This window comes from Vombatus ursinus, unplaced genomic scaffold (assembly GCF_900497805.2).
Source record: "Vombatus ursinus unplaced genomic scaffold, bare-nosed wombat genome assembly UNPS02014801.1, whole genome shotgun sequence".
NCBI classification, from domain to species: Eukaryota; Metazoa; Chordata; class Mammalia; order Diprotodontia; family Vombatidae; genus Vombatus; species Vombatus ursinus.
This window is the reverse complement of record NW_020954579.1, coordinates 5,710,588-5,782,676: the sequence shown is the minus strand read 5'-3', so window position 1 is coordinate 5,782,676 and position 72,089 is coordinate 5,710,588. Positions and strand designations below refer to the sequence as shown.

The following is a 72,089-nucleotide window of genomic DNA, read 5'->3' as shown; positions in this document are numbered from 1 at the left end:
CATTTCCCAGTCATATAAGGGACTGATTCAAATTCACAAGATTAAAAGTTATTACCCAATAGATAAATGGTTAAAGGATATTAAAAGGTAGTTTTCAAAAGAAGAAATCTGAGATATCAAAAATTATATGAAAAATGCTCTAAATTACTAGTAATCAAGAAATGCAAATTTATGCAACTTTCCATGTCACACCCATCATAATTTCCAAGATGTCAAAAGCTGAAGGGCTGTGGAAAATAGACATAGTAATGAATGCGTTGTTGATGAAGCTTTGAATTGGCCCACCTATTCTGGAAAGCAAATTGGAACTATGACCAAAAAGTTACCAACCTATACATATCCTTTGACCTAGTTATACCATTACCAAGCCTATATTCCAAAAAAATCAAAGAAAGATGAAAAAGATCTACATGTACAAAAATATTTATAGCAGTTCTTTTCATGAAAATTAGATACTTGAGGGGACTGTCCATCAATTGGGGAATAGCTAAACAAATTGTTTAATCCAGGGTGACCCGGATTTAGATCTCGGCTTTGCTACTTACTACTTCTTCAATCATAAGCAAATTATTTCACCTCTTTGGGCCTCAGTTTCTTTATCTGTAAAATGAGAGGGTAGGAATAGAATTATTTCCAAGGTCCCTTCTGGCTCTTGATTCTATGATCAAGGCTTCGATGCCACATCCTGACCATCTGCACACCATGCTGCCTGCACTCTAGTCATCATCCCCATTCTCTTCCTCTCCTACCCACCACGTACACACCCACTGGAACCTTAGATTCCATCTGGGGGATGTCAGGCTCTGACAGGCCATTTTCTTGCCCAGAAATAGACCTCCACATAGTTTCCTGGTCATATCCACACTAGGCTCTACCAAGACATAATCCACTCCATTCATTACATTCTAGCTCCCTTTCATGTGGTCTTCCCCCATCAGAACATAAGTTCCTTGAGGGCAAGGGCTGTATTGCTTACTTAAGTAGCATATACTTTGAATATACTCTTCCAGCTCCCACCTGCACTAACAGGTCAGGGGCCCAGTGTGTGGCTATTAGGTCCCCTCAGGACTCTAGGGGTAGCCCTGAAGGGTTGAGGAGTTGTCTTTTCCAATAAATTTTATTATTCATTTCTACTATTTGACTGACAATTAACTGGCCAGATGTAATTACATTTTAATTAGGGGTATTTACAAAGGTGGTATAGTTGATACAGTTGATATTAAACATCCCCCAGAAGTCTATGACACAGTGTCCTCACAGGTACATACAGAGTCCAGGAGGAAGTGGGCTCAAGCTCAGAGAGCATATGTGGCAAAGGGTTAACTCAGAGTTCCTGGAAGTCCTCTTGGTAGACTCAAGATGTTTTGCTTCTGTCATATGGTGTTAGCTTTTCTGTTGGGCTCTTCTATGTAGAGCCTATAATCTGCTTTCCTTATCAGATCCAATTTGTCCTTGGCTCCTCATGTAGGCAGACACTGCTATCAGATGTTCCAGGGATGCTGCTGGGACACCAAGAAAAAAGTCCAAATCCAGGGGTCCAAGTGGGCTTTGTAGACTGTTGTCAGTTGATTGCTGATGAGAGAGAAAAGGAAAATCCTCTAGATGACCTCCAAAATTCATGAAAGCCTTCTTAGTTCAAGGGCAGAGATGGAGGGTGGGGGGAAGGGAAGAGACAGAGATTTATTTTGTTTTATATAGAGAAAAGGTTTTAATTCTCTTCCTCTTCATCTCTGCCTCTTGCCTTCCCTTGGCATCCTTCAAAATCCCAGCTAAAATCCCACTTTCTACATGAAGTGGAATTTCATTATTAGTGCTTTCCCATGAGATTATCTCTAATTTATCCAGCATATATTTTGTTGACACATAGTTATTTGCATGTTGTTTCCCTTATTAGAACAGGAGCTCCTTGAGAGCAGGGACTATTTTTTGCCTTTCTTTGACCAATGCTTAGCTTAGCATAGTGCCTGACCCTTAATAAGCACTTAATAAATGTTTGTTGATGTGACTCCCAGTCCTGGATTCCCACCAGCCCACCTCCTATCACTAAAGTAAAATCATTTATGTCATACAAGTAAACTAATGTGTTCTTGATCCAGGACATGGCAAACTCTAAATCCAAGAAAATGCCCTCAAATATCCTCAAATATCAATGATAAATCAACCTACTTCCCCCCACTTCTTCTCCCAAAGGGAGACTCCACTGTGCCTGTTTTGATACCAAACCAAGCCACTGCAGAATTCTGACTCCCACCTGATAAAATGCCCCCAAACAAATAACTAAATGAAATCACGGGGTGGGGCATGAAAGTGAAAAATAAAAAGCACACTCAACACTCAAAACCCTGGCTCCCAGGGAATTGAGCATGATGGGAGTGAAATTCTATGGAAACCCTTGTGTCAGAAAACTTCCCAGGCCAGCAGGACTGTGGAGTGTTGGGTCCAGTTGAGTTCAGAGAGGTGGTGCCTCCTGGTACTTCCAAAACAATTCAACAGCCAGATTTCGTTCACAATCAAGGCACCAAGGTTTCCAGAAGACCCAAGAGTGATTCAGAAGCCCTCAGTGGGTAGAATGGCCACCACCAAAAGCAGGCCACAGGCATCATCTGGGTCCTTTCAGTTCATTTCCAACAAATAATACAACAAAATATATAGGATTACCAAAAACAAAAACAAAAACAAAAATAGTTATATTGGGAGGGACTTTTCACCAGGAAAAGGTAGAAATCAGAGATGAAGAAATTTCCACCAGGAGCTCTGCCCACAGGCAGGTATTAAAGTCTAAAAGTTAGCCTTGGCAAAGAAGTGAAAGGAGGTCCCCCCCCCCCCCCGCAACAGCAGGGCACTTTGACTAGAACAGAGAGTGTGTTCTAGACTAAGGATTCTTAACTGTGGTCTACAATTTGGATGGGAAAAAAATTTATATCTTTATTTTAATATAACTGGTTTCTTTTGTAATACTATGTATTTTATTTTATGCATTTAAAACACTCTTCTGAAGAGAGAGGTTCATAGGCTTGACCAGATTACCAAAACGGTACATGACACACAAAAAGGTTAAGAATCCCTGGTTTGTAGGGGAGTGCTATGAAATCAGATTTGAATGTAAGTGGGAGCCAGATTGTGAAGACAGGCTTTAAATGTCAGGCTCAAGGGCTTGTGTTGTATTCTAAAGGCATTAGCTGACCTTTGAAGATTTTTGAGGAGGTGCAGGGAACTGTGGATGGGGCAGTTACAGAGTCAAATCTGTGGTATTTTAGAGAAAATCCATAAGAGGTAGCCTGGCATGGTAAATAGAGAACTGGCCTTGGATTCAGTGAAGCCGGTTCAAGTTCTGCCCCTGACAAATACTGGCTGTGTGACCCTGGGTAAATCATTTAACCTCTCTGGTCCTAAAAGGTACAGACCTGCATTGTTAGAGAGTTTCCTATTTCATTAAAATAATAGGTCAAGTCCGTATTCCTATCATTATCCTGTCAATTTAGTAGCTATTATATGGGATAAGTTGGGGGGAGGGGAGATTGCAGACAAGGAAACAATTAGGATCATTATTTTAACGATTCACGCAAGAGATGAAGGTCTGAAGGCTGTGAGAGTGAAGAGAAAGGTATTTATCACCATTCACTCCAACATGGATTCCATTATCTGTTCAACCTTCATCTCTACCTTTACCAACACTAATATAATTGGTTTGTTTGTTTACTGCAGCTCTTCCCTCGGACTGGATTAAGCAGAGCTGGAAGACACTTTGGAGATCATTGAGTCCAAGGGCTTGATTTGAAAAAAATATCTTAGGATCATGGATTTGGAGGTCAAATAGAACTAAGAGATCATCTGTTCCAATTCTCCCATTCTACAGATAAGGAAACCGAGGCCTTAAGAGCCTGAAACTTACCTGAGATAATCACAATATTGTTATTGTTGCTGTTAAGTCATTTCAGTCATGTCTGACTCTTCATGACCCCATTTGAGGTTTTCTTGGCAGAAATACTAGAGTGGTTTGCCATTTCCTTCTCCAGCTCATTTTACAGATGAGGAAACTGAGGCAAATAGGGTTAAGTGACTTGCCCAGGGTCACCCAGTAAGTTTCTGAGGTCAGATTTGAACTCAGGTTTTCCTGGTACCAAGTTTTGATATCTATCCATTGCACTGTCACCCACAAGGGCCAAAACCCATTCTCTGGTTTCAAAGCCAATGTTCTTTCTGCTTTATCCTGCTATTTCCAGTCCCTGAGATAAACACGACTCAGAGTGATGACATCAGGTGCCCAAGGTCACACAAGTGGTAAGCAAACAGCAAAGCCAGGTTTTGGACCCAAGTCTCCTGAGTTTTTCCAGTGCTCTTTCCAGGACAACAGGACACCCTCTCATCAGTATGCACATGTTCTGCCCTTCCTTGTGTAGGGATTTTTTAAACTATGTCTTGGTATGTAAATATTATTTCTTTTCTATTTGACTAGCACCTCCAAGTGGAAGGGGCCATATTTCCTTTGTAATATTGGGAGATGTCTCCTTCCTACTCTGGTCAATCAAGCCCCGCCCCTTCTCTCTCTCTCTCTCTCTCTCTCTCTCTCTCTCTCTCTCTCTCTCTCTCTCTCCTTCCTCCCTTTCCCTCCCTCTCTTTTCCTTCCTCTTTCTCTCTCCCTCTCTCTTTCTCTTCCTCTTTCCCTCTTTTTCCCTCTCTCTCTCCTTCTCTCCTCTCTTCTCACCACCCCTTCCCTCCCCTCCCTAAGTGGGTTGAGTAACTACCAAATAATGCCACCTGAATTAGGAGAGACCGAGCAATTCATCTTCTGTACACTGGCTATCATATTACTGGCTCTTAGAATGGAACTGTTTTAGATCTTGGTGGGGGTGGTGGGTGGGTCGAGGCAGAGTTTTATGAGATTATCTAATCTAACTCTCTCACTTCACAGATAAGGATCCTGAGGTACAGCCAGGATAAATGTTTAACAACCAACTCTCTGGGGAAAAAATACAGACTTTCAAGTGTAATCTGCATTATTAACTTTTTATCCTTTAGTTTCTTAAACCTCAACAATTCACAAAACAGTAACTCAATCCCTAATTTGTACTGTTTGCTGATTTTGGGGGTGCAAATGCTAACAGAAAAAATTTAGCAATCTTCTCTTAAGAACTTGTAAGATCTGGTTCCAACATGCCAACAGGCCATAATCAATCAATAAACATTTACTGAGTGTCTACTATGTGCCAGCACTATGCAAAGCACTGGGGATACAAAAAAAAGGCAAAAGGCAGCCCCTGCCCTCGAGGAGCTTACAATCTAATAAAGGAGACAACATGCAAACAACTATACACAAAGCAAACTATATACAGAATAAATAAGAAATAATTATCAGAGGGAAGGCACTGAAATTAAGAGGAGTTTGGGAAGACTTCCTGTAGAATCTGATATTTTAGTTGGGACTTAAAGGAAGCCAGAGAAGTCAGTAGTCTGAACAGAGTAGAGGGAACATTCCAAGAATGGGGCAGAGAGGCGCCGGAGGGGAAGGGGAAGCCACAGAGAATTCGAGGAACCAAGAGATGGAGTGTCTTGTTTTGGAACACCTGGGGGCCAGTGTCACTGTAATGAAGAGTACCTATTGAGAAGTAAGGTATAAGAAAATTGGAAGGGGCAGTTAGGTGGGGCAATGGATAGAACACTGGCCCTGGAGTCAGGAGGATCTGAGTTCAAATCCGACCTCAGATACTTGACACTTACTAGCTGTGTGACCCTGGGCAAGTCACTTAACCCCACTGCCTAGCCAAAAAAAAAAAAAGACTCACTATGTTCTGATACAAAGACCAAAAAACTGTAAAAAAACAAACAAACAAACAAACTGGAAAGGAAAGGGGGGCTAGAATATGAAGGGCTTTGAATGCCAAATGAAGCATTTTGTATTTGTTCTTTGAGGCTATAGAAAGGCTGAATGGGGAATGGATTAGAGTAGGGAGAGACTTGAGGCAGGCAGATCCACCAGTAAGCTATTGAAATAATCAAGGCGTGACATCGTAAGAACCTGTAGAAGAAAGAAGAGGGCGTATTGTAGAGATGTTGCAAATGTGAAATTGAATAATAATAAATTTGTTCAAATGGGGCAAGCAAAGAGTTGTGGGGAGGAAGTGGCTGCCTGAAGAGGAAGTATATTCTGGAAGAGGAAAAGGTGTCATCACCTTGGGGCTAGTACCTGGGGGGGGGGGGTAAAAATCACCTGTGGTTCTGCCGCCTAGGCTAGGAGGAAATGAGCACTTTTTGAGAATGAGCACTGGCAGCAACCTCCACATTGTAGGACCCTGGGAAAAGCCCCAGACACCCTACCCTAATTTCTGCTCTGCACTGAGGTCAGGAAGCAGAAGTTAATTGTCCTACATAACACAGCAAATCAATGGCAGAGCCAATACTCTACCAGGTCAGTGGAAATTGCTGGCCAACCAATGAGCCTTCTTGCTTCCACCTTACCTACAATTTTGGGTAAAATCATCAATTAAAAGGGACCAACGATCCCCGTTAATATAACAACTATTAGATACTTGCAAGGCCATTTGGGAGAGATGAGAGATCAGGCTGAGTCCAGATCCATGGATAAGTACTTTGAAACCTTTCTTTGGGAGAAGGAAAATGATTTGTACTGTTGGTTTCCCACCAGTAAACTGCCTGCCTTTGTGCATTTGACTGTTGCATGGATAAAGGGCTTTTTAAGTCCCTCTTGTGGACCCACAGATTTTGTAATTTTTTTTTGTTGCTGTTGCAGTAACAAAAGAAAAAATTTTTTTTCTACAGCCAGAGGATGAAATAATAAAATAACTCCATTTTGCGGTGTGCTCTCCCCCCACCCTTCATCAAAAGCCTGGGTGCGTTTTTTAATTAGTGCTGCATTTTCAATAATTCGTATCTGTGCATAGTGCAGATTCTTCCCTGGATAAGGGAGAGATAATAATGAGAATCTTGTTTTTCAGTCCTGCACTGAAGGGATGCCGGGTATATTTAATCATGCTGTAGAAATCCTGGCAGCTTTCTCTGAGCCTGGCCCCTTGCTCTAATTACATTTCTAGATTTTAGTAAATTGAAAGGGAAAATGTAGGAACAAAATAATTAAAACCAAAGAGGAAGTGCATATTAAAAAGGAGCAGCTGTTTAAAATTCTTCCATACTGAGCATCCAAGGACATCAACAACTGTTTAATCAGTCCACACCGAATGGAAGTCCTCTAGACAAGAGGGGAGCAGAATCACACCCTCAACCAGGTGGGGAGGCCCTCAGGTCCAGTGCAAGAGAGACTCTACCAACAGGGCCAGCCTTCCCATGTTCTCTCAGGGAACTCTGCAAGAATTTTGGCTCAGCTCCAGCAGGTTCCATTGAACTGACTCAGAGGCTCTTCAATCCCCTTCACATAGGACTCCTGGGTCCCCAGAGCAGTCACCAGCAGAGGCTAGCTAAGCTGTGGCTATTTAAACTACCCTGCCTGCTTGTAAATAGGAGAAAGTTCTTGTTCTGGGCCTCTGGTCTCTTCTTTATGTCCTTTTCCCTTTCTATGGGCCTCAATTTAAGTACTAGTTCTCATACTAACTAGCTCTCTAAAATACTAATAGGAGACTAATTATGTATGGGCTTGTGAGAAAACTGAGGTTGAAAAGGCTAGGTGACTTACCCAAGATCACACAGCTGGTAAGATCTGCTTCTAAATACTTTCTTTTGGCATTTGAAGCCCTTTGGAATCTAGTCCCCTTCCTAGTCTTCTTACATCTTACTCCTGCCATATATTCTTCAACAGAGTGACAATCGAGTCTCCTGCTCGTTCTGTAAACAAGACCCTCCATCCCCTGGCTCCTGACATTCTCTCTCTTTGCCCCCCCATGCTGGGTTTCACTTGCATTGTCACGTCACTTCCCTGATGTCATGGTCCTCTTCGAGAATGAAGGACAAACAACAACCTCTGTGAGTAGTAGTAGGAGCTGCCCCACGGGGGACCCAAATGGAACTGGCTAGTTGAACAACACAGCTCCCTTCCATCCTTCCTTCCTTCCTTCCTTCTTTTCCTTCCTTTCATCCACATAGGGTATCATACCCTTACCTGCTAGTACTCTGCCCTAAGGAATGTAAATTTTAATCACTGAAACTTAGAAAGATATCTTGGGGTTCACAGACTAGGGTTTTTCTTAAGGACCATGCCCTAAACCCAAATCACTCTGGCTCTCATTGATTAGCCAATAATAGATCCCAGGCCAACCCCCACTTGGTCATTGTTTGGGCCCCAGTTTGCCATACAGGCCCGTGGGTTGGCTCAAAGTGAATGTAAATAGCAACTGTTTCTGGTTTTGGCCAGAAACCCTGAGGGTCTTCCCCTCCCAAGTTGAGGGTTTTGTGTGCTTTTTTTGGACTAGGTAAAAGAGGCCGTTCTCTGCCTCATTTCTTACCTAGCCTTAATCACTGAATGGGCATTGCCTCAGTCAAACTGAGACCTATTAAAGATCTTAGCTTAAAAAGGCCAATGTCTCCCACTGTATCCAAGGCCATTTCCAGTCATCCTGATCTCTGTCTTGCCACTGGATCGGGTTGGCTGTGGAGGAGGGAGTGAGCCTGGTGACTTTGTACATCCCTCTCTCACTTAAATCCAATCCACTTGCTTGTCATGGCATCACCTCTACTACAACCCCCATGCCTGAAAAGCTCTCCTCTGCTCTGCCTACTTACTTCCCTGACTTCCTTTAAGACCCAACTAAAATCCCATCTTTTACAGGAAGATTTTCCCAAGTGGTTTCCCTCTATTAGTTATTCCTTAATTTATCCTGTATATAGCTTACTTTGTATATATTTGTTTGCATGTTGTCTCCCCTGTTAGACTGTAAGCACTTTGAGGTCAGGGTCTGTTTTTACTTCTTTTTATATCGCCAGTGCTTAGCATAGTGTCCGGCATATAGTAGATGCTTAATAAATGTTTATTGATTGATTCTAACACTATCTTCCTTACAGGGCTGTTATTAGAGTAAAGAGGTGAAGCAGACAACGTTAGACCTGGAGTAAGGAATCCCTCAGTTCAAATTCAGCCTCAGATACTCGCTAGCTGTATGTCACTCGACCAAGTCACTTAACCTCAGTTTCCTCATCTGTAGAATGAGTATAAAAATAGTACCTACCTCCCAGGGTTGTTGTTGTGAGGATCAATTGAAATATTTGTAAAGCACTCTGCAGACCTTAAAGCACTATATAAGTACTAGCTATCATTATTTTATTAAAGAGATGCAATTTAATTAAAAACAGCAAATTTTAAAGCAGTCATTTAATAAGTATTATAAGCTCTACTAGACATTGGGACGCCCTCACTTACTATTAGTAAACTTGAAAGTCCATAAAAAATTTGAATTCTCTCTGCTTTCCTTTCTGTCAAAATCTGCTCCAAGGAAAGGAAATCTAATAAACTCATTTATATCATTTCCGAAGAGTGAAGCGTTACCACCACAGGAGCAGTAGAAAACATTAGTAGGTAAGTGCTAGGGGGCAGGTGAGTCAGAGGGAGTTGCTCAGGTACTTCAAGGTTACTGACTTGCTCAAGGTCACAAAGCTAAGTGTGTGGAAGGGAGACTCCAAGGTTTCCAGAGGCCAAGCCAGACACTCTTGCCACTAAGTCTTGTTGGCCCCTATCCTCGGTCACAAAATAGGTAAAAATGATTGATATTGAAGGAATTGTGAGCTCCCAAGGATACTTGAATTTTAGTGAGGGACATAGCTCTTTTGTGTGCTTCAGTCAAAGGAATAAATATTTGTCGATTGTTTTGGCAAATGAAGCCATAAATGTAGTGGGTTTTGTTTTATTTTTTGAGACGACTTAAGTTATTCAGGCCTCTGCAGTTTGGCTCCAACCTACCTTTCCAAGGTTATTCTGAATCACTCTCCCACTTCTACCTTGGAGGCAAGTTGGCTGTTCCCAGAAAACTTGCCGCATCACATACCCACCCCCACCCCAATCCTTTCCTCACATTCACTGATGCCAGCTTAGTCCTAGGAATGCCCTCCCTCCTCACTTTGTCCTTTCAAAATCCTTTTTCCTCCAGACTTAACTCAAGTACCTTCTCCTTCTTCCGTACTGTGGGTGTTAGGGTTCTCTCAAATATTCCTAGACTATCTTTTCTGAACTTTCCTTTGTCACCTTTACTTCCAGTATTATTTTTTACTTTATGGAGAATATCTTTTATCCCCAAGTAGAATGTAGACTTCAAAGCATAGGGACTGTTTCACATTTTATTTTTGTGTCTTCACTTCTAGTAAAACAGGCATAGTATAGGCTTAATAAAGGCTTATGGAATTGAATTTGTTTTTGTATCTCTAGCTCTAATCAATATGTGATTGTCTTTTTAAAAAATGTTTTGTAATGAGGGTCTGACCCCCATTAGACACAGACTCCATTAGCTGGCTCTGCTGATGCAACCTTTTCAAGTTGAGAAAGCAATGAACCTTGCTTCTGGGAGAATCTTAAAGATGTATAAAGAGAAACCATGGAGCATGCAGTCATTTATAAGCCAGCTAAGCAGGTGGTAAAGGGGAGGGTCTTTGGCTTTGGGGGCATTTTAAAAGACCTGTAGGCATTAGCCACTTTCTCTTTTGCCACATTATCATTCTTTTCTGAGGGATCTTTGTGACTCTTTAATTCCTGTGGTCTAGGGACTATAATGTGAGGAGAAAGGTCCTAGGGTCTTAGGCCTTCTGAAGTCAGTTGGCCTCCCAAAATAGGCCTCAATCCTTGGCCATTCCCTTCCCCTTTTTTTGTTTAAGAGGATTGGAGTCCCTTGCACTGAGTTTCAAAAGGTTGGAAGAGTGAGCTATTGGAGTTGGTTGAGTTTTGAAGTCAGTCCTGCATTGATGTTGCAAGGAATGAGGAAAATCCTCCAGGAGTGACCTTTGAGAAGGACAAATCCAGCCCAGCAGTGACTGAGATAAAGACTTTTCCAGCAGTGATGCCACCTTTGGATGTGAACTTGGTGAAACCAGTGCTATGTGGGAACTGAGTTAAGTTTTAAGCCTACTTAAAACAGCCCAGAGACTGAAGTGTTACAGGGAGAGGATGCCCCAGAGGTACTTGGGGGGAACTGTGTTGCTGCCCTTGCCATATCTTTGAAGTAAATATTCCTTTGTAAATCCAATTGATGTTAAGTGGTTAAATGGAATTGAGGTGCTAATCATTGGGTCCTATCCTTGAGGGGACATAGCCAGTGTGGGCTTGAGCCAATAGCAGAAGACATCCTAATCCATTAGATACCAGAGAATCTTGAGGAAATGTAGCTCACTTGGAGAACGATAGCATACTTGATACAGTTTTATTGATGTTTTTAATACTGCTATTGCTTCAGAATACTATAGAACCCTCTCTAATAACAACAAAAAAATGGTTCAACAATCAATCAATTAACAAGCATTAAGTACTTTGTACTAGGCTTTGTGCTAAGCTCTGGAGATACAAAGAAAGGCAAAAACAGTCTCTGCTCTTAGTATGTCCATACCCTTTGACCCAAAGATTCCACTTCTAGGCATATACCCCAAAGAAGTCATTGATTAAAAATTTTCCCACATATACCAAAATATTTATAGCAATGTTTTGGTTTGTGTGTGTGTGTGTGTGTGTGTATGATGGCAAAGAACTGGAAACAAAGTAGAAGCCCATCAGCTAATGAATGGTTAAATAAATTGTGGCATATGAATGTAATGGAATATTACTACTATGCTGTAAGAAATGACAAATATGATGAATATAGAAAAACATGGCAAGACTCACATGAACTGATACAAAGTGAAGTAAGCAGAGCCACCAGGAAATTGATAAACACAGTAACTATAACAATGTAAAGGGAAAGAAGCACCACAAAATAATCAAAAATTAATGTCACAAAATTACAAAGAACAAATGCGGCTCCAAAGAAGAGATATAAGATACCTCCCCCCATTCCTTTGCAGGGGTAGGTCCAATGTGTGGAACATTGCATATATTTTCAGATTTTTTTTTTGATGTATTGGTTAATTTTGCTGATTTTATCCTTTTCTTTTAAAAAATTATTTGTTATATGGGAAGAGCTCTCTAGAAGGGGAAAAGGAAAATATAGGGGGAAATTTAAGTGATATAAAAATAAATGGTATCAATAAATATTTATTTGGTGGGAAAAGCAAACAAAAGACTTTATACTTGATCCTGGAGGTAACAGGTAGCCATTGGAGTTTATTGAGTAGGGAGGTGACATAGTTAGACCTACATGCTAGGAAAATCTGTGTTAAGGATGGAAATACAGGGGGTGGGGGGGGGGGGAAGGGAAGCATTTATTAAGTGCTTGCTATATGCCAAAACAAAGGACTTTACGTTTTACCCTAGACATAATAAGGAGCCATTGTAGTTTCTTGAGTAGAGGAGTGACATGGTCAAACCTATGCTTAGGGGAAATCAATTTAGCAGCTAAATGAAAGAGACAGACTGAATGGAGAGAAGAGAAACAGAAGCTATTACAGTAGTCCAAATCAGAGGTGACAAAAGCCTGAACAAAGGCGGTGACTATGTGAGTGAAGAGGACCCATTGTTATTGTTGTTTGTCCTTCTCAAAGAGGACCATGGCATCAGGAAGATGATGCCATGACTTGCAAGTGGATTGGATTTAAGTGAGGGAGTGCTGTGCAAAATTACCAGCCTCACTTTCTCCTCCAGAGCCATCTGGGTCCTGCTATAGATCAGGATGACTAGAGATGGCCCTGGGTACAGTGGGAGACCTTGGCCTTTTTAAGCTAAGGTCTTTAAGAGGTCTCACTTTGACTGAGACAATAAGTGATTGAGACAATAAGTGATTAAGGCTAGGTAAGAAATGAGGCAGAAAATGGCCTCTTCTATCTAGTAAAAAAAAAAAAATCAACCTGGGAGGGAAAGATGCTCGAGGTTTCTGGCCAAAACCAGAAACAGTTGTTATTTACATTCTCTCTAAGCAATCAGGGCTCAAACAACGACCAGGGGCTTGGGCCGGGACCTATTGTTGGCCAATCAAAAGAGAGCCAGAGTGATTTGGGTTTCAGGCAAAGGAGAGATGAAACAGGTAAAACAGAAAGCATGAAACAAATCTTGTCCTTGCCTATAGCAACACTTCTGCTAGTGCCTTTGTTTTCATCTCTTCTGGTCTCCTTTAGGAATTTTGCTGCTTCAATTATTCCTCTCTCCCTAATTTTCAACCTCTTCTTAACCAGTGGCTCCTTTCCAATTGCTTATAAATATGTCCAAGTTTTTCCCATCCTTTAAAAAAAGGCTTTATTTGACTCTACTGTCCCCTCTAGGTTTTGTCTTACATCTCTCCCTCCATTCATAACCAAACTCCTAGAAAAAGTGGCCTAATCACCTTCTTCACATTTTATTCCTTCCCTCTCATCTTTTCCTGCTGCAATTCAAAGAGCACTGGAACTAAGTTCAAATCCTGGCTCTGATACTTTAATTTTATTTTTATTTTAAGTTCCAAATTCTCTCCCTTCCTCTACCACCTCCTCACCCATTGAGAAGGCAAGAAATACGAAATTCATTATACAGATGAAGTCGTGCAAAACATATTTCTGCATTAGCCATATTCCGGGAGAAAAAAAGCCAGAAAAAAAAATAGAGAAAGAAAAAAAATGCTTCAATCAGAACTCAGAATCCATTAGTTCTCAATCTGGAGGTGGATGGCATTTTACTTCATGAGTCCACTGGAACTGTGATATGGGTCATTGTAATGATCAGTTGCTAAGTCTTTCATAGTTGATTATCATTACAATATTGCTGTTACTATGTACATTATTCTCCTGGTTCTTCTTACTTCACTTTGTATCAGTGCATACAGGTCTTCCCGAGTTTTTTCTGAAAAAAAGATCATAATTTCTTACAGTACAATATAATACTCCATTACAGTCATAGACCATAACTTGATAGACCCAATTGATGGGTATCCCCTCACTTTCTAATTCTTTGCCACCACAAAAAGAGCTGCTTTAAATATTCTTGTACATATGGGTATTTTTCCTTTTCTTTTGATGTCTTTGGATGTAGACCTAGTAACAACATTGCTGGGTCAAAGAATATACACAATTTTATAGTCCTTTAGGCATAGTTCCAAATTGTTCTCCACAATGGCTGAATTAGTTCACAATTCTGTCAACATTGCATTAGTGATACATTGTTGGTGGAGTTGTGAACTGATCCAACCATTCTAGAGAGTAATTTGGAACTATGCCCAAAGGGCTATAAAACTGTGCATACCCTTTGACCCAGCAATACTACTTCTAGATCTGTGTCCCAAAGAGATTATACAAGTGGGAAAAGGACCCACATGTACAAAAATATTTGTAGCAGCTCTTTTTGTGGTGTCAAAGAATTGGAAATGGAGAGGATGCCCATCCATTGGGGAATAGCTGAACAAGTAGTGGTCTATGAATGTAATGGAATACTATTGTGCTATAAAAAATGAAGAGCAGGTGGACTTCAGAAAAACCTGGAAAGACTTATATGAACTGATGCTGAGTGAAGTGAGAACCCAGGAGAACATTGTACGCAGTAATAGCCACAATGTGTGATGACTAACTTTAACAGACTCATCTCTTCTCAGCAACGCAAGGATCCAAGACAACTTCAAAGGACTCATGTTGGAAAATGCCGTCCACATCCAGAAAAAGATCTATGGAGTCTGAAAGCAGATCAAAGCATATTATTTGCTCTCTTTTTTTCCTTTTTTCTTTTGTTTGTTTCTTCTTTCCTGTGGTTATTCCCATTGGTTCCAATTCTTCTTTACAACATGACTAACGTGAAAATAGGTTCAATATGAATGTATGTATAGAGCCTATATCAACTTGCAAGCCACCTTGGGGTGGGGGGAAGAGAGAGATGGGGAGAAAATTTGGAACTCAAAATCTTATGGAAGTGAATGTTGGAAACTAAAAATAAATAAATAAATAAAACCATTGTGTCAGTGCATAATTGCCCACATCCCCTCCAACATTTGTTATTTTCCTTTTCTTCCATCTTAGCCAATTTGATGGGTGTTGTGGTGGTACCTCAGGGTTGTTTTAATATAATTCTATCTATTGGTTATTTAAAATATTTTTTTCATGTGACTATTGTTAGCTTTGATTTCTTCCTCTGAAAATCACCTGTTCTTATCCTTTGACCATTTATCAACTGGAGGAATTGCTTCTATCTTTATAAATTTGACTTAGTTATCTATATATTTGAGAAATTAAACCTTTATCTGAGATACTTGCTATAAAATCTCAATCACGAGGTGGAGTACTGAGTATGAGGAACAGCAAGAAGGCCAGTGTCACTGGGGAGTATGTGGAGGGGATTAATAGGTAAGAAGACTGGAAAGGTTGGAAGAAGCTAGGTTATGAGGCTGCCAGATATCCCCAAAGTACAGGTCTGATCATGTCACTCACTTGCTCAAGAAGCTTTAATGACTCCCTATTCCCTCTAGGATCAAATACAAGCTCCCCTGTTTAGTGTTTAAAGCCTTTCACAATCTAGCTTCAGCCTATCTTTCCTAACTAATTACATACTCTCTCACTTCTCAGACTGTGTTCCAGCCAAACTAGCCTCTTTGTTGTTTCCTTTACAAAGAATTTAATGATGCCTTTCCTTCCTCACCTCAATCAAGAGGCGTTTGTTTATTAATTTCAGTCTATGTACCAGGCATTGAGGACACAGATACAAAAATGAGACAGTTCCTGCTCTCAAGGACAACATGTACAAATGGAAATGTATACAAAATAAATACTAGGTAATTTTGGCAGGACACTAACAGCTGGAGAGGCCTCTCATAAGAGGTGGCACCTGAACTGAGCTTTAAAAGAAGCTAGGGATTCAAAGAGGTGTGGGGGAAGGGAGAGGAGTATCTTTCCAGACACTGAGGGTACAGCCGGTGTGAAGACACAGAGATGGGAGAGGGAGTGTTCTATGGGAGAAATAATTAGAAAACCAGTGGTTGGACCATGCAGTATGTGATGGAAAGTAATGTGTAACAAGCTTGGAAAGGTAGTTTGGAGCCAGGCGGTGGAGGGCTTTAAGTGCCAAACAGAGGAAATTGCATTTGATCATAGGGATAATAGAAAGCCACTAGAACTTCTTTAGGCCATGGTCAGACTTGTGCCTTAGGAATATCCCTTTGGTGGCAGCTATGTGGAGGATAGATTAGAGGAGGGAGAGATATGAAGCTTGGAAGCCATTTAGGAGTTAATGTCCAAGTGAGAGGTGATGAGGACCTAACTAAGGTGTGAGTCTTGTGAAAGGGGAGAAAAAAGACAGGTATGGGTTTTGTGGAGGTAGAACTGATGAGAAATGGCAATTGATTGGATATGTGGAGTCAGGGGCAGTGAGGAGTCAAGAATGATTGAGGTTGCACATCTGGGTGACCAGAAGGATGGTCTGAACTTTGACAGATATATAGGTAAGTTAGGAAGAGGAATCTGTTTAGGTGTAAGATAATGAGTTTTGTTTTGGACGTGTTACGTCTGTGGCGTCTACAGGACATATAGTTTGACATGTCTAAAAAAAGTAGTCAATGATGGGGGTTAAGAATTTAGGACTGGGCATAAAGGCCTGAAAATCATTTGCATAGTGATGATAACTGAACACATAGAAGTTCAGGGGAGAGAGGAAGAAAGGAGAGAGGTGAGAGTACACCCAGGACACAATAGTGGGATGCACTCACAGTTAAGGGGTATGGCATGAAGTAAGGTCCTCCAAAGGAGACTTGGAAGAAGCATTCAGAGAAGAACACAAAATACAGTGTCATGAAAACCCAGAGAGGAGAGAGAAGCCAGGAAGAGAGGGTGGTTAACAGTGTCAGAAGCTACAGAGAGATTAAGAAGGATGTAGACTGAGAAGAAGCCACTGGATTTGACAGTTAAGAGATCACTGATAATTTTTGGAGGGAGCAGTTTCAGTTGTAAATAGTTCAAAAGACATATTGCAAAGAGTTAAGAAGTAAATGAGAAGAGAGTAGTGAAAGCAATTAATGTAGACATCCCCCCCCCACCCCTGTTTGGTTGTGAAAGAGAGGAGAGATTTAGGACAATAGTTTGAGGGAGTAGCAGGTTCAAGTGAGGCTTTTTTAAGGATAAAGGGGACACCAGGACAGCATGGGAGGAGCCAGTAGATAGGGAGCGATTGAGCAACAGAGATAGGGGATGATTATAGGGAACTCTCTGTTGGAGAAAAAGAGAGGAAATGGGATCAAGGCTATGAGTAGAGGGGTTGACCTTAGCAAGGCAATGGTCTGCCTTTTCCTCAGAGCCTAGAATAAAGGAGCAGAGATTGGGCAGGAAGATATGTGTGTATAGAGGAATGATATCCATAGGTTTTGTGAGGTAGAGCAGTGGCATCAAACTCAAATAGAAAGCGAGGTGAGAGGGTGGGCCTAATCCATATTGACTTAGTCTTGAAATGTAGTGTTATCTAAGTATTTTTAATGATTTTTAATGTTATCTATTGTACTTTCATTTATTTGGTTAAATATTTCCCAATTACATTTTCATCTGGTTTCAGCACTAGGGAATGTTAGTCTTTGACATCTCTGCTGTACCTACAGTAAGAGAAAAGGAAGCTCAAGGCAAACCTACTTTATTTTTTCAGTCATCTATGAGGTCAGGTCCTCTTTGAAAGGGTGAAGGGAGGAAATGGGCTTGGAAGAGTTGAAGAGAGAAGATAAGGTTTTGAATGATCTCTGTGGGGGGTGGGATAGAGAAGCAATTAGGGAAGAGTAAAAGGAGTGTTTTTTTTTTTTATAGTAGGGTCTCTAACTTCCTTCAAAACTCAGCTCAAGTGCTACCTTTTTTTAGGAGGGCTTTCCTAATTCTCTCAGTATTTAGGTGTACCTTACCGCAACCAATATAAATTTGTATTTACTTTGTCTATAACCTGTATTCACCCATCTGTACCCATGTTATATTCCCCGAATAAAATATCAGCACATTGAGTGCAGGGATTGTCAGGCTTTTGTGTTTGTGTTTCTGGAACAGTGCTTAGCGCATGTTCAGTGTTGTCTGACTCTTTGTGATCCAATTTGGGATTTTCTTGCAAAATATACTGGAGTGGTCCTTCTCCAGTTCATTTTACAGATGAGGAAACTGAGGCAAACAGTATTAAGTGACTTGCCCAGGGTCACACAGCTGAATCTGGATTTGAACTCAGGTCTTCCTGATTTAAGGCATGGCACTCTATCTACTGTGCCACCTAGCTTCCTGGCACATAGTAGCCACTTAATTAATGTTTGATAATTGATAGACCAATTGAACAAATCATTGTATTTGACAACCTAATAATAATAATAATGATTGGACTGTTGTGCTTTAAATGTATTATTTCATTTGAGCCCCATGAGCACATGTGGCCATGTCACTCTTGGTTCAAAAAGCTCCAGTGATTCTCTAAAATACGTACTCCTCCTTCTGGCATTGAAAGCCCTTCTCAATCTGGCTCTGATCTTTCTTTCTTGGCTGTTTTTACTTTGCTACTCCTGATGAACTTGATATCCCAGCCAAACAGGTCTACTTAGTATTCGTGTGACATTCCATCTCTTGCCTCTGTGCCTTGAAGGATCCCTTCCTCAAGATGAAAGAGGATCACCAAAATGACCTCAGCAACTGGAGAACTGGAGCCACCTCATGGGGGTTGAGGACCAGAGATCTGGACCTCACAAAACTTGCCCTTTATTGACTTGTGTTGGTTGCACAGTGGTGGTTCAATGGAAGAGGGAAATGACTACTTGTTCAGTAGTTTCCCCAAAGTGTGTTTACTTTCTTGAGGTGCGAAAGTGGTTCTACTGCTCATAAAAGGTTATTGGCAAAGACAGACAGTTTGTGCCTTTCCACTGTTCTGATCCGTGTTAATTCTGTGTCAGGCAGATAATGCTGCAGCTTTTGATCGGATGAAATGCTTTACCTGCTATGAGGGTCCTGAGCCATTCTTCTGCTGTCTTAGGTAGCTAACTATCTCCATAAATAAACTCTACCTACCTGAGCTTCACCCAAGCCTGGTATCAATAACCCCAAGAAGTTTTCTAACATATCTAGATCTGATTAGGAATGCCCCTCCAACATCTGACACTGATTACCCGTTCACAACCCAGCCCATTCTTAGGGTATATAGTTTCACCACCTGAACCCCAACTTGGAGCGTGTTTCTTCCCCAACATGTCTCTCTCACCCTCTTTCTGGGTGAGTTTCTTGCATCCATGGAGACAAACCTCTATTTATATTATCAGTGTGTGTGTGTGTGTGTGTTTGTGTGCATGTTTATGTCTATCTTTTGTTTGCCTGCTTACTGTACCACATAATAATAAAGCTTTTCTTTGTATCAACTTTCCGAGAGCCAAGTTTCTGGAAATTCTCCAACCCAGATCTTTGCTTTAACTAAAGCAGGAGACCAAATGAAACACAGAGGTTAAGTGACTGGGCCAGATTTGAACTCAGGTCTTCCAGACCCAGCACTCTGTGCCATCTAGCTGTTTCAGGGCATTATATCTGGCCATTCTGGTGGGGGAGTGGGGCAAGGTGAGTTGAGGTAGTGGTAGTGGTTTGACTTGCTTAGCATATACTGCCTCTTTTCTCTCCCTCAGGGTACTAACCTGCTATTACAGCTTGGCTGGTTTACCTGCCCCATACTTAAATGTCTAAATGGGAGTTGAGAAATCAGTTGTCCATATTTGGGGCAACCTCGACACAAACTATAACTGATATTTTATTTTATTTTTAGAGATTGGGGGCAACAAACCAAAGAAAATTGACTTGGATTGGACTTGGTACCTACATAAGCCAAGAGTCCTAAGGATATCCCCGGGACATGTAGGGATAGCACCTCTGGTGTAAGGATTTGCCAAGCCCTTTTCTAGGATGCTCATCTATCTTTGGTGTCCACCTGGCACTCATCTTTCACCTACTCCAAGAAGCTATAGATGCATAGTGGCCACATCCCAGTAAACCATCTTGGCAGACCATCTAAACCAGGTTGAGGGTAACTGATGCAGCCACAAACCCATCAGTGAATTAGCGGGGTGTCTACCCCAAGCATGTGAAGACTTTCCCTGGCAGAATGGGCAGATGAGAACAATTTGTTCCAACAGCCATGGAGGCAGCTGAAGCAGGAACTGTGGAATGCCTAGAGCTTAGTCAGACATTGAAGATGCCAAGATCATCCACTGCATCTCTGGCCATCACCAATTGTCTTGACTTTTGTCTTGCCACTGGATTTCAATGACTCTGTAAGAGAGAGTGAGGATGATGACTTTGTGCAATCACTTAAATCCAATTCATGCACAAATCATGATATCACCCTGTGATGTCATTGGTCCTCTTAAAAAATGAAGGACAAACATCAACTTAGGAGTATGTATGTTGTTTCCTCTAGAAAAAAGTAAGCTCCTTGAGGGCAGTTATTTTTTTTTTATTGTCAAAACCAATGTTGTTTTATATCACTAGTGTTTAGCATGATACCAGGCACTTAATAAATTCTTGTTGAATTGAATCCTGTGAGGTAAGTATTTTATTATTTACATCTTCAGATAAGGAAATTGAAGCTGGGAGACTTTAAATGACTTGTCCAAAGTCATGCAACAAGATAGTAGACACAGGAATCAAATCCAGGTCTTTCAGACATTGCCTTTAACCCACTGATACAGAAAGAAGAAAGCAGAAGCAAGAGAACCAAATGAACAATGATTATAATAATGTAAATGAAAAACGATGCTAAAAGACATTAGAATTCAGATTAAATGAAATAACTGATCTCTTTCTTCACTACACATATGTTTTTATAGGTGTTCCCATGGTTCTCTATCTCATATTCATTATTTTTCATGGCACAATAATATTTCATTACCTTCCTGTGCCATTTTTCCATCATTCTTCATTTGATGGGTACCTCCTGTTTCTAGTGTTTTGCTACCACAAGAAGTTATTTTATATAATAGGTTCTTAATAAACATTTGTTGATCAGAATTAAAATTCTTACCATTTATTGCTTAACTATGATGCTGTTCTCTCAACGGTAGAATTTAGAACCCCTTATCTTTCTGTTTTTGGCTGGGTTTATGGATTGTGTGGGCTCTGGAAAAGTTTGTACTTTTCCAAGTTACATGAGGAATTGATTCAAATTTTAAGACTAAGAGCCATTCCACAATTGATAAATGGACAAAGGATATGAACAGGCAGTTCTCAAAGGAAAAGTCCATGCTATCAACATGAATAAAAAAAATGCTTCAAATAATGAATAATTTTTTAAAAGTGTAAATTAAAGCAACTCTGAGATTCCATCTCTTATCTATCAGATTGACAAAGATGATAAAAAAGCAAATATTAAATGTTAGAAAGACTGTAGTCAAATAGGCATCCTAATGCATTGTTACTGGACCTGTGAATTGGTCTAGCAGTTCAGAAGTCAATGTAGGACTATGCCCAGAAAGCTACAAAATTGTGCATATCCTTCACCAAGCAATACCCCTATTAGACCTATACCCCAAAGAAAGAAGAAAGGAACCTCTAAAAAATTTGACAGCTTTTTTTTTGTAGTGGCAAAGAACTGGAAACTAAGAGGGTATCCATCAATTAGGGGATTGGCTGGACAAATTATGACATATGAATGTAGTAGAATGCTGTAGTGCTATAAGAATAAGGAAGGGGATGGATCCAGAGAAACCTGGGAAGACTTGTATGAACTAATGTAGTGTGAAGTGAGCAGAACCAGGAGAACAATGTATACAATAACAACAACAATGTATACAATAACAACAACAATGTATGCGATAACAGTAAAGTCAAACAACTTTGAAAGACTTAAGATCTCTGCTCAAGGCAGTAATGAGCCATGATTCAAAAGGACTGATTATCATCCCTGCTATCCCACCTCCTGACAGAGAGATGGATCCATAATACAGAATGAGATATACAATTTTGGACATAGCCAATGTGGGAATCTATTTTGCATGGCTATGCATATTTGTTGCAGGAGTTGTGCTTTTCACCAGCCCTGGAGTCAGGAGGACCTGAGTTCAAATCTGGCCTTAGACACTTGACACTTACTAGCTGCGTGACCCTAGGCAAGTCACTTAACCCCAATTGCCTCACAAAAAAAAAGAGTCGTGTTTTTCTTTCTTTCTTTTTTTAAAAAAGGAGTAAATGTGGGTGGGAGAGAAAATAAATGCTTGATAATTTAAATAGAGAAGTTTACAGTATAATAATGTAGCCCACAATATCTTAAAATCATAATTTTGAGGATCTATCTACAGTGGAATTTGAAATCAAGAGTTTGGCATTGCTGATAATCTTCTAAACCCCTATGGCTTTGCAAGTACACTCTCAGCCTTTTGAGCAGAGCTAAACTTCTGCCAGCCACCTAACTCCTGGCTACTACCCAGGCGCCAGAATGAACATGGCAGGAGACCAGGTAGCATCATCTCCTAGTAACAGCACCACAGGCTTAGGAAACAGGGCCCCTGGGGTCTGTTCCCAAGGTAGCCCTTCTCAGTCTCATTCTATGAGCCTTAAGTTGGTTGTTTTGCCTTTCTTGGCCTTGGTTTGCCCTTTTGTGAAAGAGGGATAAGGTCAGAAAGCTATAATACCTCCTTAGGGGGTAAGGAGGCTGAAAAGGAGAAGAGCTGTGTCTAGGGGACAGCTTATTTCACTTAATTCTGTGTAAGAAATACACACACATATGTACACATATACTATGTAAGTATATATATATATATATATACATACATATATGGGGAACTCCTTTCATGCCACTTTTCTTACTCACACTTGCACTCACAGGTTGGGGTTGCATTTACTGTTATTCTCATTGGGGTTCTATGGGTTACCCTGAGAGCTTAGATTTTTAACTGTTGCTTATGAGCCCCCACCATTGTACTTCCCATTGACAATCAGCTAGTTAGCCTTAATTGCTGAAAAGGTAGAACAAGAACAGTAGCTACAAAAACTATTCCCTGGGGGCAGCTAGGTGGCACAGTGGATAGAGCTCAGGCCTTGGAGTCATGAGGATCTGAGTTCAAACCCGACCTCAGACACATAACACTTACTAGCTGTGTGACCCTGGGCAAGTCACTTAACACCATTGCCTAACAAAAAAACAGAAAACAACAACAACAAAAAAAAACATTCCCTGGATACTAGGGGTGTATTCTTCTCTTGGACATACAAGATGACTGAGACTAGGCTCAGACATAAAGTACAAAAGTAGTGACGCACATGTGTAAAGAACACATATGGCAAAGGAATCACTCACAATCACTAGTTACTGGAAATCAATTTCTCTCTTCATAGAATCCTCATGAGGGTTTCCCTTTAGGTGTAGCTCCCTGATGAGCAGGTAGCCCAGCTGAACCTTGAGGGTCCATGCCTCTGTTGAGGCCAGAGCAGAGACCATTAGGTAGTCATTCTTCTTGGAATTATTTTTCCTAAGATGAGGATTGTCCTTCTGCATCTGTATTTGGTCTCAGTTTGTCTCTCTCAGTGCCTTGATAGGTGTGTTGCATCCTACTGGTCCAGTCTCTCTGATATGGATGGTGGGGGGGGGGAGGAAAGAGAGAGAAAGAGAAACTGTCCCTTCTGACTTCCATCAAAAATGGTTTCATCTTATAAGCCTGAAATCCTGAGCTCCTGAATTTAGAGTCCTTCAACAAAATATTAGTTCACCACTTAACTGGCCAGCTACTGGAATTTCTCTTACTATTTAACACCCCAGAAGCATGGTTAGTTTGTTTGGTTAGTGAATTATGCTGTTCAATTCTTGACTCAATTAAAGAAGAGTTTGCACCTGATAATGGGATCACAGGTAAAGACAATCTTATTCAGAAATTTTAAAAACCTAATTATGTCTCTTGATTGATTAATTAAAATTGGATCTTAAGAGCTGGTTTTGGACCCAGAAAGACTTGGGTTCATAGCATATCTCCGACATATGTTGGTTGTGTGACCCTGGACAAATCATTTAACCTCCCAGGGCTCTAGGCCAGAGGGGTCAAATTCTGGCCCTCCAGCTACAGGAAAACTCCCAAGTGTGACCTGATTAAAATGTAATTGGGAAATGTTTAATAAAATGAATAAAAATATAATATGACAAAAAAGGTTAATTTGTGACTTTCTAAGTGAATATGTTGCCTTTCCTATTTGAGTTTGACTCCACTGCTCTAGGCAACCCTCTAAAACTATAAATTGTAGAGACACAATTTCATGGATTGGTAGAAGGACTTTCTTCATCTGGGAGCTTCTTGTAGCAATGAAGCTACAGAAGATCCTTTGCACATGTTCAGGAGTTTCCCCAGTGATTTGTTTTAAGCAGGCCATGCAGAATCACTGCAGGAACTAGAACTCTCTCACTTCCTAAAATATGCTATTTCTTTTTTTTTTTACCCAGTTTGAACAGAATTTTCTTTTTTTTCTTTTTTTTCTTTTGGTTAATAAATTTATTTATTTTTAGTTTTCAACATTTACTTCCACAGGATTTGGAGTTCCAAATTTTCACCCCATCTCGCCCTCCCCCCACCCCAAGATGGCGTGCATTCTAAATACCCCTTCCCCTAGTCTGCCTTCCCTTCTATCTCTCCTCCCCTTCTCTTATCCCCTTCCTCTTCTATTTTCCTGTAGGGAAGGATAGATTTCTGTACCCCATTTCCTGTATTTCTTATTTCCCAGTTGCATGTGAAAACATTTTTTTTAAACATGGGTTTTTAAAACTTCGGGCTCTAAATTTTCTCCCTTCCTCTCTCCCTGCCCACCCTCATTGAAAAGGCAAACAACTCAATATAGGTTATACCTGTGCAGTTATGCAAAACACTTCCATAGTAGACATTCTGTGAAAAACTAACTCTATTTCCCTTAATCCCATCCTGCCCCCCATTTATTCTATTCTTTCTTTTGACCCTGTCCCTCCTCAGAAGTATTTGCTTCTGATTACCCCTTTCCCAATCTGCCCTCCTCTCTATCATCCATCCCCCTACTCTCTTGTCCCTTTCCCCCCTATTATCCTGTAGAGTAAGACAGATTTCCACACCCAATTGAGTGTGTATGTTATTCCCTCCTTAAGTCAAATCCAATGAGAATAAGATTCACTCATTCCCTCTCACCTTCCCCCACTTCCCCTCCACTGTAAGAGCCTTTTCTTTTCTGTTTTTTTTTTGTGAAATAATTTACCCTGTTCTACCTCTCCCTTTCTCCTTCTCCTAGTATAATCCTCTCTCACCCCTTAATTTTATTCTCCAGATATGACCTCTTCATCTTCAACTCACCCTGTGCCCTCTATCTATCTATCTATCTATCTATCTATCTATCTATCTATCTGTCTACATACATATAATTTTTTCCCTCCAACTACCCTAATACTGACAAAAGTCTCATGAGTTACAAATATCATCTTTCCATGCAGGAATGTAAACAGTTCAACCTTAATAAGTTTCCTTATGATTTCTCTTTCCTGTTTACCTCTTCATGTTCCACTTGAGTCTTGTATTTGAAAGTCAAATTTTCTATTCAGCTCTGGTCTTTTCATCAAGAATGCTTGAAAGTCCTCTATTTCACTGAATGACCATTTTTTCCCCTGAAGGATTATACTCAGTTTTGCTGGGTAGGTGATTCTTGGTTGTTAATCCTATCTCTTTTGCCCTCCGGAATATTATATTCCATGCCCTGCGGTCCCTTAATGTAGAAGCTGCTAAATCTTGTGTTATCCTGATTATGTTTCCACAGCATTTGAATTGTTTCTTTCTGGCTGCTTGTAATATTTCCTCCTTGACCTGGGAACTCCGGAATTTGGCTACAATATTCCTAGGAGTTTTCCTTTGGGGATCTCTTTCAGGAGGAGATCGGTGGATTCTTTCAATTTCTATTTTGCCCTCTGGTTCTAAAATATCAGGGCAGTTTTCCTTGATAATTTCTTGAAAGATGATGTCTAGGCTCTTTTTTTGATCATGGCTTTCAGATAGTCCAATAATTTTTAAAATTCTTTCTCCTGGATCTATTTTCCAGGTCAGTTGTTTTTCCAATGAGATATTTCACATTGTTTTCTAATTTTTCATTCTTTTGGATTTGTTTTATAGTGTCTTGATTTCTCATAAAGTCACTAGCTTCCAATTGCTCTATTCTAATTTTTAAGGAAGTATTTTCTTCAGTAATCTTTTGGACTTCCTTTTCCATTTGTCCAATTTTGCTTTTTAGGGCATTCTTCTCCTCATTGGCTTTTTGGACCTCTTTTGCCATTTGAGTTAGGCTATTTTTTAAGGTGTGATTTTCTTCAGTATTTCTTTGGGTCTCCTTTAGCAAGCTATTGACTTGTTTTTCATGATTTTCTTACATCACTCTCATTTCTCTTCCCAGTTTTTCCTCTACTTCTCTTACTTGCTTCTCAAAATTCCCTTTGAGCTCTTCCAAAGCCTGGGACTGATTCATATTTTTCTTGGAGGCTTTGGATGTAGGAGCTTTGGTTTTGTTGTCTTCTTCTGGTTGTATGTGTTGATCTTCTTTGTCACCAAAGTAAGATAATATAACCTGACTCTTTTTGTGCTGCTTACTCATGATCCCGGACAGTTACTTGAGTTTCAAACTCTTTGTTAAGGTAAGAGTCTGCTTCCAATGTGAAGAATGTACTGTCCCAAGCTTCGGAGGTTTGTACAGCTGTTTTCAGAGATACTTCTAGGGACCTGTAAATTTTCAGTTCTTCTAAGGTGCTATGATAAGGGGCAAGGTGTTTCCTCTCCATTGCTACAGCAAGCTCCACCACGCCAGCACTCCTCCTCACCCCAGGACCACCCCTCAGAACTGTGACCCAGATCCAAGCATGGGCAATGCAAGAGATTCCTACCTCAGCACTGGCAAAGAGATTCCTGCAATCCCCCTCTGATCAGCCACTTGATTCCTCCTCAGTCTGTGGGCCAGAAACTCAGGAGGCAACAGCTGCCCCAGAGGCCGCGCTTGGAACTTGAGACTGAGACCTAGCTTCTCTTTCACCACAGACACAAACTTTTCCCACTGACCTTCTAAGTTGTCTTTGGCGTTTGTGGGTTGAGAAGTCTGGAAACCGCCACAGTTGCCCGGGATTCAGTCCTTTGAGGCCTGTTCCAGGTTAGCTGCAGCCTGTGCGCCCACACCAAACTGCGCTCCTCTCCCCGCCCAACACTATATATCTTTCCGATCAACCATCCAGGCTGTCTTGGGGTGAAAATTTGTTTCACTCTGTCTTTTTGTGGGTTCTGCTGCTTTAAAATATGTTTAGAGCCATTTTGTTACAGGTATTTCGGAGGGGTTTGGGGGAGAGCTCAAGCAAGTCACTGCTTTCACTCTGCCATCTTGGCTCCTTGAACAGAATTTTAGCCCAGCATTTCTTGGTATCTTTTTGGAAGATATTTTTCTCTTTATTTTTAATTTTTCAGATGCTTGTATTTTTAAAATATTTTCATGTCTTTTCATGGAATTTTTTCCCCCAGTCCTGAATTTTTTCAAAAGAATCCTTGTTTTCTATTTTTCTAAGCTTATTTTGTTTATTTTAGTTTTTCAAAATAGGTTGTCCCTCTCTCAGGGTCAATCTGCTTGAATTCATAGAATAATTATAAGTGAAAAGTTCCTTATTCAATGCTGCTAATTATTGCATTCAATATGTACAAAGAAGATATATGCAACTGATTTTGGTTCGTTGGGTGTTGTTGCTAGTCATACACTAATTGTTGGCATATGAATGCCATCACAGGTCCACCAGTTTGCATATGTGCCTTATTGTTTATTTGCTGTGCAATAATTATAGTATTGTGTCACTATATTAATGTATTTTATACTGCATTCCTAGTATTTAAGTTACCATTACTGGTTTGCTGAATAGTATAATAATGGAGTGATTGATTGAAAAAATGGGAGCCGACTTGGTTGAAAGGATGTGATAGATATGGAGATCCACAGGAAGCCTTCTAATATTGAGTGGATGTAGAAAATTAAAAAAAAAAGGTTATAAAAGCATTGACAATAAATGTGAAAAAGCTAAGATTACAGGGTAATTCATAGCAAGGTTAAGCCTGAGGAGATCACTAAGGCAATATTCTGTGAGTTATCAGATCGGTTTGCTCATTCAGAAAGAACTAATATGTTGACAGTAGGAGATGCTGTAAACTAATCTACAGGTCTCCCCCCAACCCAAGAGTTCATCAGGAGAATAGAATATTTGGTTAACAAGAGAGATTAGCCAGAGAGGGACTGAGAGGATTATTTAATGAGGAAACCAAAACCTCACCTATAGGTAGGGCCAAAGCTAGATCTCCAATAGTAGAAAGAGAAACCTCATGTGTGGCTATGGTTGAGGTTAGATATTTCATTGCAGAGGGACATAATAGGCCTAAATTAGGGACATAATTGGGAAAGAAACCTTGTCCCCATGGAGAACAAGCAAGGGAGGATCAACTACATGATAAAATTGCTCCGGTTGTGTCTGGTATTTGAATTAGAAAAGAGGGGAAGATCAATGGAAAGCTTTAAAGGATAGGCTTTTGGATTTCCCCAGGGCATGTAAGCTAACCAGCCTGGAATTTATGCACAAACTAGAGAAGCAATATGGCGGTGACAAGACACCACAGCAAGTATATGATATATTTGCCCTCTTTACCCTTGAGTACAAAGGGGAATAGCCACCAAACTTTGCAATTTATGTGAATGCTTCACTATAGAGAAGGAGAAAGAAAGGAGAAATAACATCCTGAGGAAACAGATGAGTTTCACTCAACCGGAGTGAGTTCATGGAAGCAGGCTATACAGTCTAGAAATTAAATTATATCTGTCTGCTATTGACATTTGACAGCATCTGACAGATTTGAACAGTTCCTGGCCAGTCTGGAAGATGGTCAAAAGGCTAGTAAGAAGGACTTGGCCTGGGAAGGCTCAACTTCAGTTGGCCTCCGGAACATTATCTAGTTTATGGACCATGGGAACAAAGTAAGGAAGCTATGCTGAAAATGCAGATTTAGAGGTGAATATAAAGCCTTTTGAGAAATAGAACCATGCCCAAAATCATGTTACTGGGAAAGAACACCAAGGAATGGAGACCACAACAAGCTGATCCAAGGATACGGATAGTGATTGGATTCACGCTGGACCCCTAAAAGGAAAAGACCATGTCTTTGGGACCTGAACCCCGAAGCCCTTGAACTCAGATCTCTGGCATTCACCTAAGGTACTAGCAGTCAATAATCCTTTCAACTCTCCTTTCATTGTGGCCCCAATCATTCTCTGTTAACTCTGGACCACCCCAGGCCACTTCCTACTCCTTAATCTAATTCAGACTCCCACTCTGTTACCTCTGGATCATCCCAGGCTACTTCCCACTCCTAGATTCCATCCAAATCTTCCCACAATCTTTTTCAGTCTTTTTTTTATTTTTTGGGGGGGCTAGGCAATGGAGTTAAGTGACTTGCCCTGGGTCACACAGTTATTAAGTTTTATGTGTCTGAGGTCAGATTTGAACTCAGGTCCTCCTGAATCCAGGGCCAGCATTCTATCCACTGTGCCACCTAGCTGCCCCTTAAAAATATCAGTCTTGAAGACGGTGGAGTAAGAAGTACGTCACTCTCACCCTCCCTTATTAACGTCTGAAAGCCCAGAAAAATATCACCCCAGGAAAAACCCTGGAATAGCTGAACTAGCAGAAAGAGTACAGCAGTCCAGTAGCCCAGGTAGCTTAAGGGATTAAAGGAAAAGGCTCCTCTTGCCCTGGGGGAAGGGGAGCAGTACAGAACGGGGAGGCATCCTAGCAAGTTAGCAGAAAGCCCCACCTCAGCATACCAGGGGGAGATCCTGAACCCCAGGTGGTGGAGCAGGCTAATACCAACACCAAGACCCCTGAGTGCCTCAGTAAGGGCAAGGGAACCAGTGGAAACCGGCTCAAAAAAACACCATGTGCCTTGGCATTCTACAGCAACCAAGTCTCCCAGTGCCTCAGCAAAACTCTGGAAGTGCTCCAAGGGTTCCCCCTAGGAGGAGAAACATCTCTCAGCAGTGAAACATCCATCTGCAAGGAGTCAAAGAAAGTGAAAGAAGGGAAAGGAAAGGCCTGGGTGAGTAGGCAACTTCCAGGGGCCAGACTATGCAATCCTTCCCCTGGAGTTCCAGTGTTGCTAATTCCAGCCTACACCAGGTAAGCTGCCAGAACCCTATAGCCTCCAACTGCTAGCATCTGAGGCCCCAGCATACAAACTCAAAAGTGATCAGGACTCAGGCTCCCAACACAACAAGCTTAGGTCAGTGCCACCTGCTCCCCAGCAGGAGGGTTCAATCTTTTTAAAGGCCAGGAAATAAGCAAATATCATGAGGAAAAAGAAACATACTATAGATTCTTATTATGGGAATAGTGAAGATCAAGGCAGAAATTGTGAAGAGGATAACATTGTCAACAAACCCACATCTGGAACCTCAAAAGGAAATATGAACTGTTCTGAAGCCCAAAAAACCTTCTTAGAAGAGCTCAAGAAGGATTTTAAAAGTCAAATAAGAGAGATAGAAGAAAAACTGGGAAAAGAAATGAGAGGTATGCAAGAGAGAGTCAATAGCTTGGAAAAGGAAAGACAAAAATTAACTATAGAAAACAAGTCCTTAAAAAATACAGTTGGCCAACTGGAGAAGGAGATACAAAATCTAATAGAAGAAAACAATTTGTTAAAAATTAGAATTGGGAAAGTGGAAGCTAATGATTCTGTGAGAGAGCGAGAATCAGTCAAACAGAAACAAAAGAATGAAAAAATAGATGAAAACGTAAAATACCTCATTGGTAAAAACAACTGACCTGGAAAATAGATCCAGGAGAGACAATTTAAAAATTATTGGTTTACCTGAAAACCATGATGAAAAAAAAGAGCCTGGACAGCATCTTTCAGGAAATCATCAAGAAAAACTGCCTTTATATCCTATAATCAGAGGGTAAAATAGCCATAGAAAGAATACACTGATCACCTCCTGAAAGAGATCTCAAATTGAGAATGCCAAGGAATATAGTAGCCAAATTCCAAAATTACCAGGTCAAAGAGAAAATACTGCAAGCAGCAAGAAAGAAACAATTTAAATATTATGGAACCACAGTCAGAATTACACAGGACCTTGCAGCTTCTACATTAAAAGATGTAGGGTGTGGAACATGATATTATGTAAGGCAAAGGGGCTTGGATTACAACCAAGGATCAACTACCCAGCTAAAATGAGCATAATTTTTCAGGGGGAAAAATGGTCATTCAGTGAAATAGAGGACTTTCAAGCATTCTTGATGAAAAGACCAGAGCTGAATAGAAAATTTGACGTTCAAATTCAAGACTCAAGAGAAGCATAAAGAGGGAAACAGGAAAGAGAAATCATAAGGGACTTATTAAGGTTGAACTTTTTACATTCTTACATGGAAAGATGATATTAGTAATTCATAAAACCTTTGTCAGTATTACAGTAGTTGGAGGGGAAAAATTATATGTATGGATAGATAGATAAATAAATAGATAGATAGATAGATAGATAGATAGATAGATAGATGGCACAGGGTGAGTTGAAGATGAATAGGTAATATCTGGAGAATAAAATTAAGGGGTAAGAGAGGATTATACTGGGACAAGGAGAAAGGGAGAGGTAGAATGGGGTAAATTATCTCACATAAAACAGACAAGAAAAGGCTTTTACAGTGGAGGGGAAGTAGGGGAAGGTGAGAGGGAATGAGTGAATTTTATTCTCATCGGATTTGGCTTAAGGAAGGAATAACATACACACTCAATAGGGTATGAAAATCTATCTTACTCTACAGGAAAATAATGGGGAAGGGGATAAGAGAGCAAGGAGATGATAGAGGGGAGGGCAGATTGGGGAAGGGGATAATCAGAAGCAAACACTTCTGGGGAGGGACAGGATCAAAAGAGAGAATACAATAAACAGGGGGTGGGATAGGATGAAGGGAAATATAGTTAGTTTTCCACAACATGACTACTATGGAAGTGTTTTGCATGACTACACATGTATAACCCGTATCGAGAAAATTTGGAACCTAAAGTTTTAAAAACAAACGTTAGAAATTGTTTTCACATGCAACTGGGAAATAAGATATACAGGCAATGGGGTACAGAAATCTATCCTGCCCTATAGGAAAATAGAAAAGGAAGGGGATCAGAGAAGGGGGTGGTAGTGGTAGAAGTGAGGGCAGATTAGGGGAAGGAATATTTAGAATGCATGCTGTCTTGGGGTGGGGGCAGGGACGAGATGGGGAGAAAATTTGGAACTCAAAATCTTGTGGAAGTGAATGTTTAAAACTAAAAATAAATAAACAGAGGAAAAAAAAGACAATTCAAAAGAAAGCAATTCAGTTTCCTGGCATGTCGCTGGTATACTGTCCAGGTTTCACAGGCATACACCAATGAGGTCAACACAATGGCTCTGCAGACCTTCAGTTTGGTAGGCAATCTAATGCCTCTTCTCTCCTACACTTCCTTTTGGAGCCTCTGAAACATTGAGTTAGCTCTGGCAATGTGTGTGTGTCAACCTCGTTATCCATGGGTATATCCCTGGAAAGTATACTGCTAAGGTATGCCCTTGTAAGAATGCTGCCTTGGTGGTACAGAAGCTGTGTTAAGGTCTGCAGAACCTGTGTTAAGAAAAGGAGATAGGATCAGGGAAGGAGGTCATTCCAGACCCCCCAAAATAATAAGAATTACATCATCATTGACTCCTTATGGGATTTATTCCATGTGGACTTATAAGACCTTGAGCAGAGAGGATTATGAAGATTGAGAATGGGGAATGCAATGCTTATCTGAACAATGGATCTTAAGTTATTACACTCTAATAATTATATGACAGTCATTTTAGAAAAATGTTTTTATAGCCTATGAAAAGCCTGGGATTAAATAATAGTAATGATAGTGTCTACTATATACTAGGCCCTGTGCTAAGTACTTTACAAATATTATTTCATTGAATCCTCACAACAACCCTGAGAAATAGGTGCTATTGATATCCCCATTTTACAGTTGAGGAAACTGAGGCAAACAGAGGTTAAATGACTTGCCCAGAGTTATAGGGCTAATAAATGTCTCAGGCTGAATTGGAACTCAGCTCTTCCCAACTTCAGGCCCAGCACTCTATCCACCACATCACCTAGCTGCCTTTCATGCACTAAATAACAAAGACTACTCATACTTGGAATGCATCAAATAAGCTTCAAGTTTCCTAAAGAAATCATTGGAGTCAACATGAAGGTAGATACCATAGCTCTGGTATGTCCAATCAATCAATCAAATAACTATTTATTTTTATTTTTACAAGTATTTATTAAGTACCTATTATGTGTCAGGTACTGTGCTAGGTACTATGGATAGAAGTACAAAGAACTAAGTAATTCTTACTGTAATGAGCCTATGTTCTAATGAGGGAAACAATAAGTACATGCAGATACACATACATACATATATACATATATACATAAAACAAATATAAAATTAATAAATACATATAGACTCAATACAAAGTAGTGAAATATAATTTACTTTGGGTTGGAGGGCACTAGAAGTTGGGAGCATCAGGAAAAGCCTCATGCATTCAGATCTGCCAACTATCACAAAATTTAAAAATTAACTGAAACCAATTTCAGTCTATTTAAATTAATATCAGGATTAAAAAAATACTATCAGGATAATGCAATAACAAGCTGGGACTCAACACCTGCACACTTTGACTATCCATACAGCTTGTGCAGTAGCCTGTAGAAGGAGAGGGACATATATTAGGAGCAAGCATCAGCGCAGAAGTGGATCCTAAGAATTTTGACTTTGCTGATGCCCCAGAATCTGATGAATGGAAGGATTTGCTGAGTCAGAGGTTCAGCAAGAGTACAGATGTATTTTCATTGCAGGAATAGGATGTAGGATGTACCTGAAGATTAACCTTTCCCAGATATGAATAACTATCTGGTAATATTTGAGTAACAATCTAGCAAAAGCCCTTTATCTATGATGGACAATCTCAGAAGCTATCTCAAAGAACTTCCGGTGAACAGCATAATCACTGAGACCAGCAGCCTATGTGCATCTCCTATAGACTTTGAACAAAAGTGGACAAGTACACTATACCAAAGGTTCAAGATAGACCCTAGACTATCTGTTAGGCATTTTGCAGTTCTTAGTGTTCAATTTACACAGTGCATACTATCAGATTTCTTATTGCAGAGGAAGATAAGAAAATAAAAGTTTTCATCTGCCCAGCTGTATTTGCCAGGTTAAGTGTATATCCCAAGGCATCACAGAATTTCTTGGCATTTTTGAAAGGCAGATGGATAAAGTAATCAGAGATATGAATTAACTATAAGTATCAATGTACCTACATGACCTCATTGCCTTTGCACAGACTTTAGAAAAATACAAAAGACAGATAAAATGTTAGATCAACTAAAGGAAACTGGTCAGAGGCTGTCAATGTACAAATGTCAATTTTGAAGAGCCTCTGTTAAGTCACAGAAGATCTCAATAAGGTATTAGTGCTAACCCAAAGAAAAGAAGACTCCTGAATTGGCTATGCCCACAGAACACTGGTGATCTAAGAATTTTTCTAGGATTTTGCATCACACATTTGTTAGGAACTATGATACTATTATTAAACCACTGAATAACCTCAAATTCACATATACTTGATAGAAGACCCAGAAACAAAAAGGCAAGAAGTGTCAAATTGCTTATAAAATTTGAGCCATTTGAAAGTCAGGGGACAGACAATTATGAACAAACTTGGAAAACTATCACAGACGTGCACTAATGCTGGCCTGTGCAGATCCAAGTAAGCCTTTTGTTCTATACCCTTATACCAGCCTGGAGATCTTAGGAACTGTCCTTTATCCAAAGACCTAAAGTGAACAGAAATTCATTGTATTCACTAGTACAGGTCTTAGTGACAGTTAAGACTTATCATTCCAACACACATTAGAGTTCTTGGCTTTGCAGTGGGCTGTCATTGAAAAATGTGCAGGTTATGTCTAATAAACAAATTACAAGTGCAGATGGACAACAATAAACAGACCTAGGTTTTAACCAGTGCCAAATGAAATGTTGCTTGCCAGCAATGAGTAGGTGGCAGCACTACGAATTCAACAACACTACTGCCTAGGGAAGAATGTGTGGACAATAATATTTTGGTCAATGTCCTTGCCTCATGTCTCTCCCCATTCCAATACACCCTCCACTCAGGTTGTGTTGTATGATTGTGATCTCCCTAAAGCACAGATCTGACCGTGTCACTTTCCATTCAACCAACTCCAGTGGCTCTCTATCACCTCTAAGATAAAATATAAAATCTTCTGTTTGGTGATCAAAGACTTTCATAACCTACCCCCCTGCCACCTTTTTAGTCTTCTTACACTTTGCTCCCCCTATATCATGCACTCTATGATCCAGTGATATTGACCTCTGCTTTTATTTGTGCAAGATATATGATCTCTTGTGGGAATTTTCATTGGCTGCCCTTCAAACTTGGAAGTGTTCTCCTTCATCTCTGCTTCCTGGCTGCTTCTGTTTTCTTTAAGTCTCAGCAAAAGTCCTACCTTCTACAAGGAGCCTTTCTCAAAAATCTTAATGCTAGTGCCTTCCCTCTGTTGATTATCTCCAATTCATCCTGGCTGTATCTTGTTTATGCATGTTTGGGTGCTGTTTCACCATTGGACTGCAAGTTCCTTGAGAGCAGGGACTATCTTTTGCTTTACTTTGTAGCTGCAGACCTTAGCACAGTGCCTGGCAGATAGGAAGCACTTAATAAATGCTGGTTGCAATTGAGAAAAAACAAAAAACAAAAAAACACTGGTTTACTGATGACAATGCCCTGTCCAGAAGGCTGTCACCAGAGCTATGGTGATAAGGAATGAAATTCTGAAGGCTATGTGTGATACACAAAGAACTGAGCTATGATGAAGTATATCCAAGAGTTGGATTCTTCCAGCAGACAGCATGTCAGCAACATATGAAAACCATGATTCATTGAACCAACCTTCTTTGCTTCAGTTGTCTATGGATTACTGGCAGTGTGAACAGATGGCTGAGCAAAGCCAAGGAGCAAGGAAGTGATGCTAAAGGACTCAAATTCCATTGCCAAGAAAGCACCCTACTATTGAGATAAGTTGGAGTTATGCAAAATTTTCTACCAGACTGTATCTGATCCCATGAAGAGTATCAGGAAGCAGGTGATGATACTTAGAGCAAAGCACTCTATGGCCATGAAAGCAGTGCAGGAAGATATTAGACACAGCAGTCAAGAGACCACCCTGGATCTAGTAAGAAAGAGATTTTCCTAGCTCAAGATGACAGTGGACGTCACTAAGAAGTACAGTACTTATATAGAAAGAAAAATGCTACTAACTCGTGATGCATATTTAGAGAATATAAACACTAGCAAAACTTTGTTGTTATTTTGGTAAATTATCTGTCTTCATTCATTGAGTAAATATTTATGAGCTGCTGGACCTTCTAACTCGTGATTCTTTGCACATGACATCATCTTCTGTCTCTAAGCCAGACCTGCACAATTTGCAGCCCTGCAGGTCACTTAAGGCCCTCAGGCTGCTTGCAGCATGCCAAAGGATTTCCTCTACATTTTTCACAGGCTACCAAAATCCTTTGGTGCTCAACCTGCCCAAGGAGGTAAGTGGCCCAAGGGCTGTAAGTTGTGCAGGCCTGCTCTAAACCTTTCCCTGGATGTCCCCCATCTTGGAACTCCTCACTCCTCACCATTACTTTGTTTCTTTGACTTCATCATGATTCAGTTCAAATCTCACTTTCTGCAGTAGGCCTTTCCCAGACTCCTTCCTCCTCCAGTTGCTCTTGGCTTCCCTCTGAGAGGAGCTTCCACTTACTACACACACACACACACACACACACACACACACACACACACACACACACACACATGTGCATGCACATATATACACATATATATAAATATATACAAATATAATGGATTAGCTTCCATTTACTATATATACATATATGTAGAGACAAGCTATATACAATATGTACATGCTATATATAATATATAGTTTACACATATATATGTATGTGCATATATTCATGCAAATACATAAGCATATGCATACATGTGTATAAAATATATACATCTATGTATATATATAAATCTATGAGAAATTAGCTTCCACTTACTATATATGCAAATATAGTATGTATTCTGTGTGTACGTATGTGTAAAAAAATTTTGGTTCAGGTCTCACTGTGGTCAATAAGACAATCTCAGGAAGAGAAAGGTAAAATATTGTATTAACACACCAAGGCAGCAAGTAGCCTGAATAAACTAGGTGCTACTTTTATACACAGAAGTAAACAACTTCCATATAATGGTAAAAGTATGTTGCTTGGTACCCCTAATCATAAGCTCCTTCCCATTACAATATCAAAAGGAGGTGGATGGTCTCTAAGCAAGGTTTAAACATAGGGTCATTCAGACTGACTCTGCACATGTAGCTAACTTTGTACACACACACACACACACATTTGCCCCGTGCAATTTTCATTTTTGTTTTCTTGAAATATAGCTCTGAACTGTTGTGTTTTAAATGGAGCTACTTGACTATGCCTTTAAACCCAAATCATGTTGAGTTCTATTGAATGGTCAATAATTGCCCCAACCCAAGTGGTTTACTATTTAGGTTTTGATGGCTTAGAGCAAAGGTTCCCAAACTTATTTGGCCTACCACCCCCTTTTCAAAAAAATTACTCAATGCCCCCCAGAAATATACCTTCTTTAACCCTTTAATTTTTTTTCTGAAATTTGCATCATTTCAAAAAAAGTAAAATTTTTTTAAATGACATATCTTAAATTTAATAATTTATTGTAAATTTATGGTTTTTTTCCTGCATTGAAATTTTGATGATGCAATATTGTGTCATGTAACCATATAGTATTATATTGTACACAAGTCATTACAGGCACATATTCTTGCTGACGCATGCTGGACTTCCCAACAATGTGCAACATGCTGGCCTGTCAACACTTGCTTGTTAAGATCTGTCATTAGACTTGACCACTGATTGGTTATAACTTGCATTTTGTGTATTTACTTGGAAAATAGTGTAATCACTACAACTTTAACTGTTACACAACAGATAAAACATGTACAACAGTCGTTCAAAATTTTTTTTAACTTCTCTTCTTTCCTTATGCTTCCACTGCCCCCTTATTTTTATTCAACACTCCCCCCCCAATTGCACCCAAGATTACTATCTCCCTCCCTTATCATTCCAGGACCCCCTGGGGATAGTATTGCCCACTTTGGGAACCTCTGGACCTTTCAATGAGTGTAAATAGCAATTGTTTTCTGTTCTGGCCAGAAACTCTGAGGGTCTTCTCCCAGATTGATATATTTGTGATGGTAAATTGGGCCCTCTTTTGTCTCAGTTCTTACCTAGCCCTTAGTCATTGAATGGTGTGGCCTTAGATAAACTGAGACCTGTGAAAGACCTTAATGTAGAAATGCCAGTCACCCTCTGCATTCTGGGCCTTTGCTAGTCTCCTTAACCTTTGTCTTGCCACTGGACTCTGATGACTCTGGAGGAGAGAGATAGGCTGGTTACTTTTCGAAGCTCTACTTCAATCAAATCCAATTCATGAGCAAGTCAGGAAGACATCATCCTCATGATGTCATTGGTCCTCTTCAAATGAAGGACCAACAACAACAACAACAACAACAAAAACTATACACACACACACACACACACATACACTCTATAGTACCAATATAATACTCTATGTATACTATATAATACCTAATTTGTACACATGTGTGTATATATATATATATAATAAATGGAAGCTAATCCATTTATATCATATATAAACTATATATAACTTATGATATATACACATGCATGTATATATAGACATGTATATATATGTGTGTGTATATATATATACACGCACATATACTTAAACTAGGTATATACCATATATACACACATATGTGTGTATAGCAAATGTGATGGGGTGATGGAGCCTGGACCCTGAATTTTCCCATACATTTCAGCAACCCAGTCCCTGGAGACTTGCCTGAGGCATTTGGCCTTTCCCAGTCCACCTAGATACTCAATAATCCTTTCAACAGCCCTTTCACAGTGGCTCTCTACCCAGTCTAGACCACTTAGCTCTTTTCACTATCTGCACCTGGCCTACCCCAGACTATTTACCACTCTTTAATCCCATCCAGATCTTCTCAATGTCTTTTTTTGTATATAAGTATCAAATTCACTCCCATCAAGCTGCAGATTCTTTAGGAATCTAGCCTGCTCCATTGGTGTTACAATGAACCTTGCTACTCTGACTGAAAGAAGGCTTGAGTTCTTGAATTCTTTCCAGATAGACTCATCCTGTACCTTGACATTTCAGGGTTCTCAGCAACCCCAAACAACACCAAATGGAAGCAAATCCGTGTGTGTGTGTGTGTATAGTATGTACCAAGTTTATATGTATATATGGATAAATATGGATATAGATTATATAGTGATCTTCTTGAAGGCAGGGACCGTTTTTACCTTTTTTTTTTTTCCATCCCCAGTACTTAGCACATTTCTGACTCATAGTAAGTCCTTAATAAAACTAGTAAATCTTTGGAATTTGTTGACATTTTATGACATTTGAATTGACATTTTATGTCTGTGGGGAGATAGCAAGAACATAAAACATACCTTAGTGGTGATCGATTATTTCACCAGGGTATGCACAGACATACTTAGCCACTCCCCTAATTCCCCCCCTCCCACCCCCCACCACAAAAAAGCAACTCAAAGAAATGCTAGCTTATTCAGGTATCGAGAAGTTGATAGCTATACTTTCCCTAGGGAAAGCCACAGCCTGCCTGAGTGCTTCAGTCACATACTGATGAACATTTTAGGAACACTAAGACAAAAACAAAAATTGCAATGGAATGGTCAAAATGCGGCATCTTTAGTACACGTATACATCTCCATCAAGAATGATGCCATAAGCTTTATATCATACTTGCTGATGTTTGGCAGGTAGGCCTACCTATTGCTTGTACTTTGGAGTCCCAGAAGATGGAGAAGATGCAAACACTCACAATGACATTTCTCTGCTGAGAGAGAGGCTGAAGAAAGCCTACCAACGGTCAGTTCAGAAGAACTCTGACAGGACCAAACAACGATATAATGGCTGATTTCATTTGCAAGCCATTCAACAAAGAGATAAAGTTTTGCTGAGGAATCTTGGCATTCAAATGGCATACACATTAGCAGGTCAATGGAAAGCTATTCCACACCAGGTTATTGAGAGATGAGGCAATTTGTCTTTTTATAGAATAGTCCTACAGAGTGATGGGGTCTTGTAAAGCAAATTTACTGCTACCTATTGCCTACAGGACAGTGAATTGGGCTCTCTGATGAACAGAAGTAAAGAAGTAATTGACACTTAGCTTAGTGTAGTCTCGAAGAGATTGTCCTCCAATAATATAAACACTGTCTGAACCAGACACTGACTCAGAAAGTGACATTTCCAGTGAGGAAGGTGTATAATATAATCCAACAACCTTATTTCTGATTGAGGTGAAACTTAACTTATACAGGAAGAGAGGACTAAACCCAAAAGCATAATCTTCTGCCTAGAATTTCAGCTGTTAAAACTTCTAGGGTATAGAAACAAATCATAGAGCCTAGAAATACTGACATCTAGCCTAGACTCTCAACACAATTGGTTTTAGGAATGACTATCAATAAATTCAGGTATAAGAGCAGAAAGGTCAGTAGATTCCAGGAAAACTAAGTCTATCTGGCCTGTGACCAGACTAATGTGATATTATAGGTGAAACTAGAGAAGTGGTTACATTATCGCTAGACAGCAATGCTAATGTTTACCTGAATGATTTGTGACTTGTATTTAATTATATATTCATATTGATGCACATGTTAATTATATGGCATGTTCTGAGTTATTCTATTTATTCTTTTGCTGTTATTTTTATTTCTTTATTGCTAATGTTACATCTGTACTACAACTACACTTGGCTGTTGTATTGCTGCTTTATTTTGTATCTATTTTTTGCATGTTGTCTGCTTCATTAGATTGCAGACTTCAAGAGGGCAAGGACTATCTTTTGCCTCATTTTGTATCCCCAGAGCTTAGCACAGTGCCTGGCACATAGTAGGTGCTTAATAAGTATTTATTGAATTGAATTGAATATGCTAAAGGAAATGCCTATTTTCTTCTTTCATAGGACTATTGATGTTATTATTGCTAGCTTTGCATCATTTTCCCCCGTTTTTGCTTTTTTTTTTTTTTGCTTATGTGCTATGGATAGGCAAATACTTTCATGATATCTACATGTAACATTTAGACATTTAGCCTTTGAAGCTAATGGAATGACTTGCCTTGAGAGGTAGTAGGTTTCCCCACCCCAATATTTATTTAAAAAAAAAACACCCCAAATCACTTATCACAATGCCTGGCACATAATAGGTGCTATATAAATGCTTATTTCCTTCTCCTTGGAGGTCTTTAAATAGAGGTTAGACAACCACATGTTGGGTATATTTTAGTGGGGATTACTTTCTTTATGGGTTGGACTCGAAGGAAGGAAATACACATTTTTTTCTTTAATATATTTTATTTCATTACATATTTCCCAATTACTTAAAATTTTTTAAATATCCATTTAAAAAAATTTTGAGTTCCAAATTCTTTCTCCTTCCTACCCCTCCCTCACCCTTGAGAAGGTAAGCAATATGATCTCAATCATACATGTGAAATCATGCAAAACATATTTTCATATTAACTATGTTGCAAAAGAAAATATACACAAAATAAAGAAAGCAAAAAAATGTGCTTCAATCACACTCAGGGTTCATCAGTTTTCTTTTTGGAGGATAGCATTTTTCTTCATGAAATTGTCTTGGATCATTGTTTTGATCACAGAACCTAAGTCTTTCACAGCTGATCATTGTAACAATATTGTTGCTACCATGTACAATATTCTCCTTTTTCTGCTCACTTCACTTTGTATCAGTTCATATAAGACTTCCCAGGTTTTTCTGAAACCATCCTGCTTGTCATTTCTTATAGCACAATAGTATTCCATTACAATCATATAGTACCACTTGTTCAGCCACTTCACAATTCATAGGCATCCCTTTAATTTCTATTTCATTGCCACCACAGAAAGAACTGCTACAAATAGTTTTGTACAAATAGGTCCTTTAACCTTTTCTTTGATCTCTTTTGGGGTACAGACCTAATAGTGGTATTGCTGGGTCAAAGGGTATCCATAATTTTATATCCCTTTGGGTATAGTTCCAAATTATTCTCTGGAATGGTTAGACTTGTTCACAACTTTACCAACAGTGAAGTAGTGTCTCAATTTTTCTACATCCCCTCCAACATTCATCATTTTACTTTTCTGTCATATTAGCCAATCTGATAGTTATGAGCTGCTATGTCTTAATGTTATTTTAATTTGAATCTCTCTAATCAATAATGATTTAGAACATTTTTATGTTATTTTTGTTAGTTTTGATTTATTCTTTTGAAAACTGCCTGTTTATTACATCCTCTGAACATTTATCAATAGAAGAATGGCTCGCAGTTTTTTGTAAATTTGGCTCAGTTCCCTATATATTTGAGAAATGAGTCCTCTATCAGAGAAACTTGCTTTAAATCCCACCCCTACCCCACTTTCTTGCCTTCCTTCTAATTTTAACATTAGTCTAAGTTTGGCTGCATTAGAAACATTAATTTCATATAATTAAAATCATCTATTTTACTTTCTGTGATCCTCTCTATCTCTTGTTTGTTCATAAAGTCTTCCCTTATTCATAGATCTGAGAGGTAAATTTTTCCATGCTCCTCTAATTTACTTATGATATCACCCTTTACATCTAAATGATTTATCCATTTTGAACTTATTTTGGCATATGGTGTGAGATGTTGGTCTGTGCCTAGTTTCTGCCAAACTGCTTTCCAGTGCTCCCAGCAATTTTTGTCAGATGGTGAGTTCTTGGAAATAAATATTTATTACTTAATAAACTATAAATTACAAATAACTATGTTCCAAGCACTGTGCTAAGTGGTTTACAAATATTATCTCATTTGATCTTCACAACAACCCTATTATTATCTCTTTTATAACTGAGGAAACTGAGGCAAATAGAGGTTAAGTGACTTGGCCTGAGTCACACAGCTAGTGAGTATATAAGACTGGATGTGAACTCAGAACTTCTTGACTTTATAAAATGATTGAGGACATAGTTGCCCTAAATTTCTGGTAGGGTTTTCAATGCTAGAGGCTAGTATGCTGGTGTGGAATGATGGGAAGAATAAGGAAAACATGGTGGAGGTGCTTGGATTGTAAGCTATGCACAAGACTGGACTTTCATTGTTGACCAAGTACAATCTGGGAGGAGTTAAGATGTGACCTGTGGCCCCTGGGTCATTAAAAGACCTCAGCCTGGCTAACAGCTCCTTCCTGCATTTCCTCTGCCCACCCATGGGGAAAGCAGTTCCTCCCACTGATAGAAAATCCCTAAGCTTACTACTTTTTTATTTGTTCTCAACCGCTTCTAGCATCTGCTGGCAGATGAGCGGATAAGATGGAAAAGTGTCAGCTCCCTTATTTCACTTTCATGTCTGTATTATCTAAACGACCACATAATTTTATGGCCATTAATATTGATCCTGCTTGGTTATTGTATGCACAGCTTGAAAGGGAGAGAAATTTTTTTCTTTTAAACAAGAGACAAATGTCTCAAGTTGAGGGGGATTTGGGTGTTGGAGAGGTAGGTTAGACACATATAGAGACAGAGAAATAGAGATGAGATACACAGAAAGGCTGATTTTTTTTTTCCCTGTAAGCCTACCAGGGTACACATGAGTCCCTAGACTAATAGAAATACTTCTAGACCCCAGACTGCCAGTTCAGGCAGCTGCATGCTGAAAGTGGAACAGAAAACAGCTGCTTTAGTCTGAGAGGCTTTGGGTGACTGGTTCCTCTGTACTACAAAGCCATGCTAAGGGGAGGGAGAGTTCCCCAAATGTGCCGTAATAGGCATGTGGCAGCTCTAGATGAAAGTGCCTGAAGTTATCAGTGCTGGCTGGGGGCCCTCATCCTGGTGAGTACCTCTTGGTGGTTTTTAAAAGAAAATTTAATTGAATCATTTCCCCCCCCAAATGAGGCCACAGGAGTGTGGCAGAAACACTCACTTTTCATTGTATTATTTCTGGTAAACAAGAAATGACTGGTTATGGAAATACAAGTATCCAAATATTATTCTTTTAAGTGGGTGGGCGCCTGGTTCCCTGGACACATTTACTTTGAGAACCACAACCTTCCAGAAGTCTGTGTGTGAATTTAGAAGCTTTAAGCATGCCCAGTTGAACAGGATGGAAGACTTGTGGGAGGAAAGAACAACTGTCTCAGAATGAGTTAGGTATGTAAGGCAGGCAGTCGGTGGCATTGAGGCAGTTTGGAGTTGCTGGGAACCCTGAAACGTTAGGGTGCAAGGTGGAGTCTGCCTGGAATGAATTCACAAACTCAAACCATCTTCCAGTCAAGGGGCAGTTTACTATAAAGCCAATAGAAGTGGGTTAGATTCCTAATGAATCTGAGCTTTGCTGGGGGGGGGTGAGATTGATGTTTGTATACAAAAAGGACTGTGAAAGGATCTGGATGGGATTAAGGAGTGATAAGTAGGCTGGGGTGGGCCTGGTCTTGTAGAGGTGCCCAAGCCCTTATGGTAAGAGCTACAGTGCCCCAGACTCCTTCAGATACTGAAGAGGTAACTGAGCAGAGACTGCTTATAGATACTAACCTCTGGCACTGAAAACCCTACCAGGAGTTTAGAGCAACTGTGTCCTTCTCAATTATTTAATAAAGTAATCAACATGTATTTGTTAAGTACTTACTATCAACCAGACTAGGTACTGAAGATACAAAGACAAAAATAGAATTCAAGCAGCTTACATTTTACTGGGGTAACACTTACACATATTAGTAGATACAAAGTAAACACAAGGTAATTTCCAAGAAAGTTGAGAAGCACTAGCTGATCAAGAAAGGCTGTAGGTGGTGCTTGAAGTGAGTTTTGCAGGAGACCAGAGATTCTAAGGGGTGAAGGTAAAGAGGGAATACATTCTTTTTGTAGCAAAGGCCTGTTAGTACTAACAACAAGAAAGCCAGTTTGGCTATAACATAGAACACATGAAGCAGAATAATGTGTAACAAAATAGAAAAGGTAGGCTGGGGCCAGATTAGGTAGGGTGCTGAATGCCTAACAGAACTGTTTTGTATATAATCTTTAAACCATAGGGAATCACTGGAATTTCTTGAGCAGGAAAATGTCATGGTCAGACCTGTACTTTAGGAGTATCATTTTGGTATTTGTCTGCTGGGTGACACAGTGTAGATAGAATGCTAGGCCTGGAGACAGGAAGACATCTTCCTGAGTTCAAATCTGGCCTCAGACACTTACTAGCTGTGTGACTCTGGGCAAATCACTTCACCTTCTTTGCTTCAGTTTCTCATTTACAAAATGAGCTGGAGAAGAAAATGGCAAACTACTCCCACATCTTTGCCAAGAAAACTCCAAATGGGGTCATGAAGTTCCTGAGTAGTGGATTTGATTATTAACAAGGGACTTGGTAGTTTCAGAGCAAGGAGCTGAGGTCAGAGCGCATTACATACTGATCATCACTGAGTAAGTCATTTCTCTTTTCTTGTCCTAGGACCCTTTCTCCTACATCTCTTGAGAAGTCCTAAGATACATTTTCCCTCAAATTCCCCTCCAAGGATGTCCATCCCCTTGTTGAGTGTGGTAAATGCTGGAGGTCCCCGGTTTCTGTGGTGACAAATTATTTCAGACCAATCCCTGAAGCCAAATTCTCCTTTGGTGGTAAAGAAAAAACTAGGAATTTGGGCTGAAAATGTTTCCAAATTTAAAACTGTAGCTTAAAATAGTCCCTTCTTCTTGTAAAATTTCACACCACTCAAATATCACTATCTGGAAGAGGAAAGCTCCAGAACATGTTTTCCTGCTGAGTTTTTAAGGGTTAGCATTTGGCCCAGACCTTGCACCTTGAGCTTTCATGCAGCCTACCCCGCCCTGCACGCGACCCACTTCTAGTTCCCGCTCCCCCCTTCCCCCCCCTCCGCCGTCGCTTTTTTTTTTCCTGCCGCCTCCCTCGCCCTTCCCTCTCTCTGTCTCTCCGCTGGCCTTGTCCTTCTACTCTCAGGGTACCGGTCAGAGGACCTGGGGCGCAGGCGCACTAAGGACAGTGCGAAGCAGGCGTTGGAAAGGATGGGGCGGGGGTAGAAAAGGGGACGGAAGGGAAAGGGTGGGAGGTGCCACGCGGAGGCGGGGCGGGACGGGGCGAGCACGCGCTCACTGGGCTGACGCCATGACGCCGTGACGCCGGGCCGGTGTCTGTCCGTCTGTGTGTGTGTGTGTGTGTGTGTGTGTGTGTGTGAGTGTGAGTGTGCGGGCTCTGCGTGTTTGTATGTGTGTCCGCCCGGCAGGTCCCGGATGTTGCGGACAGTATGAGGTGAGCGCACGGGGACGGGGACCAGCAGCTGTCGCGGCCGCTCTCAGGTGAGTGGGGGGAGGAGAGAGAGGGGGTTGTCCAGTCGGAGGGGGGGGCGCCTTCCTAAGGGGCTGACTAGACCCCCCCCAACACACATACATACACACACCCTTCCTTCTCTAACCCACACTCGGACGATGGCGTGAATCTGGCGGCTCATCAACCATCCATCCTTTCCCTCCACTCTGGCATTGAATTCATGGACACTCGGCCCTCCCTCTTCTCCGTCCCCTTCCCCCCATTCACTCCCTTTGCCCCATCCCCCCCATGCCAAATAGTGAGCTGTCGCCGGAGGCGAGGGGAGAAAATACGCATGCGCGAGCGCACCCGAGGCGTGGTATGTGTTCCTTCGCTGTCTTAGGGGCGCATGCGCAGCACCGTGCTGCAGGTTCCTGCTGGATAACGATCCTCTTTACCCCACGTCGTCACACTGTGGCTCAACCTGCTTGCTGCCAGATAGTGAGCTGCTCCTGCTTCCAAAGAAGAGAAGTTGGGTTGTTTGAGGTGGTCCAGGGCCTAAGCGTTAGTTCGCCCCTGGTGCTGCAGCAGAGGCCCCCGGGGTTTCACAAGCACGGATCCTAGAGGCCAAGTCTTCTCCGCCACCTGGGCTTACCTGCCATTGCAGTTGCTCCTTGTAGGATCACCTCCCCACCAACAAAAGGCTACACCTTTTGAAGTCATTAGTCTGAATATTGCAAATGCTCCGTAAATACAGTTGGATGCAGCTCTAGGTGACCGGTTTCAGAAGGGGGCCTGTCTCCTCTAGGAACAAGGTTCTGATGGTTATGTATCATGACACTGTGAAATGGGTTTTCCCTTCTGTCTAAACATAAAGAGTGTGGCGTAATGGTTAGAATGGGAACTACGAGTCAGGCCATCCGAGAGCTCTCATTCCTGTTTTGACACTGACTTGTTCTGTGCCACTGTCCGTAATAGAATCTGCATATAAGACTTCTCTTTTAGTAGCACATTGTTGATGCTTAATAAATATGAAATGATGAAGCAATTATAAGTTATTCATTGAAAGTCTTTTGGTTTCATTTTAAATTGAGGAAATAATGTTTTTTTTTCCACTTGTAGATTAGAGGTTAAAATAGTCAAGTCTCAGTGGCCTAATTGTACAGTTTGGGAGACATCACGGCCCCTTCTCCTTTCTGTTTGACCATTGCACTGCTCTTTTCATTGCCATAAAGTAAAGTTGGACAGTGAGAGAGGTAAAGTAGATGAAACTGAAACTGTCAGTGTCAACTTGTTAGCAGTTCCAGGAAAAAGGTTAATGAAAATGAAGATTGGAACAATTGACTGAAATGACTGGGAGGAGGGTAGAACATTCTTGGTGAAATTCAGTTATCCATGTTAACTTTTCTCCCTCATCTGAGTTAACCTTTAGCCATATTTTCAATCCCTTATATACTTTGCCTCCTCCCTGCCTCTCCTATTATCCATTTCTTTAGAATTCACTTGAAGGTAGTAGAGAGACCGTTTGCTCTATTCTAGACACTGAAAACCTAATCGCCATATTCTTGGGCCTTGTGACATATTGTTTTCTAACTTTTCTGTGTAACCTTCCCTGGTCTTTGCACAGTTGACCTCCCTTTAGTATTGTTACCTATCACCATGGTTACAATTGGAACTGAAAGGTAAAGTCAGAGAGAAAAACTGAGGGCTTCCTGGTAGAAACATTACCTAGTGGTGGCAAACATTCCATCATCCATGGGAAAGAGCTTGGGAAAAGCACCTTCTCTCCATGTAGAGACTGAGAGATTTACATTGTGACATCTCCAAAGACAATGTGGGAGAGGATGGTATCAGAAATTTGCTTCCCTTTAAATGGAACTTTTTAGAGAGGTCTGTATGATACTTGATGATGTTTGATGTCAGCCTTCTACAGACTTACATCGTAATGGTAATAACTTTAGGATAGCTATGAACCACAGTGGAGAAGTATTAAACAATCCTTTGCAGGGGTTTTTCAAGTGCCTGGTCCTTTAAGTTGATTATACACACACACACACACACACACACACACACACACTCACATATGTATATGTAACTGTACATATACATATGAAAACTTTTATCTAAATTTTCCAAGTGCTTTCTGCAGCTTGTTTTATCTAATATTTTTGAAATTGTTAAAGTTCATAGTACCCTGGATTTGTAGATAAATATTATCGTTGCTTTGCAGATGGGGGAGACTGAAGCAAAAAGAGATAAAGTCATCTGCCCTGGATCACACAAGTCTTTGACAGAGTTGGGAAGATGTTACAGATGTCCTGAATTCCAGTTCCTCGCTATAACCTCTACACTGTGGTTCCTCCATGTAAATTCTTGTAAGACTGACTGTAATGTCTATAATAATAAGTTTTGGGTAATAGAAATTTGTAATCATTTTATTAGAGGCAGTCATAGTTGGGTTGTGAATTAGAAACGCTTAGAGTGGTTAACAAACATTTATTGACTATTTGTATGCAGAGTACTGTTCCAAGTGTTATGGAGGGACACAGTGGGAGAAGTTGGTATAAATCTTTGCCTTTAAGAAACTTACAGGGGCAGCTAGGTGTCACAGTGGATAGAGCACTGGCCCTGAAGTCAGGAGGACCTGAGTTCAAATCCGGCCTGAGACCAAACACTTGACATTTACTAGCTGTGTGACCCTGGGCTTAACCCCAAATGTCTTAAAAAAAAAAAAGAATAAAAAAAAACAACAACAAACTTACAGTCTGCTTATGAGAGACAGACATACTGAATTTTGGAGCAACAATGAGAACAATTACAAAGCAACAAGGCAAAATAATAGACTGCAATTACTGAAGAAAAACAGTGAAGGAATAATAATAATGTATCAGTGTTCATCTCTGAGAGCTTCCTGAATTAAGGGAATTTTGTTCCAGTTTGGAAGGAGGTGATGAACTTAGGTTGATGTAAAGAGTGTGGACATTAGTAATATGAAGTTACAGAAGCAGGAATTAGTAAATTTTGCATGTGAGAAATTGACTGTAGGAATTGTTAGAGAGGTATAGGGAAAATAATTGTTGGAGATTTTTGACTGAGAAATTTAGATTTAGTACTTTGGGCAATGTGGAACTGCTTTAGCTTTGAGTCATTGGATGACTTGATGAAAATGACTTTTGATAAATATATTTTGTGAATATAGATTTTATTGATATTTTTGTTTTTATATTGCTTGGTTTCCCCCTAAATTCTCTCCCCAACCCCTCAGAGACCTATTCCTTATACGAGAGACTTTTTTTTTTAAGTAAAAGAGAAAGAGAAAAAATTGGCAAAACCAATCAATATATTGAAAGAATGCAACATTACATTTAGTGTTCCATACCTATGGATGCCCCTCTCATCTTCCTACAGACAGCCACCCCCATCCCCACACACCCACACCCCTTTTGCATAGGTGTGAAGAGAGATGTTTGCTCATATCTCTTCTTTGGGGCTAAGATTGTTCTTTACAATTTCACAATATTCATTTTGATTGTTTGATTGTGGTTGTTCTTGAAGAAGAGATATTCTGAATGTAAGATAAATTGGAATAGAGGGATTAGACAGGGGAGAGACTTAAAACAAGGAGATCAACTAGTAGGAAAAAATATTGGAATGAGGTATTGAGGGCCTGAATTAGGATAGTTATAGAAATGAAGAAAAGAGGATTATGAAGGCATTTTTTAAAAAAATTAATTATTTTTATTTATTTGGTTAAATATTTCACAATTACATGTAAAAAGATTTTTCACACTCATTTTTTAGAATTTTGAGTTCCAAATTCTTTTCCTCCCTTTTGCCCCCCCCTTTCTTTGAGAAGGCAATTTGAAATTGATTATACATGTGAAGTCATGCAGAACATATATTAGTCATGTTTTTAAAAAAAAACACAAAATAATAAAAATAAAGAAAAAATGCTTCACTCTTCGTTCAGAATTCATCAGTTCTATCTCTGGAGGTGGATGGCATCTTTCTTCATGGGTAGGAAGACATTTTTTAAGAAAGAAATGAGAAGGTTTAAGGTTAGTGATTGAATATGGGAAGGAGAAGAAGCATTAAAATGACTCCTGAGTTTTGAGCTTAGAACACTGGGAGGATCAGACAATAACTGGGAAGTATGGAGGAAGTAGTGGTTTTGAGCGAGATTAGGAATGTTTCTGCATATTGTTTCAGGTATAATTAGGGTATTCAAGTAGGTAGCCGAAGATATGGGTCTAGAGAAGACAAGAAGTCAGGATTGAAGTGGAAATCTAGGAGTCCTCAGTATAAGATGTTGGTTGAAACCATGAAAGTAAATGAATTGTGCTTGAGGAGAAGAGCAAGGGGTCAAGGATTGAGCTTTGGGGCAGTAATCAAGTTCGAGGACAAGAATAATCACTGACGAAGACAGGAAAAGTATTTTTGGGGGTAGTGTCAGGAGGGCTCTGTGTTAGAGTCTGAGCAAAGAGAATGTTTCAAGAAGGAATGGAATGGGCAGCATTGTCAAAGGCAGCTGATGCATTTTAAAAGATGTCATTATTAAAAGACATGTCAGTTTTTCTCCTGTTTCCTTTTATATAAAAAATGCAACATGTTTCGTCACTAAGTAAGCATGTTAATTTACTGTTGAAAATTATTTTAGTGGAAAATTTTGCTCAGGGTGGTAATAATGAACAGTCTCGTGCAGGATAACAGTATAAGCTGAAAAATCCAGGTTTAAAATTGTTTGTATTTAGGATGTAAGTCTGATGGACCTTTGAATGGTTTTCATTCTCATTTGAGGAATGAGATTATATTTGTTCAGAGTGTGCTACTGTTTATATGGTGATGGAATTCCTAAAACCAAATACTAAAATTAAAGAGAGGGACTTGTTCCCTTTATTCTTGGCACATATTTCCGTTAAGGGTTTAATTCATCTCCCTGCAGCTAAAGTGATGTTTTGAACTATAAAGCTCATAGATTCTCTGTACTAACTCTGGAAATAATGACAACATCTGAAGAAAAGTATTGTTTTACCCCTATTCCTGTCCAGATACCCTTTCCCCCTCTTCCCTTCCTCCTTTTTAATTTTGCAAGGTTTAATTCAGAAATGGCAGGAAAATCTTGCATGTCTTTTAGAAAGTAACATTGGTATATTCAGAGAGGAAGGATATTTCTGATGAAATTTAAAGATCTATAATGTGTTTGGAAGCTTTGGGGAAAAGGGAAGAGCAGGGGATAGTGGTATATGTTTTGGATCCTTATAAAAACAGCTCTGTGTGTATATGCACGTGTGTAGTTTCTGTATTTCTGTCTCTTTTTTCCCTTTCTACACAGCTGGGATGTTATATAAGATTATGCTGTCATAAGGTTTTTTTTTTTTTAATACCAGTAGTAGATTGTCCCCATGAAGAAGGAATGAAATTGAAATTGTTCTTAATTAGGAATTATTATATATAGGCCATAAGCTCTCATGTATATTCTGCTTGATCTGGTGTTTGGAACAGTGCTGAATGTTACCAATTTCTAGTACATACTATATGGAATCAGAAAATTTTGGTGTATCCAAGTTGGATTCTGAAAATTCATCATACTTTGGAAGACAGTAAGCACAACTGAGCCTACAGTGGATTTCTGTGTGTTGTTGGTATTAGAAGGACGAGATTGCCTTGGACCTTAATCTGTTGTACAGACTTTGTATATGTAATAGTCATAATTTAGGTGGTTTTTCTGACTTAATCTGAAATACAGACATGTCTATATGATAATGAGCCATATTATTACAGAATTTTACTGTCTATGATCTGTGACTCATCTTTGCTTACTTGGCCATTTCATTGTTTTACTTCTAGGCTTACTAAGGTTTTTTGAATACTAGTTTCATAACAGTATTAGTCTCATACTAAAATCCTATGTATTTTCAAGCATCCTTGAGCTTTCCTCTTTGTTTTAGAGGCTAAGAGGCTACTAACTGTGGGAATTCTCTTAATACTACGTGTTTAATAATAAGATTGAATTAACGCAGTACTTGATCAAAAATAATGCTTGAGGGAGATTATTCTGAATATCTCTATTTCTGTCTTTTTTTTTTTTTAAAGCTCTCAGTACAGGAAAACAATTCTAAAACACAGATTCTTTAAGGAAAGCTTTAGACCTTTATTCCTTTAGGACAAATATTTAAATAAAACTGACAGGAGGGGCCCAACTTCTGTGTGGCAGAGCTGGTAATACAGCCTTGGGAAGGTTGGGTTAAGTTTAAGTTAAATGCTAACCTCATAGTGGGAATTAAGCATTCAAACATTAACCCTTACCTGGGATTGCAACCTGTTACTCTCTTCGCTGTTGCTTTTGAAGGGCATTAACTGCTTTTTGCTGGCATAGTTTTAATTTTACTAGTTGTCTCAAGAAAGGGCATGAAGTATTTCTATGCAACCTTTGAATTACTCATGTGGTTTTTAATGTCTGCCATTCCTTATGGTATGTTCTATGTGGTATTCATTCCTTTGTATTTAGAAGTGTCTAGGACATTAACTTGGCCATGCAGAACTGTGCTTTTGGTTAGGATAACATCTTGTATATAGAAAAATGTAGGAATCAGTTTATTCTTTTTCTTCTGGCTGTAGTACATTCCATTTTAAATGCTGTTTGTGTTTTACTTCAATCGAATAAGAAAACTCAATTCAAACAAAAACCTGACCAGATGTATGTATTAAATTTTCATCTTATTATGAACTTGACAAAGGTAACTGTGTATGTGTGTGTATCCACATGTATACATACACATATAGACCTAGTGTCTTAAATTAGTAATTAGACTATATTGGCAGATTTTAATGAAAATAAATATTTACAGTATAAAAGGTGCTCCTATATGATATTGGTTGGCCCCAACCCCAAATTAACCCTTGAACTAGAAAATTCTCATGAAATCGGGCTGCTGTTCTGACTGAGCCTCTAAATCCCAACAGATATTCAGTCATCAGCATTGTTGTAGTGTTGCCTTTTTTATTTTTTTTATTAATTTATTTTGATTTATCAACAATCACTTCCATATGCTTTTGAGTTAAAAATTTTTCTCCCCCTTCCTCCCCTCTACCCTCCCCAAGACGGCATGCAATCTGATATAGGCTATACATATCCATTCCTATTAAACACATTTTCATATTAGTGATGTTGTAAGTAAAAATTAAAACCAAGAGGAGGAACCATCAGAAAGAGGAAACAAAACTCAACAGAAGAGAAAAAAGATAGCAATTTGACTTCCATAGTTCTTTCTTTGGATGTGGATAGCATTTTCCATCACGAGGCCTCTGGAGATGTCTTAGATCCTTGTATTGCTTAGAAGGGTTAAGTTTATCAATATTAGTCATCGCATAACGTGGCTATTACTGTGTACAACGTTCTCTTGGTTCTGCTCACTTCACTTAGCATCAGACCATACAAGTCTTTACAGGTTTTTCTGAAGTCAGCCTGTTCATCATTTATTATAGCACAATAGTATTCCATTACATTCATATACCACAACTTGTTCAGCCATTCCCCAATTGATGGGCATCCTCCCAATTTCCAGTTTTTTGCCACCACAAGAAGAGCTGCTATAAATATTTTTGTACATGGACCATTTATATGATCTCTTTGGGATATAGCCCTAGAAGTGCTATTGCTAGGTCAGAGGGTAGTGTTGCCTTTTTGCAGTGGCATGCCATCCCAGTGCAGTATAGGACAATCTTCTTTCTTATACTTGTGTCTGGGGAAAAGGGTAACACCATTGTTAAAGGGGCGCTGCCTCTTTGGCATTTTTCAGTAAGACTTTATTGGATTATTAAGGAAGAGCTCAGAAATGCAGACCAGGAGTCAGGAAGCCCTGAGTGCAGAATGGGCCTCAGATACCTCCTAGCTGTGTGGCCCTGGGCAAGTAATTTCATCTTTGTTTGCCTCAGTTTCCTCATTTATAAAAAAAGGGGGATAATAATAGCTCCTACCTCCCAGGGTTGTTGTAAGGATCAAATGAGATAATAGTTGTGAAACACTTAGTACAATGCCTGGCACATAGTAAATGCTATGTATACATACATATATATTAGCCGCCATCGTTGTCGTCATTGTCATCATCATCATCGTTGTCATTAAAAAAGCATGACAGGTTTTGACTAATGAAGTGGAACATCTCGTCAGGAATTAAAGTCATCCTCCAAACACCAAAATTTAGGTTCTCCTAATTGCTTTTCAAACATTCTTGAGAGTTGGGTGATAATCTCAAAATGGCACCTGCCTTAATAAAATTAAGCTAATGAAATGTATATTATAGTAGCAGCAGATACAGATTCTAAAATCTTTGGCAGCTATGCGTAAGTTTGAAATCTGGGCCCTTTTGAGGAGAAATTTTTATTTTTTTCTCTACCTGCAGAGGTGAAAGGGATCAGTAGTCTGGCAGAGAATCTCATTCTTGTGACTTGGTGCTATATATTCTAGCAGGTACCCTTTTGATGGCAGAACTCTGGAGTGGCTCATGGGGAACACACCCTTCCCAGAGCAAAGCAAATCTATTTTCTACAGAGAGGGGAAAAAGCAGGGAAAGGCTATTTTATGGGTATTTGGCTTCACATAGGACCTCCATTATCATCAATGAGCATGTGCAAAATGCTTAGAAGAAGAGCATGCTTATTGGAAGCAGTAGATCAACAATTTGCTTATATTTTACCAGGAAGCCATCATTCAGCAAATCAGTTTAACAAACATTAAGTGCTAGGTGGTTGGGCTTTTCTTAAATAGGTTAATTTCCCAGTATCCTTTCACTCCTTATTAGAAAGCCATTCATGTGGAGAAAAAATTCTTGACTTAAGCAAAATTGAAAGAATATTGCATTTGAAAGCAGTGGTCCTGGGTTTGATACCCAGCTCTGCCATTACCTGCCACCTGTGTGACCTTGGGGCAAATCAACCTCTGTGGTACCCAGTTTCCTCACTTTTAAAATGAGGGGTTGTACTGCATGACATGAGCCTACTACATGCAGGGCACTCTGTTATGTTTTTGGGAATCAAATGGCTATAAGACATGATCCCTACCCTTAAGGAACTTTGAGTCCAGTGGGAGTTACAAGACATATACACATGAAAAGAATAATTAACAATGTGTCAGTTTTTGATAACTGCCAAATGAGTGGTTCAGACAATAAGAGTTCGAATAAGTAGTTCAGAAGGGAAAGATCAATGGGTCAGGGTAATTATAGAAGGCTTCTTGGAAAAAATAGGACTTGAGAGGGGCCTTGTAGAATATGTTGCCTTCAGGTAGGACGTGGGAGGTGGGGAGCAGAGGTCAGGGAGACGGGGAATACCAGAAATGAGAAGTAAAGAAGCAGGAATGACTCAGATTTTTGTTGGGGAGCAGTGAATGAGTAGTCTAGTAGTCTGTTGGTGTAGAATGTTCTTACAAAAGCAAAATGAAAAATAAAATTGAAAATTGAAAAGATAGCTTGGAGCCAGTTTGTGGAGGCTTTTGAATGTGAGGCCAAAGAGTTTGGAAAGTAAAGGGAAAGGAAAAGAGGCTTTGATTAGTCCTTGAAGGACTGATGTTGAAAATAATGTTTTATTTAAAGTAGCATACAGAATGCATTGCATTTGGGGAGACTAATTAAAAAGCTATTGAATAGTCTGTGGGGTTTATTATGGCTCTCAGGGTGGTGACAGGGAACGAAAAAGACAAATTGAAGGAATATTAGTAAGAATGAATTTGACTTTTGGAGACTGATCAGGTAGAGGTGAAGAGAAGATTCAAAGATAGTTCTCAGCTTTAAGACTGGACAACTTGTTACATTGGTGTCATTCACAAAAATTAATATGTAAGAAGGAGATGTTTTTGGTTTTTTTTTTTTTTGGTGGAGCAAGGATGATGAGTTTAGTTTTCAGCATCATGAGTTTGAGGGATGGTGGTACATGCAAGTGAACAATTATCTACTGGTAATTCTAGATGTGGAATTAGAAGTTAGGAAGAAAGATTAGGGTATTAGTCTTAGAGGTCTGAGATATTTGCCCAGAAGTGGATGGTGGAATTGGAGAATGCATGAGATCCTTTAGCAAATATAGAAAGAGATGAAAAGATGGTTGAGGACTGAACCTTAGGATGTGCTCACATTTTAGGGGCTAGAGGAATTAGGGAAATTGACTTAAGAAGTGGTGAGGGTAGTAGAAAGATAATTAGGAAAGTAATGTTATGAAAATCAAAAAAAGAGAAAAATTAGAAAGGACTAACATAAAGAAAAAGCCATTGCATATTTTAATATGAAAAGAACAGTTTTACTATAATATTTAGATGAATTGGAGATGAGGAAATGGAGGAAGCTCAGGAGGTATTTAGCAGTAAGATGAAAGGGAGTAGATTTTTTTAAAGTAATGAATTATTTTTAATATAAATAATAACTGATTAATTTTTTTGCACTTATAAATTCAGATTACTTAGTATATTAAATTTACTTAAAATAGGGTACCATTATTATAGTGAAATACATGATTCTGTTAGGCATCAAACTAACATAGGGTATAATTTTATGGTATATGGTTATAATTACATTTCAGAGGATGGATTCTTACCTTCAATGTATTTGTGAAATAAAGGCTCATATTATACCACAGATTTATAGGTATGCCCAAACAAATATATTTTTAAAAAATAAAATTTTTAGTTGCAGCGATTCTTTGTTTTACTAAAGGATTTACATTAGAGTCCCTTTAAATCAAGAGTTCTTAATCTTTCTTGTGTCATGGATCCCTTTAGCAGTCTAATGAAGCCAAATGACCCTTTCTTTAAATGTTTTTAGATGAATAAAATAAAATATATATGATTACAAAGGAAACCAATTATATTGAAATACAGTTATGAAAATATTAAAAAAAAACCAAGTTCATGGACCCCAGTTTAAGAACCTCTGCTTTAAATAGTAAGTTCATTTAGTACCTTTAAAACATTCTGTCTGTAAATGTTTTATATAACCTTTCATAGAATCATATATTTTGAAAGAAATTATAGCTAGAAGGGACCTCTGAAGCCATGTAATCCACCCTCTTTATTTTACAGAGGAAGAAACTGAGGCCCAAGGAGTCTAAGACTTGAAGTTAGTAAGTATCAGTGGAAGGATTTGAAACTAGTTACTTTCTTGAACCCAGGTTCTCCTACATCAGAGTCAGTGTTCTTTCCCTTGTACTTCACTGCTCAAGAACGTATTCATCGTGTGAAGTAAGGTATACAAACCTTCAGTCATCATGATTTTCTACTCTTAGCCCTTCAAAGGCTTGATAGTATTCTCCATACATCTTTTTATGGGTCTGAGAAAATACTCTGAGATCTGGGCAGGAGGGAGCCAGATTTGCTTACTTTCTTGTAATGTCTATAAAATATGTTGTCCCACAGCTGTAATTTTTTTATAATTAAAAAAATTAGCTGAAATAGGACCTCACAGAATCCTTATAAGATAGGAAAAAAAATTAATTGAAGAGGGAGGGATCCAGGTTGCTGGGGAGGCTTAAAAGTCATTCTTCAGATTCAGAGTCTCATGACCAATAAGATGGCAGACTAGATATTTTCTTTGATCCTCATGGCCTCTCAACCCTCTCTAAAATAGGAATTATATGCAAGAGATAAAGCAGTTTCAGCTGTCTTGGATGCTGAGAATGACTGAGTTTTTGTAAAAACCTGATGATCTAACAATAGAGAAAGCTGTTAATCCCTAAACCCTAATGTGTTCACTGAGTACCCTCTATTGCACTGTTACTAAACTGCAAGCTTGTAACAAAACTCAACTCTAACCGGTCCTCCTTCCCTTCCCTTACCCCATTGCTTCAGACACTCAAATGTAGAAGAATGATTGGGCCCCTTGGCAGTACTCTGCCACAATAGAAATCAGCCAGAGAACTGAGAAACAGAGATACAGAGGAGATTCCAGCAGGATGTGGGGTGGTTGCGGCGGGGGGGGGGGGGGGGGGGGGGGGAGGATCATTCCACTACTTCTGCATGTAAGAACTCATTATCTAGCTGGGGCCAGATCTACCTCCCTACAAGTCACTTGGGGCAGAGGTAGAGGCTGGGTGAAATGCCCAGCCTGAGAAGAAGTTGAGATAGCTTTGAGATCCCCCAATGAAACCACAGTCAAAGTTGACTGAGTCAGAAAATGAGCAATAGGAGGGGGAAGAAAATGAGCAATAGGAGGGGGAAGAAAAGGAAAAAAAGACCAAAATTACTGAAATTTTCAGGAGGAAAACTAAGACCTTGAGCAAATGAACCAGCATGGAAGATAATAATAGAAGAGAATATGGCTTCCAGATCAGATACAGGGTTCAGTCATTTATGAATAAATATTATAAGACAAAGGAAAATGAATTAATGCCTTATAAGGCAGAGAGTTTTGAACTACACAAGTCTTTTGTGAGCTCTGGTAGATTGTGGGTTTTGAAGAAAACATGACTCCCCAACAGGATGTTTCCAAATGGTTTAAAAATGAAATAAGAATTGTGAATGCAGAATTTATGGCCTGCAGAGCTCAGATAAGTGGCGGAAGAGAAAAACTTAAATCCGTGGTGCTAAGTTTTACCAAAGTAAGAAAAGAAAGAATAAATGATTGGGTATGCAAATACTTAGAAGTGAAGGACAGTCTGGAAGAAGAGAAGCAAAATGCAGTAATATTAAAAGAAAGCATAATCTCCATACAACAAGACAATTATCTCAAAGACAGGATGTATATAGACAGCTTAAAGATTATAGGGCTCTTAGAAGAACATATCAAGTCAAAAAACCCTGAATACCATAATGCAAGAAACAATACTAGGAAACTGTCCTCAGCTTCTGAACACAGAAAACAACTAATTGAAAGAATCTCTAGATTGCCTCTAGAAACAACAAACAAATCTGTGCTGCAAACTTCAAGACACAGTGGTTAAATTGAACAATTTTGCTGACAATAAATTCTGCAAATGAACAGCAGAAACACTTTCAAATATAAAAGAAAGGAAATTCAAATAACAAGATTATTCTGCACCCATCAGAAACGACATGAGGACATAACAGCAATATGATCCAAAGAGTAAAGAAGCTCACGGTGCAACCCAGGGTGACCTACCCTGCAAATCTGGGCCTATCCATTAATGAAAAAAAGGTGCGTGTTCAATAAAAAAGATGCATTTGAAACATTCCTAGTAAGCGAACCAGACTTGAAGAAAGTATTTGCTTCTTAAACATTCTAGACAACAGAAATATAAGAAGAGTAAACAAATACAGCAACCAAGGACAACATAATACTTTTACAGAGACTATTAAATTATTTCTTTCTAAATGCACACAAGGAGACCCAAGTGAAAGCAGAAGGTCAAACAGAAATGATGGTGGAGAAACAGTACTGAGACAGTGTGGACTAAACTTTATAACACTCTGCCTACAGGTGAATCGGTATTTTTTTGGTAGGACTAAATTACAGAATGGGAGGGTGCATAAAATGGGAGAAGGGAGGAAGAAGGTAGAGGAGAATATGTGACATGCCCAATTAAAGTGAAGGCTAACAGGACAGAAAATATCTCTTGTGGTCTCTCGGGAAGAAGAGTTCATAGGAGAATGAATGAGGAGGCAAAGAAGGAGGGATTGAAAAAGGGGCAAACCTTGTTTCAGTGATACAAGGATGTACCACTGATGGATGCTTCCATGTGAGAAGAGATATGTTCTGTAAAGAGAAATCAGGACATTACGATGGGCATAATCTGCAGAGATTTGCTGATTACACAGACAGCTCATCTTATCTTAGAAGAAGGGGAATTAAAGCTCCGGGGACAACTGACACTTAGAGGAGTAGGAGGGATTGGACCCATGAAGGAAATTTTGGGGAAAATGGGGGGGGGGGGAAATGTCCAAGGGGAGGACAAAGATCAATAATGAACTACACAATCAAGGACAGGAAAATTCCTGTCATGGGGCAATATACTGTCTATCACCAGCAGAAATTAGTATTTCTAAGAGTGAGACACAACAGAAAATAGGGGCTCAGGGGGCACGGTCTTCAAGACAATGACATAGAAATGATTTAGAAAAAGGAACCCCAAATAAATACTTTAGAAGCTTTAATTTCATGAATAGTATAAAAACTAAAGAAGGACAAAATAAATATAGCGGTCATGAATGAAAGAATAAAAGTCTGGTATAGAGAGAAAGGGAAGATAAATATTGAAGAGAATGATAGTAAAAATCTTTTTAGAAAAAGTAAAATTTAAAACTGAGCAAGTTGAAGGAGAGGAGAGGAAGGGGCCTTTTAATACTAAACTGAGAGGGAAAAAAAGGGGAAGAGTTAAATACCTAGATAAGAGCAAGAAAGAAAAAGGACTTAATCAGCAAAATTCCAAACTGGGGAAAGGGGTAACAAATCCGAAGGGAGGTGGGGTTGGATATGAGGGGAAGAGAGCTAGTGGGAATAGAGTTGCTTTAAAAGAGATTAAGCTAAAATAACCAAGGAAACATAATATAGAGAAAGAGAAGAATCCTAATTTGGAGGAAAAATAAACAACACTACTATTAGAGACAAATGGAGGCAAACATAAACCTAACTCATATACCTTTAAAATGAATGGATGAAGTAGCCCAGTGAAAAGAAAGAGTGACAGATTGCCGGGCAGCGAGGTGGTGCAGTGGATAGAACATCGGCCCTGAAGTCAGGAGTACCTGAGTTCAAATCCGGCCTCAGACCAAGCACTTGACACTTACTAGCTGTGTGACCCTGGGCAAGTCACTTAACCCCAATTGCCTAAAAACAAAATAAAACAAAACAAAAAAAGAGTGATAGATTGGATAAGAAAACAGAACCCCATAATCTGTTGCTTACCAGAAACACCTAAAAAGAAAAAAGACATATATAGAATAAAAATGAGGGACTAGAAAAAAATATTTAATCAGATGAATCCAAATTTATCGGATGAATCCAAAAAAGCAGGAGTGGTAATCATGCTATTGGACAATGCAAAAATAACCTGGTTCTTTGAAAAGACAAATAAAATGCATAAATCTTTAGCCAATACGATAAAAAAGAATAAGACAAGAAAATCAAGTCAACCTAATAGCAAACGGGCAAGGTGAAATCAGCAAAACTACAGGCTACAAAAATAAACCATCAAAAATCATCAACTTTCTATGTAATAATAACAATCCAAGAGACAACAATGAAAAGGGAAATTCCATTCCAGATAACTACAAAATGCATAAAGTATCTGAGGACCCATCTACCAGAGCTCACAAAAGATTTGTGTAGATTCAGATATGCTATTTTCCTTTAAGAAATAACAAATAGTTGGAGATATATTCAATGCTCATGGGTAGCTTGTGGTAGTATTAAAAAATAATGGTACTACCAAAGTTAGTTTACACTTTTAATGCTATACCAATCAAATTATCAAAGGAATACTTTATAGAATTTGATTGAAGAACATTATTAAAGATAATCTGAAAAACAACAAATCTGTATTATAAAGGGAAATGATGGAAAAAAAGATAGGGATGAAGGGGGAATAGCACTTCTAGACCTCTAACTGTATTATAAAGCAGCTATCATTAAAATCATTTGGTATTGGTTAAAAAAAACAACAAAAAAGCATTAACAGGTAGATCAGTGGAACAGACTGGACAGAGGAGAATTAGAAACAGTGAAACTCAATAACCCAGTATTCAATAAAACAGAAAACAAATTAGGAAACTGCCGGGAAAACTGGAAAGCACTCTGGCAGAAAATGGGCTTGGACCAACACCTTATACCATAATCTCCAATACATTCTAAATAGATGTGTGACCTTAATATTAAAGATCATATGATTAAAAAAAATTAGAAGAGTAGATAATATATTTCTTGATTTTTTTTTTTTTTTGGTTAGGCAGTAGGGTTAAGTGACTTGCCCAGGGTCACACAGCTAGTAGGTGTTATGTGCCTGAGGTCAGATTTGAATTCAGTTCCTCCTGAATCCAGGGCTGGTGCTGTATCCACTGTGCCACCTAGCTGCCCTGATAATATATTTCTCACAGCTTTGGGTAGTAGAAGTATTCTTAACCAAACAAAGGACAGAGGCTAATTACAAAAGATAAGATAGATAACTTAAATTGCATGAAGTTGAAAAACTTCTGCATAAACAAGATTAACACACCTAGCATAAGAATGGAAGTGGTTGAATGGGAAAATAATTTTTTTGTATCAAATTTCTCTGATTTGGGTTTGGTGTCTAAGATAGGTAAACAAATAAACATGCACGTGTGTCTATGTGTGTATACATGTATACGCATACACACATGCACAAAAAGTCATTTCCCGATAGATAAGCAATCAAAGGATATGAACCATTTTCTTTTTTTTTATTTATTTGTTTTTAGTTTTCAACATTCACTTCTGTAAGATTTTGAGTTCTAATTTTTCTCCCCCTCCTTCCGCTCCCCTTTCACCAAGACAGGCGTGCAATCTGATATAGGCTATACATGTATAATCATAGTAAACATATTTCCGCATTAGTCATGTTATAAAGAAGAATTAGAACCAAAGGGAAAAACCATGAGAAAGAAGGAACAAAAAAAAAAGAAAGAATAATATGCTTCAATCTGCATTCAGACTCCATAGTTCTTTTTCTGGATGTGGATAGCCTTTTGGAATTGTCTTAGATCCTTGTATTGCAGTTAAGTCTAACAAAGTTGGTCATTGTACAATGTTGTTGTTACTGTGTACAATGTTCTCCTGGTTCTGCTTACTTCACTCGGCATCAGTTTATATAAAGTCTTTCCAGATTTTTCTGAAGTCTGCCTGCTCAGCATTTCTTATGGAACAATAGTATTTCATTACATTCATAGACCACAACCTGTTCAGCCATTCCCCAATTGATGGGCATCCCCTCAATTTCGAATTCTTGGCGATCACAGAAAGAGCAGCTATAAATATTTTTGTACGTGTGGGTCCTTTTCCCATTTTTATGATCTCTTTGGGATACAGAACTCGAAGTGGTATTGCTGGGTCAAAGGGTATGCACAGGTTTTTAGCCCTTTGGGTATAGTTTCACATTGCTCTCTAGAATGGTTGGATCGTTTCACAACTCCTCCAACAATGCATTAGTGTTCCAGTTTTCCCACATCTCCAACATTTATCATTTTCCTGTTTTGTCATGTTAGCCAATCTGATAGGTGTGATATGGTACCTCAGAGTTCTTTTAATTTGCGTTTCTCTAATCAATAGTGATTTAGAGCATTTTTTTCATGTGACTATAGATAACTTTAATTTCTTCATCTGAAAACTGCCTGTTCATATCTTTTGACCATTTATCAATTGAGGAATGACTTTATATGAACCATTTTCAAAAGAATTGCAAACTCTTTGCCACATGAAAGAATGCTCCAGAGCACTAATAATAAGAGAAGTACAAATCACACAACACACAAAAAAGGTAAATAAGGCCATGGGAATGATATATAAACTACATAATACACACCTCAATCATATGTAAAAGTATTCCCTTCCCTATGCTTTGATACTTCATTTTTTTTGACTAGTGAAATAGTAAACATTCCATCTAATCTTTTCACATGAGTCTTCTGCCATTATCTTTAGATTTAGGAGAAAAGAAAAGAATTGGAGTGAATAAGTCTGTTTTTATACTAGAATTAGAAAAGTAATATCTTCAGTATAAAATGAAAATGAAGTGTAGTTAGAGCCCAAGAAATTTTACACTAAAACAAATTTATTGTCATTGGATTATAAATTCAAAAATGGAAGTGAGTTTAAAGTTCATCTCATACAGCACCCACATTTTACAGATAAATTAGGAAAGTCATCCGTGAATGGTAGACATTAGAGATAGATATGCAAGTGATTGACCTAGTCAAAAATTCTATGAAGTCTTAAAAACTTTCAGCGTCAGGTTAGTGACTCTTAGTTTTTACAGTTTGGAAGCCAGCTATGATGGCATTATTTACATATGTGATCTTATTGGTTAACAAAAAAAATTCTGAATGAGTTTGGGTGGTAACCTAGATAACCAGTGAATGTATACTTCTTGATCACAAGATTGTCTTTACCCAGTCATAAGACATTGTTCTATGTCATAGAAGTGGGTTTGGCCCTTAACTTAGCAACCCAACCAAACATTCTTTCAGTTTGCTCTTGACCACAGGAACAAGTAGAGTAGACTATCTGTGGATTTGTTTTTTAGATTGGATTTTAAGTAATTTTTTTTCCCTGTTGCACTTCATCGGTTAAGAATGTGTGATGCTCAAGTATAAGAAGCAGAGCTATGAGCATTTAGGGAACAGTAGAATGAGTTTTCAAGGATTTAGTTATTTCATTCAAGCTGAAATGATTTACTTGCCTTTTTAATTGTGTGACTGCAGCATTTATCAATGCTGCTTTAGTAGTTTTGTTTGTAGATTAGGCTTTGATCTGTTAATATTCAGTCTGGTAAGTAGATTTTTTTTTTCTTCCTGGAATCCATTGTGGCAGAACTTGCCAGAATTGGAAGACTGTTGAATTTTTTATTTGAACTGCATTCCGTCTTAAAGGGTCATTTACTAGGATCATATGTCTGCCTGGTAAGGGTGTTTTTTTTTTTTTTTAAGTGCTCCTATTAATCTTTCTACTGCCTTGGTGCTTGGGTGTTAGAAATGACCAGTTCTAGTTCCAAGATTTAGTAGAAAGAGAACTGGCTAGGAGTTAGGAGATCATGGGTTCTCTACATGGTTCTTTCACTAAGATGGGTGACCTTGGGCAGGGTCATTTAATTGCTCTGGGTATATCAGCTGTCTCAACTTAAAAATGAGAGGGCCAGACTTAAGATGATCTCGACCCAAGATCTCTTCTAGCCCCTGAAGGTGTGGAAACAGGAGAAAGAAGGACAAGAACCTGAAACCAGAATAATTGGAACGTAAATTATGTGAAGGGGAGTAGCTTAAGAGTCTGCCAGACAAAGCCTTGCCAGAAGTGAAACCCAAGTTTGATGTCTCCCACCTCTCACTTAGATCATCCCTCCCTAATTTCTTCATCATTATATTCATTTATTAAGCACTTGCTGTGTGCAAGATGGTGTGCGCGTGCACGTGAGCCAGGCTGCTAGGGTTAAAAAGACAAATGTGTTGCATACCTTGCTCTGAAGAAGCAAGGAAATGTTAGATATACACACTCACACACACAAAAACTGACACGAGAGAGAGGGAAAGAAGTAAAGAGGTCCAGGTAAAGTGCAGTGAGAGTTTGAAAAGGGAAAGTGTACTTTCACCTGGGGAGGTCAGGTAAGGCTTCCTTCCCAAAAGAGCAGGCAACTCTAAATTGGGCCTTGGAGATGGGGAGGTACTTCAGTAGATGATGATTGGACGTCCACTCCAGGTGTGGGGGCTGGCTAACAGCGTGAGCTAGGAGAAAAAGAGCGGAGGACAAAGTGTAGGTCAGTTTGACCAGAATGTAGGGCACATGAAGGGGGAATAGTATGAGAAAAACCTGTTAGAGCTAGATCATGCACCACATAGTTTGGACTTTGCATATATTCCTTTCCCAAGGCATTTAACCCTGTGTAACCTGAAAACTTTCCTCTTAGCCCAATCAGAAACTTACGAGTAACCTCTACAAAGGTCTGGAAGCTTCCCACGTTTTGGATATAGTACTCCTTGTGGAGCCTGCACGTTAAGTCCAGCCTTTATTGGAATGTTTGTTTTCCTATTAGTACAGATTATTTGGTCATTTTGTAATGTCTGCAAATTTGTGGTGCCACAATTCAATTCTAATTTAATTTTTTTTTCAATAAATGAGATCGGGGTGATTGTTACATCATACTTTTCCCAAACCTACCTTTTCAACCAAAGCTCTCAATATTCCTATATCTTCTGCTTAATAGAGAAGGATTTGTGTGGGATGGTCATTTTTGAGTAACAATACTAAACTGTGACATTAGAAGTGAATGTTTTGTGATTTGTTTACTTCCCATCTCCTAATAATTTGTTTGTTTAACTGCTGCGTGACATTGAAGACATTCAGTGGAGGCTGTTGGCATATAAAAGTTTCTGGAGAGACTGATAGATCTTTGCAGATAACTGGTTACCGGGGTAACTAGGCTTTTCAGTTGGTAGTTGCAGGAAGAAGAAAGTGAGAACAAGATGGTATCACAGGACTGCCCAAATTTTGTGAGTTTGAGAGGTGTTGTTTCTTAGTGTGGATTTATGTCTGAATTCACAAATTCTTTAAGTATAGAAGTTCATAATGTTAATTTAATCATCACATAATAAACTTCAAGGTTCCATTTTTGGGGGACATATTTAGCTACCTACTAGAAGGTTTTTTTATTGACCTACATGGGATAATAGCCTAGAGAGACAGGCATTATTTCATTTGGCACTCTATTGAGAGAGGCAAAGACTAGTGTGAACAAGATGGTACGAAAATTCATTGTCTAGCAGAACAAAGGATTAGTTTTCCTGTGGGAGACTTTCAGTTTTTGAGAAGAGCTAGCAAGGAAATCTCTCTTACCTTATATCAAGTATTTTCATAAGTCCCCAAGGCCAGAATACTTTTTTCCTCAGACAGAGTAGAATTGGTAGTGGTGGGATTTAGCAATCAGACATTGGAACTGGTCACCGAAACTATTTTATTAATAGAATTTACTTTAATCTCATGGAATTATGTTGAAACTTTACTGTAACGCTTAACTTGTGTGGAGTCCATGCTAAGAGACTATTTTTTATTGGTAATAATACTATGTGATGTTTTTGCAACTAAACTCAATCCGATAGTGTTTCAGGACAGCCTTACAACCCAGTTTCCCTCCTTATGGAGTAATGTTATAGTTTGCTTTTTTCAGACATATTGATAAAATGATCATTTGGGTGTTCAGAATATATGTTCTCTGAACCTCTAAAGGAAATAATTTTTAAAATATTATAAAACTCCACTTGAGAGAGAATTCCATTGTATTGTTAGGACTTATTTAAAGAGAAATCTCTCGAAACCAGATCATCATGAAAACAAGACCTGGTTAGGCCAAGGGAAGAAGTCGATCAGCCTGTGTGGTGGTCATGAACTATATCTCCAAATGCTTGCTGGGATGAATTTCTACCCGTATTTATAAAAGTGTCACGTCATATGTTCATTTAACGTGTGCAAATTTAAAATTTCTGAGCAAAAAGAGAGAAGAATATCAAATTAAGTAGTTCCAGTAATTTTGTGAATCTCTAGTTCTCTCAGTCAGTCTTGGTACTTTGGTGCCTCTTTATAGGATGAATACCTCGCTGTGGCAGGGTGTGAATCTAGAATCTTTTTGTCATCATACTACAGATGAGCCACCCATTTTTACTTTGGATTGTAGAGTTAATAAGGCCACTTCAGTTGGCCTTCCTAGCATTCCTTGAGGTCAACTAAAATGCTCCAATAGTGTTTCCTTTGACGAACTTACGTCCTCCCTTGCATGACAAAATAGGAAGAAATAGTTAATGTGGTAATAAACTCATCCTGTAATATAATCACACTTATATTTGAATACTTTTCAAAAGTATTTTTCCCTAATCATTTTTCCTCCAGTCTAATTATTTTTGTAGATGTCCTGCTTTTCTCCTTGTTAATATCTTAGATCGGTGTAGTGAAAAATAATGTTTATATTTAATTATTTCCATATCAGTTATCATAGATTCATATATTCATCTGCTCTCTGATCTAGATTTCCTTCTCTTAAAGGGACCTCTAGCCTTTTTCCAGCAATAACTGTTTAAAGCTCAATCAATCAAGAGGCATTTTTAAAATACTTTCTGTGGTAAGTACTATGGATACAAATAAAAAACAAAAACATTTCCTTCCCTCAAGAAGCTTATAATCCAATGGCAGACATGCTGTGTATACAAGATACATACAGAGTAGATGGGAAGTAACCTTAGGGAAAGCAGTAACTGAGAAGACTGGAAGAAGGCCTTCTGCAGGAGGTGTTGGCAAGTGAGCTGGGGCTTGAAGGAAACCAGATTCTAAGAGGCAGAGGTTGGAAGAGGGGGAAAAGAGGAGAGAGAAAGAGGGGAAGACAGGGAAAGGGAGAAAAAGGGAGAGGGAGAGAGGATGCATTTGGGATCCAGGCTTTTGGGATAACCAGCGCAAAGGCACAGAGATAGATAGGAAATGTATGTGATAACAGCAAATTGGCCAGTAGTTATTGGAGTAGACAGAGGGGAGGAATGTGTTAAAAGACTAGAAAGACAAATTGGCAAAGATGACAAAAGATGGGAACAGTCAGTGTTGGAAGAGTTATGGAAAAACAGGCATACTGTTTGTTGTTGTTGGAGCTGTGAATCAATACGACCCATTTTGGAAAGAATTTTGGAATTAGATAAAGTGACTAAAATGTTTATGCTCTTTGACCCAGAAATATTAGGCCTTTACCCCAAGGAGAGGTCATAGATAAGAAAGCTCATATATACTCTAAAATATTTTTAGCAGCACTTTTTGAAGCAGAAAGAGCTGGAAACAAAGTTGAAGTCCTTCAGTTGGGAAATAGTTAACAAATTGTAGTACATGAATATAATGGAATGTTACTATGCTGTAAGAAACAAGAAATATGATGAATACAGAGAAGCATGGAAAAACATGAACTAGTGCAGATTAAAGTAATCAGAGCTAAGAAAACAATATACTGAGTGAGTATACCTATTCAAATTCAAAGAAAAATAATCAAAAGTTAATGCTGCAAAATTTCAAAAAACAGTTATGGCCCCAAAGAAGAGATATAAGAAGATGCTCCACTCCACTCTTTTGTAGAGGTGTGAGGTTCATGGGTGTGGAACATTACATTGCATACTTTTTTGATGTATTTATCAGTTTTGCTAATGTTTTTCTCTTCCTCTTTTTCATTTTTTTTTCATTAAAAATATTGTTATATGAGACCATCCCCTGGGAGATGGAAATGGGCAGGGGAGAGATGGTGGAAAGAAATTTAGCCAATGTAACAAAAGCTTTCAATAAAAATGTTTTAAAAAATGAAAGCAGTGAAACCCCTACAGGACAGTTGAGAAGGTCTAGGTGTATTTGTATACCTATTCCATAGTCTCTACTTTTAATATCTTAGGGAGATAGTCCTACCTTTTCTTTCCTCCCCCCCAGGCTGTGCTAGGATATTTCTTTTCATTTGCTTTTTAGTGAGGCAGTTGGGGTTAAGTGGCTTGCCCAGGGTCACATAGCTAGTAAGTGTCTGAGGCTGGATTTGAACTCAGGTTTTCCTGACTCCAAGGCGGAGCTCTATCCACTGTGCCACCTAGCTGCCCCTTTAGGATATTTCATAATATAGAAATCCACATTTTAAAAGGGGGAGTAGGACTGGAAAGATAGCAAAGATAGAATTGATAGCATAGGAAAGGGCCAGGTTGTAAAGAATTTTAAGTACCAAACAGAAGACCTTATATTTGATCCAAAAGAGGAGGCAGAATGTTACAGTGGAAAGAATACTGGATTTGTAGTCAAAGGGCCTAGGTTCAAATTCTGCCTCTGACATGTACTACCTTGTATGACCTTTGGTAAGTAACTGAACCTTAGTTTCTTTCTCTGGAAAATGGAGTTTCAAACATCCCATTGAGCTCTTGATCTGTGATACTAATAAGGAAATATTGGAGTTTGAGTAGAACATGATCAGATTATGCTTCAGGAAAATCACTGGCAGCTGTTTGGAGCATGGATTTGATTAGGGAAAGACTAAAACATGGAATCCAATTAAATGGCTACTTTAGTAGGACAGATGATTAAGCTCTGAATTGGGGGTAGGGAGTGGCTGTGAATAGAAAGAATGGGAGAAGGGGATGTATTTATTCAAAAGATGTAGAAAGAGAAGTTACAGAACTTGCCAATTGATAGGATATGTGGGTTGGGTAGGACTAAGGTATTAAGAATGACACTAACTTTTATGAAATTGGATGAGTAGAAGGATATTGGTGACTTCGACAGACATGGAGAAATTGGGAGAAAGGAAAAATAATGAATTGCAGTCATGTTGATATTGAAATACCTGTGGAATATCCAGTTGTCAAGTAGGCAGTTGGTAATGTGGAAATGGAGCTCAGAAGAGAGAGTAGAGCTGGATAAATTGATCTAAGAATCATCTGCCTAGAGAAATAATTGAACTGGTGGGAAATGATGAAGTCATTGAATGAGAAGATATAGAAAGAAAAGGAAAGAGGACCTAGAACAGAGGTTTGGGAAATATTCACAGATATTATCACATATGAAGATCTAGCAGAGGAGACTGAGGAAAAGTCAGATAGGTAGAAGGAGAACCAAGAGAGAATAGTCTTGAAAACCCAGAGAGGCAAGAGTATCCTGGAGAAAGTGGTCAACAGTGTCAAAAGGTACAGATAGATGAGAAAAAGCCATTACATTTGGCAATTCAGTGATCATTGATAATTTTGGAAAGCCTGGTTTCAGTTCAGTGATGAAGTTTGGAAGAGAGTTTAGATGAGGGTGGAAAATGAAAAGACAGACTGAGATAAATGTTTTTTTTTTCAAGATTAACTGATTGAACCTCTAAGGAGATTTTCCTGCAACTCAGGTCTTATCATGTCACCCCCTGCTGAATAAATTCCAGTGGCTCCTTGTTGCCTCCAGAATCTAATTAAAAATGCTCTGCTTACCATTCAAAGACTTTCAAGACATAACTCCGTCCTAGCTTTCCAGTCTTATAGCTTACTCTCCAACCGGCACTCTTCTTTCCTGACTGACACTGACTTCCTGACTATTCCACAAGATACTTCATCTCTGAGCCCCAGACTTGTTCTCTGGTTTTTCTCCATACCTGGAAAGCTCTCCCTCTTCCACTCTTGATTACTGATCTCCCTAGCTTCCTTTAAGTTTCAACTAAAATACCTTCTTTTATAAGAAGTCTTTCCCAACCCATTTTAATTCTAGTGCCTTCTCTCCGTTAATTATTTCCTATTTATTCTGTATGTGGCTTGCTTTGTATATATTTATTTGCATGATATCTCCCTCATTAGATTGTAAGCTCCTTGAGGACAGGGACTGTCTTTTGACACTCTTTATAGCCACAGCACTTTAGTACAGTATCTGGCACATAGTAGGTGTTTAATAAACATTTAGTGATTAAGAAGAGAGATGAAATGATAGCTAGTGGGCTGCTATGATCTAATTAAGTTTTGTTTTTATGATGGAAGAGACTTGGGCATATTTGTAGGCAGTGCAGGAGTAATCAGTAGTTAAGGAAAAATTGAAGATTAGAGTGTGGTTATACTACATAAATTATTTGAAGTATTTTCTCTTTAAAATTATTTTTAAATGTAAATTTTATTGATGTCTTTTGTTTTTAAATCAGTAACATTTTCCACTGTATCCCTCTCCCCACTTCCTCTCAGAGAACCATCCCTTAGAATAAGGAATAAAAAGGAAAAAGAAAGAAAAAGTTCCCCCAAATCAACTTATTTTAAAAGTCTGATGTGTACAGTGACTTACATGATGGAGCCTCTCACTTCTATGAAGTGGAGGAAATGAGGAGATATCTTTTCATGTATCTTCTTCAACCAACCTGAGCAATTTCTAAGGGTAGTTTTT

The 72,089-nt window shown here is 39.1% G+C and overlaps 1 long non-coding RNA gene across 1 annotated transcript; it reads left to right on the top strand.

Annotated features, from left to right (window-relative positions):
• Positions 1 to 46,403: 46,403 nt before the first annotated feature.
• On the top strand, positions 46,404 to 57,662 carry LOC114050881. Its single transcript, XR_003570095.1, has 3 exons — positions 46,404 to 46,592; positions 48,773 to 48,917; positions 57,608 to 57,662. It is a non-coding gene; the product is annotated as an uncharacterized LOC114050881 (long non-coding RNA).
• Positions 57,663 to 72,089: the final 14,427 nt, after the last annotated feature.